Source organism: Miscanthus floridulus, chromosome 16, assembly GCF_019320115.1.
Source record: "Miscanthus floridulus cultivar M001 chromosome 16, ASM1932011v1, whole genome shotgun sequence".
Taxonomy (NCBI): domain Eukaryota; kingdom Viridiplantae; phylum Streptophyta; class Magnoliopsida; order Poales; family Poaceae; genus Miscanthus; species Miscanthus floridulus.
The window spans coordinates 28,298,915-28,371,003 of NC_089595.1; the positions used below are offsets into that span (position 1 = coordinate 28,298,915).

General features: G+C 43.3%; 1 protein-coding gene and 1 pseudogene across 1 annotated transcript; both read left to right on the top strand.

The window, feature by feature from the left end:
• The first annotated feature begins 970 nt into the window (after positions 1–970).
• Positions 971–43,522, top strand: LOC136512191 (E3 ubiquitin-protein ligase SINA-like 7; annotated as a pseudogene).
• A 1,950-nt stretch (positions 43,523–45,472) lies between these two features.
• LOC136510478 (putative E3 ubiquitin-protein ligase SINA-like 6) lies at positions 45,473–46,023 on the top strand. Its single transcript, XM_066504906.1, has 2 exons — positions 45,473–45,628; positions 45,721–46,023. The coding sequence occupies exons 1-2, from the start codon at positions 45,473–45,475 to the stop codon at positions 46,021–46,023; spliced, it is 459 nt and encodes a 152-aa protein (XP_066361003.1).
• Positions 46,024–72,089: the final 26,066 nt, after the last annotated feature.

A 72,089-nucleotide genomic window follows, 5' to 3' on the forward strand; every position in this document is an offset into this window, starting at 1 on the left:
CAATATACACGTCCCAGGCCAACCATGGCGTCCCCGGGCTCTGCGCGCACGCTCTCGCCTCACCTGTCACGGTGTCACCTCTCAACACTCCGTCCGCCCCTCACATGCAAAGTCAGAGTATACTTAATTAGCCGGCATTGTCACGCTGGTCCGGCACCGACACGACTCTAAAAAGCATGGCCCAGGCACAGCCCAGCCCCGCTCCCATCGTACCTGTGCCTGGCATGACCCAGTCGTAGTGCCGTTCCTAGGTCTCCATGTCGGCCCGTAGTGCGGGCTAGGCATGACACGGATAAAAGGGCCGGCATGGCTCCCCCCGCTCCCGATCGTTGATGCCCCTATCCCCGCTCCTTTCGACCGTTGATCTGCCCGTTGGATCAGAGGTGCATATATACGGCCTTGTCGCTGTATTCCCTCATCCGGTGGAACCCTAATTCATTCCTCACCGCCGCTTTCGCTCTCCTCTTTGGCTCTCTCCTCTCTACGACGGTGACTCTCCTCTCCTCTCTTGACTCCGGCCTCCTCTCTTCTTCTCGCCCTTGGTGGCCTCTTGAGCCACCGCTAGCACATGGAACGGTCAAGATTCCCCTCATCTTGATCTCGCATCGGCGATGTAGCCTCGTCCTCTCCTTATTGTCCACCTCATCATCTCCGTGTCGCCAGTCGTCACCGTCGTCGACATCGCCGGACGCGGGCAACTTTGGTGCTCCGGATTCTGGGTAAGATCTGTTCCCCTCTAGATCTCTCTCTTTCTCTGTCTCCCTGTCTCTAACTCTTTGTGCCCCCCGCGTCAGACGCGGCCGCTCCAATTCCTTCAATTCTCCACCTTGGAAAGCCTACGCCCACGGCCAACACTCATCAGTTCCCCCGCGTACTACTCCTGTGTCCCAAGTCCAAACTGGAGAAGAGTGGAGACTGAGATAGAAGCGGAGACAGAGAGAGAGAGAGAGCGAGAAAGAGAGGGCCACCCATGGCGGCTTTGCATGACTCGGGATCAAAGGATCCTGCGGCGAAGCGAGCAGGAAGGGGAGGGGGAGGCGAACTAAAGCAAAAGCGAGCAAGATCCCTCGGTGTCAACGCCGGCGGCGGCGGAGGATCCTCTACTCCTACAACAGCGCCGGCGTCAGAGTCGCGCGCTCACCCACAGAGCGCTGCCGCGTCGTTGGTGGATGTGATGGTGGAAGACCCTGACGCCCTCGACTGCGTCGTGTGCTATCTCCCACTGAAGCCCCCCATCTTCCAGGTATTGCGGTACACCCGAATCCCATCTCCTGATGGTTCTTCTGAACCCAATGTTCCTTGTATCTTCACAAATACAGCAGGTGCAAATAATTCCTTTTTTAACACTGCTGCAATATGTATCTATCTGTAAAATAAATCAACACCATCCACAGCGTCGATGCTATATTATTTCTTGCACTGGCTTTATCTTTGTCTCTGATCATATTGTGTATGTATTGGTTCCACTAGTTCAGCAAGGCTTTTTGCTCCCGGTTGGGAAACCCCTTTAGTCCCGGTTCCCCAACCGGGAGCACCAATCCAGGACTAAAGGTACTCTCTTTTAGTCCCGGCTTGACGCCCAGGACTAAAGGGGACCTTTAGTCCCAGTTGAAAATACTAACCGGGAGTAAAGGGGCCTCCAGGCCTAGCCAGGGACCGCCACGGGGCAGGACCTTTAGTCCCGGTTGTAAACACCAACCGGGACTAAATGTCCCTCTTTTTTTTTTCCCCTTTTTCTGGTTTCTATTTTTTGTTTCTTTTTTCATTTAATGATTAGTTTTGATATTAAAATACATTTTCGAATACGCTGCTAATAGTAATATATATGTGTACTTCGCACGCGTAAGTTTTCGTTCGAACTTTGTACATAAATAACAAACGAATATACGCGTACATGCAAATATATATGATGATCATATACACACACACGTTATTTTATGTACATATAATATGTGCATATATATATATATATACATACATACATACATTACAAAGGTTTGATATATAAATTGTTTATGTCCTTAGCAATTCACTCCTTTAGATTTGGCATCCACGTTTCGTTCGGGTCATTGTAGAACTCGCCGTTGGGGTTGATGATCTGGTCATTTAGAAATCCTGCTATAGTCTCTCGAATTGCTTTAAGTTGGTCAAGTCGTATGACTCTTTTCCTCAACCATTCAGTCTTCAATAAAAGTTAAAGGAAAAAGTATTAATATATATATATGTATGTGTATTATTGCTCATGTAATTACTTATACAAATGAGAGCAATAAAGAAATTGTAAATATACGATCGAAATAATATAAAGGAAAAAGTATTTATATACATACTTTGAGTTGCTCTTTAGGAGTTCCCTTTGAGTACGCCATGATGAACTCGCAAACATAGTATCCGCAGTAGTTGTTACCCTGCTCCTGCCTTAGAATCCACTTTTACGACAAAAAAATCAATTAGGGTGAATTCAAATCATCATATGGTGTTAATTGAATATAAATGTGTAGTTATAGTACATACTTTGTGTGCGATTACACCAGTGGCGCTTTGCAATGTTTCATTTTTTGTTCCTCAATGAACCTTTTCCAAACCCTGCTCCCAATAAAATAAAAAAATAATTTAACCTTTAATAATTGTTGAGAGATCGGTGCCATTATATATATATATATATATATATATATATATATATATATATATATATATATGTTGTTATAGAGAAACTAAATTAATTACCCTTGTATAATATCTATCATGTCTTGATACTCCGTTTGTGGTTTTCTCGACGAGTCTAAGATTTTCAATCTACTATTGGTTATATCGATGACCATCAATATCCAGTGATTGCTGCATAAACATTTATATATATATATATATATATATATATATATATATATATATATATATATATATATATATATATATATATGTGTGTGTGTGTGTGTGTGTGTGAGAGAGAGAGAGGTAACTAGCTAGTAAGAAAATATTGATGTCCCATATATATGATCGACATTAATTACTTATAATAACACTCACTTGAAGTTGTAGGGGAAGAGTATCTCCTTCTTGTCGTGTTGGTTCACTAAGAAATTTATGAGATTTCTCTTAGGTTGAAGCTTATAATCCTTCGGGGGGTTAGAGTGTTTGTATACGACATACGGATCAACGAACCCAACATCATTATCCTTTCTCTTTCTAAGTTCTGTCATCTCATATCTGCATACATGAAAATTGTGAATATATAATAAAGAAATTGTGAATATAGTAGAAAATAATCACACTTACAGACAATAGCAGCTAATGAGACTTTTGTCGAGAGAGTCCAGGTGGCATAGTTGGTGTAATTCTGAAAGCTTGAGATAGATAATGTCATTGTCACGGAAGTAATGGTGGTTTCTAATTCTGACAGAAAGATAGATTTGTTCCGCATCAGACGCCGACATGTACCACCCGTTTAGCAGGTACATTTGCGTACCCAGTTCACCTAATTTCTTTGGGTTGTATAGACTCTGGCCTGGTACAAATTTCTTGTAAGGATCCGCTTCCGGAGCAGATGGTCCTTCAGCGAGCACTTCGGCAAGGTTCAAACCTGTTTCCTCATAAAACTGAAGAAACGACTCATAGCCGCCTACCTCCGCCACTAAGTTTAAGTTTGAACCATATTCGTTAGGAACGATAAGGGGGGGATTGATTGTTGCGTTTGTTGTCCGAGTTGTGCAACACCTTTCCCTACTCTCTTCTTTTTTTTGCGCCGCCTCATATGACTTGGTGAGAGAGCGGTCATAGTCCGATATCGGTTGTTTCGCGGCGCTCTTAAGAGAATCCCATTTTTTTGTTCCAACTTCTTTCTTAGCTGATCTGGAGGTAGGAAGAAGTATGATGGCTCTGGGTTCTCCCTCGCTTGTCGTGCCTGTTTTGCACCTTCAAAGAAATCTGTCACTTCTTTTTGTATTGCATCCTTTAATTTCTGTTCACTTTTCTCATAAGATAGTTTTTGGGGAATAACTGGATGAGTATTTGCTTTCTGCTTCTTTGCTGGCGGGCAGGGCAACGGCTTCGTTTGCGGGGTGGACCTCTTAGGGGCTGGCTTCCTTGGAGGCGGGGGAGGAGTTGGAGACCGCCTTGGAGGCAGTGCAGACTTTGGAGGCGGTGGAGGCGTTGGAGACCTCAGCGGAGGAGTTGTGGACTTCCTTGGAGGCGGCGGAGGAGTTAGAGATGGTGAGGATGCAACAGTGCCTTCGAAGGCGTCATCATTGCCCTGAGCACTATGATGGTCGGGAGAAGCAACAGCTGGACTTTGGTTGGCGGAGGCCCTGCTTTGTGAGTACAAACAATAATGAGATATAAGTAAATGCTTATTATTAGTCATGCCCATAGAAAATTATCAAAAAATTATTTTGTTAACTTTTGTTCGCACCTAATGTCTGCTGGCGGTGGAGCAGACGCCCCAGGGATAATGATGTAGCGCTTGCGCCATAGTATATATGCCTTCTCTGCTTCTCCTAGAGTCTTCTCGCTATCACCTCCAGGAATGTCAAGAGCTAGATCCTCATAACCTTTGCTCACTTTATCCACTGCGACCCTAGCATATCCAGGTTGTATTGGTACCCTATGGATTCTTGGTGTCTTGGTAGGGTCTGGAGGAGTAAAAACACCGACAACGACCTTGATTGTGTCATTCCCCCTTGGAACATATAGCTCAATTGATGTCATTGGAGTAGTGACATCATCCACGGGGAAGCGCAGCGCTGCGTCATCTTGCTTTGGCAGCTCAGTGGAAGCGCAACTACTTTTCAACTGACCAGGGGGGCTAATATTAACATTTATTACTGGCTCTGATGCCTGCCTCTGGACACTCATTGCTATCTGCACTTGCTTTCTGATTTCTTTTTGCATTCTTGCTTCCATTGCTTTTTCACTCCAAACAGGCACTGGCATATGGCTCCTTCACTGAAGAAGGGTGGTAGGCCAGCTCCTACTGCTTGACGGTTCAGGTAGAAGTCAACACCCATGCTTCAGAGAAGGATGAACAATGAACGCTTTTGCCACGACTGTATAGAGGAGTTTCTGGATACTTCCTATCCCCCAACGATTCCTTTGTGTTATGCATGCTTTGGTCGACTCCAAACTAATACCAGTAGTTCATCATTGGGTGCTGTTGCTCTGCCTTTGTGATGACTTCCACAGGGGTTAGTTTGAGGTTATATGCTAGCTAGTGCCACCACATCTACTGGATCGGAAGCTCCTGTATGTACTTTCATGATTCAAGTACGACTCTACAAGCACATGCGTCAACACAAGATGACTCAACTGAACTTATATCTATGGCTAGAAATACAGCGAGGTGACTCTGGCACTACTATAAATACTGTCAAAGGTGCCGTTTCATAACTGGCTAGTGCTAAGAGAAAATGAACAGGAGCGAGGTGACTCTGGCGCTACTATAAACAGCTCAAGTTGACCAAAATTATAAATAAAGTTATAAAAACTTATGACATCAAATAGGTATACTATGAAAATATAATTAATGAAGAATCTAATGATACGTATTTGATATCATAAATGTTATTATTTTATCAAATAAATTTAGTCAAATTTGAGATGCTTTAACTCTCCAAGAAAATTAGAATGACTTATAATCTGGGACGGAGGGAGTATATGATATATTCAAACTGAAAGTTTTATACAATGCAGTTTGGCTCCCCTATAGTCAGTCTGGGTGATGTAATCCAGTCTGATAATTTGAAAAAAAACAAGATTCAACAGAGGAGTATAATTTTCTTTATTTCCTCGTCCGTTCACTATTGAATTCAGGTATGCACAACATGAGACACTTATCAGTTCATGGCCCTTTCTGCAGCAGAGTGACGGTTGCAATTCAGTCTCAAGCTGCATTTGGAAAATACAATCCGCAAAAATCAGGTTGCCTGGATCTACGGAGGCTGTTTTCAAGTCTTCTTAACAGAAACTGCTGGAGAAACCTGGGTGGGTATGATATCCATGTCACCCGTTAACCCACAAACTGTTCAATCAGCCCAGTTTGCTCTATAGACCGTCCAATGTGGACCTGTTCGGGTCTCTGCACAATCCATTGTGGACCTAAAATACAACAAACTTTCTCGGCACAGGGCGGCACGGGGCACCACAGCAACGGATCGACGCCGCCACACCCACACACTACTACAGAATTGAATATCATTGTCGGCATCATTACTGCCGGATTTCGGTTAGAACCGGTAGTAAGTGGATGTTCACATATCACTGCCGGTTCTATCACTGCCGGTTCTAGCCAAGAACCGACAGTGATATGGAGATATCACTGTCGGTTCAAGCCAAGAACCGACGGTGATAATTTGACAGTACAAAAAGCTGCTGTCGTCCTCTCCTCCCTCCTCTCTTTCATCCTGAGCATAGAGCCGCGCGTTTGCCCCCTACCTCCATTGCTGCGACTGCTCTTCATCCTGAAGCTAGCTCTTCCATTTGAAGAATGGGCTTGATCTTTTTGCTTTAAGATTAGTAACAAACATCGACTTCTTTGATTTTGTTGCTTAATTACCGTTGTTTTGGTGGCTAGATTACTTGATTCTCATTCTAGTTCTTTCTCCGAGAGCACTTTCCAATTGGACTTGCCTCTGCATGCCACTGGCTGCCGCACTTGCCTCCTATGTCCGCTCCTCAGCCTGCCTGCGTGCCACTGGCTGCCACACTTGCCTCTGCGGCCTTCTTCCCTGTGGTGCATCCTTGACACTGACAAATTTGTACCCGAGACGCGGCAGCCTGCCTCCCCATATCACTCGCAATGTCCACATATTTTCTTGTATATGTTTCCAATATCGAGCCAGCTAGTATTAAGTAGATATTCTCAGAACATATGTAGCTGGGCTCCATGTCATTCTTCTTTCATCCACGAGAAGTGGTATTTAAAAAAATGATGATATGTGGTTGCGTGATTAGTGTACTCAATAGCTGCACCTGAGACTCGCTAGCTACACTGGACACAGGATGCCACATGAACAGGAAGGCTACTGGTTTATATATCACGCTGGATGTTATTACAATGAGACAAGAAAATAAAAGGCGATATATTGAAGTGATGCCCCTTTTATTGTTGGTTTGAGTGCACTGCTGGATCACTTTTCATCACTGCACGGACAGTTAACCTCCACAGTCAACATATATGTGTGACCAAGAGGATAATAATCTATGGATCTCCAAGTGTCCATGGCAAGCATGAACTGCCTTTATCGTCTATCTAGATGAATCCATTAATGGTTGACTGACTGCGCCTAAATTCGAATAGCTTGTTGCTGATTCTTCTCAATGCTGCACTTCGAAGAATGTTCCGGATGCCTCATACACTACTGGAAAATCGAATTGTTCTGTGGGTGAAGAATTTTTCTGTGCGTTTTTTTCGACACGCACAGAAAAAGTATGATTTTTCTGTGGGTTTCAAAATATCCCGACAGAAAAATACGAAAACCCACAGAATAATTGCATAATTTTTCTGTGCGTGACAATACACACACGGAAAAAATCAGAACTCACAGAAAAATAAAATTTATTCTGTCGGTTTTTTAAAAACGCACAGAAAAAATAAAATGCACGCACAGAAAAAATGCTATTATTCTGTCGGTTATTTTAAAACGCACAGAAAAACAAACCCACGCACGGAAAAATAACCCAGAAGTCCTAACCCTAACCCGCCGCGGACTCGTCCGCTCGGCTCCTCGCGCACGCACGTTCTCCCCACTCCCCTTCTTCTTCCCCGCCGCACCCTCCCCTCCCCTCCCCAGCCCCCCCACACTCCCCTCCCCTCCTCCCGCACCCGCACCCGCCCATCCTCCGCTCGATCCCGCCCCTTCCCTCCCTCCCCTTCTTCCTCGGCGCGGCCGGTGCCGCCCCTTCCCTCTCCCCCCCTCCCCTACCTTCTTCCCTGGCGCGGCCCCTCTCCTCCCGCTCCCCACCGGCGAGATCCGGCGACCGGTGCCGCCCCTCCCTCTCCCCCCTCCCCTACCTTCTTCCCCGGCGCGGCCCCTCCCCTCCTGCTCCCCACCGGCGAGATCCGGCGGCCGGTGCCGCCCCCTCCCTCTCTCCCCCCTCCCCTACCTTCTTCCCCGGCACGGCCCCTCCCCTCCCGCTCCCCACCGGCGAGATCCGGCGGCCGGTGCCGCCCCCTCCCTCTCCCCCCTCCCCTACCTTCTTCCCCGGCGTGGCCCCTCCCCTCCCGCTCCCGACCGGCGAGATCTGGCGGCGGGGGCCCGGTGGCGGCGCACCCCAGGCGGCGGAGGGGACGGCTGCGCGGGCCAGGGGCGAGTTGCAGCCCCCTGGCTGAGAGCGCAGCGCGGCTGGGCTCCGCCGGTGGCCGGCGCCGTGCCTACTCACCGGTGCTGCCTCCTCCCGCCGGTCCGCGTCGGTTCTTGTGCTCCACGAAACCCTAGCCTGCGGGTAACAATTCATGGAAAACTATCATATTTACATTGGCAAAAAATGTGCTAGGTATGCCTTGTTAGCTGCTAGGCTTTTGCTTGCATAGTTGCATCTGTTTAAAATTATGTTACACATATTTTCATCTTGTTACACATATTTACGTTGCATAGTTTGTACTTATTTCAGTTTATGGGTTGGTGATTCCAGTGCCTTTAAGTGCCAGTAAGGATAAGACCTGTGAATTTATATGATGACTAGCAGTAGTAACATTTGTATATTTAGTAAAAAGTTAATATTTCTATGTCATGTGTTGTGTTAGTATTAAATTAAAAAGAGATCTAGTGAGATTGATATGTGGTTCGTAGTAGAATTGAAAATACAGTTGCATAATCTTGCTGGTTATTTGTTCTTAAGTTATTGCACAACAATTAGTAGTTGTCATCTTTCAGCAACCGAATTGTTCGGATTAGTAGGAGGTGCTAGAGTACCACAATAATCAGTATTCAATTGTTAGGATTAATATGAGCATGCTTGGGATTGATGGCTTTTTTGCTGTTGTTTTTTTCCTTCCCCGAGTATGCATGCCTGCTTGGCTGCTTCTACTATAATATTTTTTTACTGGGCAGCATGCATTGCTGAAAGGCCCTTCTATGAGGATAGTTTTTTTTAAAATAGTTTAGTAATGATAAGTAATCGGATCCAAAAAAATTCAGTTCTGGAAATATTTTCAGAGCAGCATTATTGTCGGATAAGAACCTTTCTGTTGCTTCTTTCCCCTGTACTAATGACATCATTTCTCCAATGGCAGGGCTGCAGACAACCATGTATACTACGCTTCTTTGTGTTACATTGTCTCTTTGTTCCAAGTGAGTTCCTTCTCTCAGGCTTTTTTGTTACATTGTTTCAGATGGGAAAACTGAGGTGACACATTCAAAAATATTTTGGGGGTGCATCCTGCAGCTTGGAGATGCTATGAAACCCCAGTCTCGTGCCGTGCTGCTCTCCCCTTCCCTAACTATGCCTTGTGACTTTTTTTTGTTTTGTACTACTCTTGAGTGGCTGTGATGAATCAAGTTTCCATTAGAGAACTTCTGCACTTTAGCACCTTATGAGCTCATACTTGGGATATTTTGTTCTGTTTGCTACTTAACTAGGATGGCTTGTACCAGTACAAGCAACCAGTTCTGTGGCCAGTTCAATTCCCATTAGAGAGGGAGAATTAAATTAAGCTCCAGGTGAAATTAAGTTGCAGTTGTCATACTGATAATGGGTAAATCTGAGCCATTTCTCGAGTTCTTTTGCTCTTGATAATGGGTAAATTTCTGGAGATGGTCACTGTCTTGTGGTATTTCTTCTGTGAAATTTTGGAAACAATATGACGCATGTAAGTTGTCTAAAAGGAAGCCCACAGTCCACCAAAATGTTTGTAAGACAACATAGCTCTCAGTACTTGTGTTTCTATTATGCATTATTAAGCAACAAAGATATTTTTGTGCCAATATTAAGACCTTTCCCTATATAAAGAAATGCTGTCATTTTTGTAGGTATAATAGGTGCATCAAATGATTTAAACTTCGTATTATGATTTGTGAAGTAATTTCTAAATTTTCTATGAAATGCTGAGCTGCGATTATATCGCCAGCCATCATATTTATGATTGTTTCTGATTCCTTAGGGTTTGTTGGGAATGTTAGCTAATGTAAAAGAAGCATAATGCACACATCTCCAAATCAATATTAAAGTTTAAGTTCATCATTGCTAGATTTATGCAAATTCTTGCTTGTGAAACTGGCAATAGATACTAAGCACCTATTGGCACACTCTTTTTGTCCAATTTTAGTTTTTTCAACCTAGGCCAATGTAACTGCAGTATAAGCAGTATGAATTGCCTGTGTGCCATCTATGAATTGTATAACCAGAGCAATACATGTTGAAAAATCTGTAGTATCCTATTTTCAGTATTTGACTAATACATTTTTTTACTAGAGCACCTGCCTTGATGTTAGTCCTTATTTTTTTGTATGCCATTGTTGATAAAAAAAACTGACATACCCTGTTATGCTTAAGGAAGATGAAAGTGACATGTAAGATTAACTTTGATAAATATGATGGTATACAATTACTTGAGATATTTGACATGCAAGATAGATGATGCTAAAGTTACCCTTCTGTGCAGAATCCAGCTTGGACAACCAGCTACTGTTAAAGTTGCAGCCAACTTGATTAGGTTGCTAGCTTATCAGAATAAGGTATGTTCCATAGCATTCCAGCACAGACGGTAAGTTCTCTCTATTTTTGTGCAAATTTTCATGCTCAGTTCCCTCCAGAATGTGCCTTATCTCAATACTGCTAGACTCCATGCTGTTTACTCTTCTGTTACTTGATTCATTCACTTGCTTATCTGTGGTGTATTTTCTATGACTGGGCTGGCGTTTGTTATATATGTTTTAGCATAGGTGAGGCGAGCTGGTCCGAACCTCATATTTTAGAAATTAAGATAACTCTTCTGAATGTACTACTGTGTATTTAGTTTTGAGTGGTACTGACTACTATTTTTCATGAGAGGAGTGAAACAAGAAGTGCTGCCATGATGCTGATAATTATTTATCTGCACTTTGCTATTTTTCCAGCGCATGGATGTTGGGTTCAGGCCATAGGGTCTGGGAGGGATGCGTCCTTGAGGTCACACCCCTGCATGTTGGAGCAGCGCTTGCCTGCCTCCACCATTCGCGTACCTTGTGACTTTTTTTGTTTTGTACTACTCTTGAGTGGCTATGATGAATCAAGTTTCCATTAGAGAACTTCTGCACTTTAGCACCTTATGAGCTGGTACTTGGGATATTTTGTTCTGTTTGCTGCTTAACTAGGATGGCTTGTACCAGTACAAGCAACCAGTTCTGTAGCCAGTTCAATTCCCATTAGAGAGAGAGAATTAAATTAAGCTCCAGGTGAAATTAAGTTGCAATTGTCATGTTGATAATGGGTAAATCTGAGCCATTTCTCGAGTTCTTTTGCTCTTGTTCTTTTGCTCCAGGTGAAATACTGTTAACCCAGGAATCCTGTAGTGCATCAGTGTTATCCCATGGACTTTCATTTGATTTCCCTGTATTCCATGTGTCTGATTCTTTTGGGACTTTCAGATGCTCATCAGACTCCATCTTATCTTTCTCACCCCAACTAGATCCTGCATTAGACTTGGCATTTGGTCTTCCAATTCCATCTCCAGCATTTCCAGTTACCATCTGCCTTCTTTTTGCCCCTGGCATTTCCAGTTGCTGGGATGCTCCCAATTGCCATGGCCATCATCAGACTTCTTCTCCCAGGCACTATCACCTCTATTTCCTTTTCTTTTGTCAAATGTATTTTCTGATTTGCCCCATGGGTCATTTTTATTTGATGCCTCAGGAGTGCTGGACTTCTTCTCCCCATGGGACATTTTAAAGCATGGTTTGGTCAGCCAGGAATCATGATCCATGTTGATTTGGCTAACTGAATTGCAAAACTATGTTCAATTGTGGTTGTGAAAATGTAGAATTCACTAGTTTATTAGTTTGTGGTACTTTTAGAAAAGTATTGTGGCACTATAAGTGAGGTAGCAGTAGCAACCTTCAATGTCTGCATGGGTGGCAGCTCGAGGTTTAGGCGGGTTTTTGAGAGCTGGAGGCTTCGACTGTGATCAGGGGAGCCATGTCGTCTCTTAGCAGGGAGCTGGTTTTCCTCATCCTGCAGTTCCTCGATGAGGAGAAGTTCAAGGAGACGGTGCACAAGTGAGTACTCGCCATGATCATGAATGGGGTTTTTGGAGCCTTTCTTTGCTGGGTGAGCTGGGATTTCTGATGCTTTTTGCGGTTGTCCGTGCAGGCTGGAGCAGGAGTCAGGCTTCTACTTCAACATGAAGCACTTCGAGGACCTCGTGCAGGGCGGCGAGTGGGACGAGGTGGAGAGGTACCTCAGCGGCTTCACCATGCTGGAGGACAACCGCTACTCCATGAAAATCTTCTTTGACATCCGCAAGCAGAAGTACCTCGAGGCCCTTATAGGCTCTAATCTGTTAGCTTTAGTTTTAGGTATAATATGACTCAATGATGCATGCTGGTACTTTACTCATCTTGACTGAGACTTGAACTTTGAGATGAGATGGTAATTCTTTTGAATGTATTGATGCCGGATCATTTGAACATCATCTCTATGTAGCCCGGATGTCATTAATGAATGTGTTGAACATTTGGATCTTTATATGTATGCTATCTATTATATATTTTTTTAATCTGGGCGAAATGAATTTTTCTGTGAGTTCACCTAGACCGACAGAAAAAAACATGAGTTTTTCTGTGCGTTTATTTCTTTTTTCTGTGTGGATTAACACACAGAAAAATTAGTTTTAATCTGGGCGAACACAATTTTTCTGTGCGTGCGAGACCCACAGAAAAATTGTTTCTGACGGTGAACCCACAGAAAAATTGGATTTTTCTGTCATTATATTTCTGTGGGTATTTTTCTGAGGGTACACCGTCAGAAAAATATTTTTCTGACGGTATTCGAATTTTTCCGTGGGTTTTCGCACCGTCAGAAAAAATCGAGATTCTAGTAGTGATACTCCCAACGAGTTTGTCATGCTCTAGCTCCTTTCTGATAGTAGGTTCTCAGAGTTCCAGCCTTCTCTTTCTAGTGACTACTGACTATGTAGATGGGACAGATTTGGGGCTGCTTGATGCGCCATGATGTGCGTGGGTAGCTAATATATATTGAAGGCTGACATGCACTACGGAAACTGACGATTTGCCGAGTGCCGGAGTCTTTGCCGAGTGTATTTTATCGGGCACTCGGCAAAGACCGTGTTTGCCGAGTGCCAAATAAAATACACTCGGCAAACAAAAACACATGGCAAAATACGTCTTTGCCGAGTGTTTTTTTTCTGGCACTCGGCAAAGATGTATTTTGCCGAGTGCTATTTTTTGGCACACGGCAAAATACGTCTTTGTCGAGTGTTTTTTTCTGGCACTCGGCAAAGATGTATTTTGCCGAGTGCCTTTGTTTTGGCACTCGGCAAACAGGCTTTTTGCCGTGTGCATTTTTTTTGCCCTCGGCAAATCAGTTTTTCGAAGCAATTTTTGAGGCCCTAAATGAATTCAAATGAAAAACTTTTCAACTACAAAGTTGTATAACTTCTCAAGATCTACAAAGTTTATTTTGGTCATTTCTTCATTTGACAAAGCGACAATAACGTTGTTCATAAAATCTACATCTCTCATATTAGTTTCATGAAAGTAGAAGACAGATATATAAGATTTGTGAACAATGTTACTACCACTATGTCGGATGAACAAATGACCAAAATAAACTTTGTAGATCTTGATAAGTTATGAAATTTTGTAGTTGGCAACATTTTGATTTGAAATCATCTTGTCATGCAAAAACGACGTTTGAATTTGAAAATTTTAAAATTTGAATTTTTCAAACGACCTTAGATGGAAAAACTTCCTAAATGAAAATTGTAGATCTCCAAAAGTTAAGAAACTATGTAGTTGACAACATTTTGATTTGAAATCATCTTATCATGCAAAACTACGTTTGAATCTCTCAAATTTAAAATTCAAAATTTTCAAACGACCTCGGATGGAAAAACTTACTAAATGAAAATTGTAGATCTCAAAAAGTTATGAAACTTTGTAGTTGACCACTTTTTAATTTGAATTCATTTAGGGCCTCAAACAAGCAATTTACTCTAAGTTTGCCGAGTGCCTTTTTTTTGCACTCGGCAAAGCCGTATTTTGCCGAGTGCCTATATTTTGGCACTCGGCAAAGAGGCATTTTGCCGTGTGCATTTTTTTGGCCCTCGGCAAATCAGTTTTTTGAATTAATTTTTGAAGCTCTAAATGAATTCAAATGAAAAACTTTTCAACTACAAAGTTGTATAACTTCTTAAGATCTACAAAGTTTATTTTGGTCATTTCTTCATTTGACAAAGCGACAATAACGTTGTTCATAAAATATATGTCTCATATTAGTTTCTTGAAAGTAGAAGAGAGATATATATGATTTGTGAACAATGTTACTACCACTATGTTGGATGAACAAATGACCAAAATAAACTTTGTAGATCTTGAGAAGTTATGAAATTTTGTAGTTGGCAACATTTTGATTTGAAATCATTTTGTCATGCAAAAACGACGTTTGAATTTGAAAATTTTAAAATTTGAATTTTTCAAAAGACCTTGGATGGAAAAACTTCCTAAATAAAAATTGTAGATCTCCAAAAGTTATGAAACATTGTAGTTGGCAACTTTTTGATTTGAAAACATCTTGTCATGCAAAACTGCGTTTGAATTTCCAAATTTTAAAATTCAAATTTTGTAAACGACCTCGAATGGAAAAACTTCCTAAACTAAAAGTGTAGATCTCGAAAAGTTATGAAACTTTGTAGTTCACAACTTTTTTATTTGAATTCGTTTAGGGCCTCAAGCAAATAATTTACACTCGGTTTAGTATAATATATTAGGAACTAAAACGGAATCCACACACAAGTGACAGTGTGGTGTAGTGGTAGAGGAGGTTTGTGCGCAGCGGAAGGTCTCGGGTTCGAATCCCGTCGGCCGCGTAGCCGTGAAATTGACGCGAAAAAAGCCAGAGATGGATGGGCGCTGACCGGTGGGGGCCTCCACCAATTAAAACAAATTTTCCATTTTTTTGGGTAAAAATTCCCATTTTTTCGGGTTTTTTTCGGTTCCAACTTTACTGAGTGTCAGGCACTCGACAAAGGCTTTGCCGAGTGTCGATTTTTGGCACTCGGCAAAGAAATTTTTGCCAACAAAATCTTTGCCGAGAGACCTTTGCCGAGTGCGGCACTCGGCAAAGCCTTTGCCGAGTGCTTGGCTGGCTTTGCCGAGTGCCCCCAGCACTCGGCAAAGAGGGCGTCTGCAGTTGTGATGGTGCGCCGACAGGTGGTCATGGATGAAAACAACACTATACGTTAAGTACTAGTATGCTTCAGATGACATATATAATGAGATTTGATGTATATGATATAAAAGGGAAGCTGGTGTTTTGGGGTAATTATATTAATTAAAAAATTGCTCACAAGAGGAAAGATGGGGTGCATTTTTAATTTGGAAGACAGCTGGTACTGTACCATATGCTAAGAAGGGTGGAGAGATTGGTTAATGGAGCAAATTAATGTTGTTCACTGTAAACCGCATGTATCCACCTCATGTGTGCCTTGACATCAACTAGTGGATGGGCGCGCCCTTGCGCGTCCGTGGAAGGGGGTGGAGCAAAAAAACGGTGAAGGCGAGCGTAATGGATGGAGGTTACTACGAATGTTGGGCCATTCCTTTCAGCATGTTAAAATTTTGGGCCACATATGTGTGACCGGTTAGTGGATGGGCTGGGCCTGCGGTCGTGTGCTTTATTCCGGCTCGTGTACTGTACATTCACGGGAAGCATTTGCAGCGGTTCGCCGTCACGGGAGTATCGAGTCTCTTCTTCTTCGCGGCTCCGATAGATTTTCGATTCAATCTCGTGAGCACGGCGGCGATTCGAAGCTAGTTGTCTACAAGGATTAATCAGGTGGGTGCAAAGTGCTGTTATCAATGATTTTAATCTTCCGTCGCACGTTGAGATGAGTTCGCCTCTTTTTTTTCCGTAGTTTGAATCACGGGTTTGATAGATTACGTGCTGTTCTAGGGTTTCGATGAAGGCATCGGGAGGAGATGCTGGTTGGTCGAAGGAAAAAAAAGGCACATGAGGATGGGAAGAAGCGCAGCGGTGGGCTCTGCCGGTAATATTATGGAGGCAGCACCTTTTTTTAATTTTTTTTGATTTTGTTTGCGGCGTATACACGCATTCTGTTTGGGATTCGTTTGTTTAGATATTGTTTTTCGATGCTGATGATAGTCTTGGTCGAGTGGAGGTAGTGGTGTAGGTGAGTGGGGGTTGGGGAGTGGGGGGGTGGACAGTGGGGGGTGTGTGTGGGGTATTTTGTTTTACAATGTGAAAGCAGAAAGTGCAAATTTCATTAGATTGATGAGGTAAATAGATGCTGTAAATTTTAGAGATTCAATTAGTGGGAGTGGTGGTTATGGAAGCAGTATGAGCAGTTCTGTAAAAGTATATGGTCACATAGCAGTATTGTTGATTTATTTTGATCACTGGAGGTAGTTTTAGGAATAGATTCAGTAACAGGGTGCGTGTGTTCACTGTACTATGGCCTATAATAATTTGATCTATAGTAATGTTGGTTTGACCTGATCTATCGATGATGTATTTGAAATTAGAGTAATGCGTGCAGAGATGTAGATAAGGGTGGGCAGGGTGTGCGAAAAACGGTTAAACCATATATCATCCTGTGAATTGGTGTGCCTTTTTTTTCTGTTCTGATAAGATAAATTTGCTGTTCTTATAAACGCAGGAGGGAAGTTATCGTCATCGAATCTGGAAGTTCTGGGTCGTTTTCAAGCTCATATGGCTCAGAACCCTTTATCCCAGCTGGGAGTTCTGGGTCATTTTCAAGTTCATGTGGCTTTGAAGCATTGATGGTATATATATGAGTATAATCATGAATACTTTTTGTATAGGGTATTTGCATATCGGTCTATGATTGCTGTCATTGTTAAGTTTGTCTTGTGCCTTTACTCATTGTGATCAGGAGGAAGGGCCAGATGTCGTGCATATGGAGCTATATCGACCTTACAGGGCAAGCTTGGCGAGATAATTATGTATAACTGCGTCTTCCTAATTTGTATTCTTTTTCCTGTTGCTACGTTGGTGTAGTACTTTATGTCTTAGGGCTAATTTGTTGAGATAATTGTGAAAAAATTTGTCTCTGTAATATTATATAATATTTATTTTCTATTACGCTGGTGCATTATTTTATGCCTCGCAGGAAGTCTTCGCGGAGAATATCAACTGGGGATATAATCGATGGATGTACATCCATACCAAATCAGGTCGTGTGTATAAGGTGAACATGGAGAGGAAATCGAATTATTATGTACTTAACACTGGATGGGATTTGGTTGTCATATGTGAAGGTTTGCAAGTGAATCAAGCTGTTACTTTGGAATATCATGGCAACTATTTAGTTTTAGGTATGCAGGACGGACTTGGTGCTGCATATGAGTTTGGATTTGGAAACGGTACATTGTTATTTGCATATAATTGTCATTGTGGTTTGTTTTGATATATTGTGATTTTATTTTGGCACTGTATGTAGTGTAATCTGGAACCATTTTTTTCTCTGTCTAGGTATGAGGGCTCATGGCGACTCACTTTTTGGGCCAGACCAGGTGTATACTGCAGAGGGTGTAAAAATAAATGGCAGAATTGTTAGAGGTCTGTCTACTATGTGGGCTGCGGCGGGTGGACGTAGCTCTATGTATGTGTGCATTGTCAATGGTAGCCAGAAAAAGAATGGGTCCATGGTATGTTTTCTGAGTAATATGATTGTTCTCTGGGTTATACGTCATGTTTATTTTGTGAAACGATCTGAGGCTGCTGTTATCTGTGGCAGCTCTTTTCAAAGCAATATTCCAAAGTGATACCTGGGAGGAAGGAGACGGTTGCCCTTCGCTTTGTTGGTTCCCCTGTTGCTATATGTTGCTCTATTCATGGTTACAGGTCTGGTGCTATAAGGATTACACAGGGCTGGAAGATGTTTGTGGAAGAGCATAGTATTGTCGAAGGTGATATTTTGGTTTTCTACTGCTATCGCGGTCCAGCCGTGTGGGAGATGTTAGTTTGTCGTGCGTAATTTGGTAGGCTGATGTTGGTTCTTCATGGATGTAAATGAGACTTTGATGCTTTGTAGGGCTTTGAATAATAAGCTGAAGATGTAATGGTGCTGGAATGTTATTATCTTGTGGTTATGTGATCGTGTATGCACTGACCAGTTGGTGTATGGAGTTCTTTCTGTAAGTTGAACAGCATGAGCTGTACAGCAAGGTAGAAGTGTATGTGATTGTGTATAAAATATCTGGTAATTAGCTTCTGGACTTCTTCTATATGTACCGAGTTCACTATTTCGTGGTAATGTAGGGAAGTGTTTTACGAAAGATTATCCCTGTGTTACAATCTAGGCATGTTTGCGATTACTCATGTGCTAGGTTGGCAGGTAGAAACATTTGAATTTATTCATTTGTTGCAATCATGGCTGTGTGTTAATGTGGAAATATTTTTTGGATTATTTGAATAATAGTACCTTGGTATAATAGTGCTTGCTTGGCATTTTGAGCACTTGTAGTTGCCATCTTGCTACTGTTCGGCCTTTTTCTTGCATAGCTCGCATGACATATACCACCAATTGGTGGTATTTATAATAGAAGTGATTGTCAGTGAGCATTTGAAAGGACCTTGTTCCTGTTAGACAAAGTACATTGTGGACAATTTTAGTTGTCTTTATGTTGAAACGTAAAACGATATGTAGAAAGTTTGAAAAATCAAAAGGGTTATCGAAGCGATAATGTAGGTCTGGGGTTTGTAATGTTATACCTCATCATCAAAAGGGTCTATGTTGTTCAGCTAAGTAATAGTCTTTTCTGGAAGCTGAATGTCATGGACTGGAACAACGATGGCTTGCTGTTCGGCTAATGGACAATCGATGTAAACTGGAGTGTTCTTGAACCTGATACAGAAAAATGTGTTGTTGTAACAGCAGATGCAGTAACAGTATACAAAATAATTGTACGAAGCTATTTACTTGGAGTGGTAAGAACGTGCTTCTGGAATGGCTAGATTGAAATAATAGCAGCAGGCTGAACTTCCAGTCAGAGATACTTTATCTGCAATACAATTGATCCATATAAATATATATATACTTTTAGGTGATGTAAAGTGGCTGTGACCATTATACACATCTCAGCTTTTTGATGCAGGCTGAGAGTAAGGAGTCACCTTTGTTCTTGAAATCTTCTCGCGCTGTGCAGCCAACGACAAGACAAAGAACGAGATTACCGACCTCACTGTCATACACAGCATCAATGTTGAAATTTATGGCCTGATCACCCCACAATGTAATCTTCATCACATTCTCACTGCATATAAATCCATCACAGGACATTACATATTTTGTATGTCATTTTTGTTCATTATATGTAGTGTACATACGTACCCTAAATCTTTAACATAGATCTCTCTGAGTGTTTTAGCCTTCTCAGTATTTTTTGGGACGAATGTATGAGCCGCCTCGTATTTGATAAGGTATCCAAGAACATCTTGCAAACCAAAAAGTATGTCATACTGACTATCGTAAACACATAGTGCAATGAATAACATTAGAATGTGCAGAAAATAGTGTATGTTCATGCATTTTACCTGTCAAATTGAAGACCAAACGCGTTGGTTTTATAGCTGGCAGTGGAGTGATCTTGTAAACATATTCTAGAATTGATTGTGGAACCTTTGTAACAACCTCAACAGTTGTATATTCTGTGATGTCAATCATCAGGTTGTAATCAACTGCTCTGTAGTTTCTTTTGGCATCTTGCACAACAAATTTTTTTATGATGTACACTTTTCCAATGTCAAAAGATGTTCCTTCTCATTTATGAGGTCATCAGAGATTTCAGCATAGATAGCATTGGCCTGTTATAATTGTAACAGAATACCATGGTTACACTATGTTTATTTCTACTATAACTGCTTGTGAATACGCAATATGTACAGAACAAATAGAAACAGCACCTTTGCATCTACCAGAACCATGCCAATGTATAGAGGGGCACCTTGACTCATAGTTTCATAATGAGTCCATTTTCTCACAACTCGAACAATGACACCATGTGGATGTTTCCCTTTGTCCAGCTTATTGAGAAACTTGGGCTGCTGCATACTGTATCTGTGATATATAAAAAAAATTATTTTTTTAGAACAACACATGCATATATGAAAAATAAAATCATGTGTAAACGACTTTGAAATAGTATATTAAAAAAATGGAACAATGACTGAAAAATTGTAAGGTAGATAGCACACAACCACATAGTAATATCCTAGTCCTTTATTACAAAAAAAACATTTGAGTGCCTACATTTTGACCTATAACATATCTAGATTATTATACACATGCCAACATATGGCGACACCCAGGCATATAGACCTGGTGTATTTAAATATAAACTGAGACTCTATTTGTTATATACATCAAACTATAGAACAAACTCTGTACAGAAACAGCCATCCTCTGAATACTGATATGCAAAATCATCATATGCTGTAATAGCCATCACTTGGTAGAATGAACTAAGAAGCAAAATACTGATAGGAGATCTCTGCAACTGATGCTTAGGATAGATGTTGAAGAATCTCTGTATAAACAACGTTCCTTGTCTGGTCTGTAGGTCTACCTTCATCGTCTTCTATGTAAATTTTGAGGCCTTGCTTCGCTGTTACACGAGAAACAGCTACATAGAGCTGTCCATGTGTAAAAACTGGTTTTGGGAGATAGAGACCCACTGCTGATAGTGTTTGTCCCTGACTTTTATTGATGGTCATAGCATAGCAAACTCTAATTGGATATTGACGCCGTTGTAGAACAAATGGCCACTTATTATTTTTGAGAGATAAAGTAATGCGTGGTATGGCAAAACTCTGATTTGCGTGAGAACCATTCATAATCTTTGCTTCGATAGTCCATTCTCCTATAGATGTCATAATGAGTCTTGTTCCATTGCACAGGCCTGCTCTCTGATTTAGATTGCGCAACAGCATTATCGGAATTCCTTGTTTGAGCACAATTCTATGCTGTGGGAAATTGTTTCCATTAATGGAATTAAGAAATTCAATTGGATATAAGAGGTCGTATGCTTCATGCTGAGCAGTAGATTTAGCAATAGTATCTGAACTGAAATATTCTTTCTCTCTGCTAGGTACCAATGGAACCATATAGTCATTGACTGAATGCGTAAGTTCATTGGTTGGAGCAAGTATGGCTCTCTGTACAAGATAGATGGGATCTTTGTATCTAGCATGGAAATCAGGATAAATTGCTTTTACAATGGCCGCAAGTCTGTTCTCAGCAGGACTTACAAGGAATTCTTGTGGTATGGTGATCCAGCTTCCTTCATCCTCTCCTTCCTTTGCAAGGGTAGGTATTTTATTTTCACCAATGTCTAGTATCCATTTATTGAATGCGGCCACTTGTTGCTGCTGAATAGGATCTTCTGGTGAGCAAAGCAATCGCATATTTTGTTTTAGACTTAGCACTTCAACATGGGACCATAAACGGGAGGCGATGATAGTAGTAGCAATAACATCCTGTTTGTTACCATCTTCAACTACTGGTAAGATCTGTCTAAGATCTCCTCCTAAGACTACAACCTTACCACCAAATGGAATATTTACGATCTCAGGATTTTTAACTTTTTCAATGTCACAAAATGTACGGTCAAGAGCTTCAAAACATTTCCTATTAGCCATGAGTGCTTCATCCCAAATAACCAGACTTATGAGTTCAATTAGTTTAGAGAGCATGGTACCTCTACTTACATCACAAATCATATCATCTTCTACCTCACAAGGTATTTTGAACCTTGAGTGGGCGGTACGGCCTCCTGGTAAGAGGAGCGCTGCAACTCCAGAGGACGCCACGGTCAGAACAATTTTGTTCTTTCCTCTTAGATAACCAACTATCCGATTCCATAGGTATGTTTTACCAGTTCCTCCATATCAAGCTACAAAAAAGAAACCAGCCTCATTCTGCTCAACTCTCTGTACTATTTTATGGAAAGCATTTTTCTGGTCTTCATTAAGGGAAACAGTTGGATTATTCATATCGATCAATGGATCAAGAGGATGTGATAACTCCTCTTCAACAAAACGATTGTGTAGAATAGGATAAGCAGCATGTGTCTTTGGTGGTAAGTTGAAGTCTGTTATATTCTTGCCACTTTGAGGAAAAAGAGCAGAGAGTTCATCAAGAAGATAGTCTCTAGCCATTGAATCAGGTAATTGGTAACTGGGGTCTCCAATCATATCTCTATACTGATAAATGATATCATCAGCTAGATGTCTCCAAACTTTTTCAAACAGAGTGTTCTCATCACCTACTTCACAAAAAAGTATCATAGTGACAAATAAGCTGCGCAGCTGTGGCGAAGTAGCCCAAGCTGCTGCTTCATCAAATGCATCATACCATTCGTGGTCATCACTGAGCAAACCACGTGACTTGCAAGCTTCTTTGAATGTGTGATGGTATACTCTGTTGTGGAATCTAAGATGTTCATAGCTTGTAGCTCCTTTAACTATGAGTAGCAACATCCGAAGATAGTACCGTTCTCCAGCCAAGGGATGCACATAGTGAAGTCGACCTATTTTATCATGCCGCTGTTTGCACTTACTCCATTTCCTATCTCTCTGATCCCATACCCATTTAGAAGGAAATTTAGGATAAGTCAGTGTTCTAGCTTCAGGAAAAAGTTCATTACATACAAACCACTGTGTTAACATAGTTCGCCTCAAAAACTCTACAGACAATAACTTATCCATCTTAGCCCTCGCACTGAAAGTTATGAAATTCTCATTAGGCATGTGCACAGGCATTCTCTCAACAGCTAGAAAATGTCTGTGAATATCATATCCAAACATTCTCCAACATGCATCTTGTTCGCAGATGTATCTACAATGAAGATATTCCTTAACCTCGTTTATAGTCTGTGTGTCGTCATCAAACGGCGTTTGCTGGCCTCTTTTAACTCTTTGAAGGTAAGCTTTGCTACAATCAGCTCCTTTTGTTACATACTTGAAGAGGTATTTGATAAAAGTAGTCTTATTACACCACTCAACATTTATGTGTGCCTGGTATTTTTTAAGGAGCAGCATGTTGTAAGGAACAACCCATCTATTATCCATGTGGCAACCTCCCTTGATGACAAAAAGTGTGGCCTAACCTCTTTTATAGGTAGCAAAACCAGTTGAAGTAACTGAAGTATCATCTTGATAGGTTTTAGGGAAATGCTTGGAACACTTGTTGTTCTTCATGCAAGGGCACTTAGGGTTTTGTTTACCACAGGGTCCATGTATCATGTGCTCTGCAACCAGAACATAACCTAATGGATCTAATTTTGGATTAGGTATCTCAGCAGATATGTGTTTGTCAATCATTGCTAGACTGGGATTAGATGTATCAGCCGAAGTCCAGATAATAATATGTGCATGTGGAAGACCTCGCTTCTGAAATTCGACAGTATGTAGTACTGCAATGAAAAGCAGCAACATGACTCACTTAAGAAACAGTGGGTATAGGCAGAGGAATACAAAGAACAATATCTAAGAAAAGACATAGATGTTTTGTATGCATGTACAAAATGTACCTGCGTTGCAAGGTCCAAAAGGCATACCCTGCCTAATATCTTTGAGAAGTTCCTCCAACTTCATGTTAAATACTCTGACTATGAGATCATTTCTATCATTTGGTTTTTGTCCTGGTTCGAAAATACCCTCAACAACTTCCAACCATCTTGGGTTACATGTGAATGTAACAAAAAAATCTGGAGGGCCATATTCTCGGCAGATAGCTATGCCATCATGATAATTTTGTATCATGTAACGTCTTCCACCAGTATACGATGATGGTAACACAGTCATCTTTCCCATCTCACTGCCCTCTGTAGATCCTTTACTGATAGCATCACAAATGCCCTGTATACTCTCCATTCTAATATCATCCTGATTATCCACTATGTACCTCAATCTATTTTCATCAACACATGCTCGAGCATCAACCTTAGCTTGGGTTGAAAGCGGACCATAACACAGATAGGGATTGGGCTCATTCTTCCTGTAGTGAAATAGGTAGCAGTAATAATCCTGCATTGTAACCTTGACACGAGCATTCTATGTAGATTCTGTGACACCAGTGTATAGAACTCTAGTCTGCCATCCACGCTCAGCATACGGAAACAATAATGGATATTGAAGCGCCATAAAAGCAGGATGTAGAGCAGATATCTGTTGCAGCTCACCTGTCTGTTTCTCCACAATAATGTCCCTCTCAAATGTGTCAGTGCCAAAATATCCAACTACAAGCATTGCTAACTGCTCAATAGCTGGTAAACTGTATTGAGGTGGATCTCCATCTTTTGGACCAACAATGCGGATAATAAAATCTTCAACATCATCACCTGCCAACCTATCTCTAGCCATTCTGAATTATTTTGCAAATGAATTGTGCTCATCAAGCATGGTGATCAGGGACTGAATAATGTCTCCATCTAGATCTGATGGTGGTGCGTCACCATGATCTAAAGAAGCAATCCTATTTTGAATCTCATTGGATGTATCGTATACATATAGCTGGATAAATTTTGGAATTCGACCATCCACAGGCAACAAAGAACCAATGCGGTGGTGAATCTGTCCACAAATCTTGAAAACTGGAGGACCCCTACCATCATTTGTAGTCCGGTCTATCTTTGCACCCATAGAGGTGAATGCAAACAGGCAATTGTACTTTCTAATGTTCTTCATAAACTTGTTAGAAATAGGACCCCCACCAAATGTTGCCAAAGATGCCAAAGGCTCAGGTCTAGGAAGAAACGATGGTATAACTACTCGACCTCCTTTGCAGCACTTGTTGTAAATAACCGAAGCAGATGAACTCCGCGACTCCTTGCCAACCTTTTCTGCATGCCAAAATATTGCATGGCAATTACAACATCGCTGATCGGGTGCTCCATAGTATGATCTCTCTGGATATGAACTGCATTGTCCATGCACAGCAGACATAAAGCCATGGATGAGTCACAGGCTACCACACGAAACATAGACGGAACCTAGGAAACTGGGATGTGTACCTTTCAGAGCCTCTACAAAATCTTCATCAAACTGACCACAGTCCAAATGAACGCTGTAAACAGTAGCTGCACCTGTTTACACATTTTAGCTTTTAAGCACAGAGTGATCCAAAGATGTAGATAGACCATGTATGATCAAGTGGCTTTCAATACCTCCCCACACACGCCGATGTTGACTTAGCAATTTCCTTCTTTTTTGCCTAGAGGTTGAGGGATCAGGACGCTCAAGGGGATAGGAAGTATTATTTCCTAAGTAAAGAATTGCGAAGATAAGATAAGAATAGACCTAGGATAATAATGTTTGTAAATATATTGGCCTAGACGCTGGAGGATACATACGTCCCCTTGCGCGACGGCCTCTCGAATTAGCTGTAGCGGAGGTGCGTAAAGGCACCGAAGCATCAGCTGATAAATATAAACATGCACAGTTAAGCACAACACTGTAAAAACACACTAAGGTTTCATAGGGCAGGAGAAAATATATATACGAAATTAAATTAAACAAAATCTATTGTACATACATAGATGCTGAGCTGCGATGTCAAACTGGTGGTCCATGAACACCGAAGGCTACACATCTTTGCATGAAGATATAACAATGAAAACAGTCTTTTGGTTTAGGAAAAAAGCAAACATCCTTAGGCATAAAAAGACAGTCTGTTGTGTGTTTGGTATGAGACAGTAGGGAGCAATAAGATAAGAAAACAGATACAATATATACATACGAAACAAAGGTTAACCTGCACAGGCTGATCATAGCATCATATGAAATAATGTAAGGATGGCTGACACAACAATAGCATGCATTGAAACATGATAATATGTGATATAAATTAAAAGGACTAATGTATTCATCTGGAAGACAAACAGAGGACCACATAATCCGAAAACACAGGAACATAATTTGTTTTTTAACAGTTTTAAAAAAAATTACAGAACCAAACAGAAAAAAGAGAGAGTACAAATCTGAATCGAACAAAAACAACAACACTATAGTGCAAGACTCTCTGTCGATGAACTGACTTGATCTAACAACTGCTGTGCATACATCAGCACAACAGATGATGGAACTGTGTCCTCCTCTAAGGACGCCAGTACTAATCTGGCAAGATGTGCACCTCTATTTGCAACTGGGAAAAGACGTTCAGCCAAAGATCTATATAGCTGTAATCCATGGATGCTATAATCAATAACCAAGAAGCCATATATTCTTTGTAAACCTATAAGAGCCTATAGAGCTGCTGCCTCATAAGGCAAATGATTAGTCACAGAAACAGGAGCCCAAAAAAAGAGTGTTTTGGAAATACCCTGCTGTACAGAGGGAGTCAGCTCTACCTCAATTCCATATACATGGCTCCCATCATCTGCTATCTCATGTATACAAGCCACATAAGGTAAATTACAGCGAACAACAACCTCTCGCAGAATAGGTACGTAGGATAAATTGATGGCAAACATGAGGGCAATAAGAATCCTTTGTCCGTCAGGATGAGAAGAAAAGCAGACGAACCTAAGCGGCCCTTCCCTCACTTAGTTTAATTAAGATGAAAAAGCAGATAGCCTGATTGTCTGAAAACTTTAAGAAATTTTAAAAATGTTTTAAAATTTTTTTTTGGATGAAACAGCAATTCCAGTGTCTAGACAGCTGCGAAGAGCGTGTTCGTCATCTAGATGTTTTTGCACAAACGAAAGCAGAACAGACGTGTATCAGTCCGAAAGAGCAGACCAACCAATACTGATAACATAACATAGATATTGCAAACCAAATAAGGAAAGTAGTGTTACCTAAAAGGAAGCCAAAACTGCAGAGCCGCAACCAACGGAGCCGAGGACAGCCAATATGAACAGGTACATCACAGCAAGGAACGAAGCAACTGAGAAAGACAGCACAGACGTACTGCAAGAACAGAGGAACAGTAGGTATAAAAAAAATGACCACACGAATCAATATAAGTAAATCCTACATGTATCTAAAAAATACTTGTAACTAAATAATATGAAATACAAACATACAAAGAACATAGAAGCACCAATGCAGATAATATGAGTGATCTTATGTTCATGGTTCATCACATAATATGGAATAAAAACAAGCACCAATGCAGGTAATATGAGTGATCTAATGTTCATGGTTTATCACACTACCACAACCTACCTTGCACACCCAAAACCCACCCGCGAAAACATAGGTTTCATTAAATGTCCTCTTTGACCAAGGCACTAAAAATAGGCAATTTACATTGTATATATATAACGCAGCTACTCAAACCTCGTAAAAAAGAGGCTTATCCAATTGATAAGCACTCTCAAAGAGATGATGAACATCGATATGTTTTATGAATTTAGCGCCAGCCTGAGCTGGCACAGCGTTACCAACAATTATTTTCTTTCCCATAACAGGTGGACCAAAAAAAAAATTATCTATATGGCTGATATAAAATAGAATATAAACAATAGATGTTAGCTTTGCATCAGGTAAAGGCGGCACTCCGTTGCGAGCCTAGCACTAAAAAAACCTATCATAATAACAATGAACTATATATAGTAACAGAAAGTAATCAGCGGTAAATAACATGACAGCAAAATGCATATTTTTTTTAATCAATTGTCATATAAAGCAGACTTTATTACGCTCATCCGATACATACTACAGCTAGATGTCGTCCAGAAAATATCACACTGATGCATGTCATGATCAGTCTGACCTCATTTAGCAACAATAATATGACTCCTTTATAGGACTAATTGGTGCGCTCTTAATATAACTCTTCACACATATCATCTATTCTGAAGACACACTATTGTTTAATATAAAACAACTGACGTAAGTATATCTAAGGAACCTAAACGGTGCATCCACACTATTTAAGAAACAAGGCACTCATTAAAAGACAAATCATGAAGATCTGGAGTCCAATGCCATAGGCTGAATAAAACTGATGGTACAATTTAACAACATTATAAGTACCAATAATAGATGTAAAATCTAAATAGCGCATTTATTAACTTAATAGCTATTGTTGTAGTAGTGGCACATCTATTGTTGGACAACAATCATGTAACTCGAAAACTCCATTTTTTATTAGACTCACCGCAGCACCATATCCTAACATGAATCCATCTCTATATATGCATACCAAATCGAATAAGACCAGCACACACTTGGTAAAAGGCATAAACGAATCCATCTTTACCTGACTGAAATCCCTATGTGCAGGTGGAGCAGCGCACGCCCCCTCCCTCCCGCCCGCGCTCCCCCTCACCCCCGCCACCAAGTCCGCCGAGAGCGGCGTAGCAGGAAGAGAGAGGCGCAGAAAGCCATAGAACAACAACCCAACGAGCACCGCGCCGAGCCAGAGAAACACAGCCCCCCCGCCAGCACCGCGAGCATCAGCAGCAGCGCGCCCCCCCCCCGCGAGCAGCGCGGGCAGCAACAGCAGCAAGGGCGGCCGGCCACCAAGTCCGCCGAGACCAGCGAGAAGCGAGCGGCGCAGAAAGGCGTGGACGAAACCCTAGCAAGAATGGAGAGCAGCGAAGGCGACAGCGAGGAAAGGAGGAAGCGAAACGGCGACGACACAGACCAGCTCGATTAGGAAGAAGCCGAGGCTAATGTGTCAGAGAAGAAGCTGGAAGCCCTGTATATATATGTCTCTATCCGGATTCTTAGTTGGAGCCAACAAACACACAGGAAGACTGAGAAGGAATTTGGAATCAGCAGAAGCAGCTTCGAGCAAAAGCGGCTTTAACAAATCTGAGGCACACGATGACTGATCGAACGGTGGTTTCCTAATGGGGTGACGTGGCTGACCCCTCCTTCGGAGGAGCAGGCGCCCATTGTCTTGGGTTGAAAGCGGACCATAACACAGATAGGGATTGGGCTCATTCTTCCTGTAGTGAAATAGGTAGCAGTAATAATCTTGCATTGTAACCTTGACACGAGCATTCTGTGTAGATTCTGTGACACTAGTGTATAGAACTCCAGTCTGCCATCCGCGCTCAGCATATGGAAACAATAATGGATATTGAAGCGCCATAAAAGCAGGATGTAGAGCAGATATCTGTTGCAGCTCACCTGTCTGTTTCTCCACAATAATGTCCCTCTCAAATGTGTCAGTGCCAAAATCTCCAACTACAAGCATTGCTAACTGCTCAACAGCTGGTAAACTGTATTGAGGTGGATCTCCATCTTTTGGACCAACAATGCGGATAATAAAATCTTCAACATCATCACCTGCCAACCTATCTCTAGCCATTCTGAATTGTTTTGCAAATGAATTGTGCTCATCAAGCATGGTGATCAGGGACTGAATAATGTCTCCATCTAGATCTGATGGTGGTGCGTCACCATGATCTAAAGAAGCAATCCTATTTTGAATCTCATTGGATGTATCGTATACATATAGCTGGATAAATTTTGGAATTCGACCATCCACAGGCAACAAAGAACCAATGCGGTGGTGAATCTGTCCACAAATCTTGAAAACTAGAGGACCCCTACCATCATTTGTAGTCCGGTCTATCTTTGCACCCATAGAGGTGAATGCAAACAGGCAATTGTACTTTCTAATGTTCTTCATAAACTTGTTAGAAATAGGACCCCCACCAAATGTTGCCAAAGATGCCAAAGGCTCAGGTCTAGGAAGAAACGGTGGTATAACTACTCGACCTCCTTTGCAGCACTTGTTGTAAATAACCGAAGCAGATGAACTCCGCGACTCCTTGCCAACCTTTTCTGCATGCCAAAATATTGCATGGCAATTACAACATCGCTGATCGGGTGCTCCATAGTATGATCTCTCTGGATATGAAACTGCATTGTCAATGCACAGCAGACATAAAGCCATGGATGAGTCACAGGCTACCACACGAAACATAGACGAAACCTAGGAAACTGGGATGTGTACCTTTCAGAGCCTCTACAAAATCTTCATCAAACTGACCACAGTCCAAATGAGCGCTGTAAACAGTAGCTGCACCTGTTTACACATTTTAGCTTTTAAGCACAGAGTGATCCAAAGATGTAGATAGACCATGTATGATCAAGTGGCTTTCAATACCTCCCCACACACGCCGATGTTGACTTAGCAATTTCCTTCTTTTTTGCCTAGAGGTTGAGGGATCAGGACGCTCAAGGGGATAGGAAGTATTATTTCCTAAGTAAAGAATTGCGAAGATAAGATAAGAATAGACCTAGGATAATAATGTTTGTAAATATATTGGCCTAGACGCTGGAGGATACATACGTCCCCTTGCGCGACGGCCTCTCGAATTAGCTGTAGCGGAGGTGCGTAAAGGCACCGAAGCATCAGCTGATAAATATAAACATGCACAGTTAAGCACAACACTGTAAAAACACACTAAGGTTTCATAGGGCAGGAGAAAATATATATATGAAATTAAATTAAACAAAATCTATTGTACATACATAGATGCTGAGCTGCGATGTCAAACTGGTGGTCCATGAACACTGAAGGCTACACATCTTTGCATGAAGATATAACAATGAAAACAGTCTTTTGGTTTAGGAAAAAAGCAAACATCCTTAGGCATAAAAAGACAGTCTGTTGTGTGTTTGGTATGAGACAGTAGGGAGCAATAAGATAAGAAAACAGATACAATATATACATACGAAACAAAGGTTAACCTGCACAGGCTGATCATAGCATCATATGAAATAATGTAAGGATGGCTGACACAACAATAGCATGCATTGAAACTTTATAATATGTGATATAAATTAAAAGGACTAATGTATTCATCTGGAAGACAAACAGAGGACCACATAATCCAAAAACACATGAACATAATTTGTTTTTTAACAGTTTAAAAAAAATTACAGAACCAAACAGAAAAAAGAGAGAGTACAAATCTGAATCGAACAAAAACAACGACACTATAGTGCAAGACTCTCTGTAGATGAACTGACTTGATCTAACAACTGCTATGCATACATCAGCACAACAGATGATGGAACTGTGTCCTCCTCTAAGGACGCCAGTACTAATCTGGCAAGATGTGCACCTCTATTTGCAACTGGGAAAAGACGTTCAGCCAAAGATCTATATAGCTGTAATCCATGGATGCTATAATCAATAACCAAGAAGCCATATATTCTTTGTAAACCTATAAGAGCCTGTAGAGCTGCTGCCTCATAAGGCAAATGATTAGTCACAGAAACAGGAGCCCAAAAAAAGAGTGTTTTGGAAATACCCCGCTGTACAGAGGGAGTCAGCTCTACCTCAATTCCATATACATGGCTCCCATCATCTGCTATCTCATGTATACAAGCCACATAAGGTAAATTACAGCGAACAACAACCTCTCGCAGAATAGGTACGTAGGATAAATTGATGGCAAACATGAGGGCAATAAGAATCCTTTGTCCGTCAGAAAGAGAAGAAAAGTAGACGAACCTAAGCGGCCCTTCCCTCACTTAGTTTAATTAAGATGAAAAAGCAGATAGCCTGATTGTCTAAAAACTTTAAGAAATTTTAAAAATGTTTTGAAATTTTTTTTGGATGAAACAGCAATTCCAGTGTCCAGACAGCTGCGAAGAGCGTGTTCGTCGTCTAGATGTTTTTGCACAAACGAAAGCAGAACAGACGTGTATCAGTCCGAAAGAGCAGACCAACCAATACTGATAACATAACATAGATATTGCAAACCAAATAAGGAAAATAGTGTTACCTAAAAGGAAGCCAAAACCGCAGAGCCGCAACCAACGGAGCCGAGGACAGCCAATATGAACAGGTACAGCACAGCAAGGAACGAAGCAACTGAGAAAGACGGCACAGACGTACTGCAAGAACAGAGGAACAGTAGGTATAAAAAAAATGACCACACGAATCAATATAAGTAAATCCTACATGTATCTAAAAAATACTTGTAACTAAATAATATGAAATACAAACATACAAAGAACATAGAAGCACCAATGCAGATAATATGAGTGATCTTATGTTCATGGTTCATCACATAATATGGAATAAAAACAAGCACCAATGCAGGTAATATGAGTGATCTAATGTTCATGGTTCATCACACTACCACAACCTACCTTGCACACCCAAAACCCACCCGCGAAAACACAGGTTTCATTAAATGTCCTCTTTGACCAAGGCACTAAAAATAGGCAATTTACATTGATATAACGTAGCTACTCAAACCTCGTAAAAAAAAGAGGCTTATCCAATTGATAAGCACTCTCGAAGAGATGATGAACATCGATATGTTTTATGAATTTAGCGCCAGCCTGAGCTGGCACAGCGTTACCAACAATTATTTTCTTTCCCATAACAGGTGGACCAAAAAAAAATCATCTATATGGCTGATATAAAATAGAATATAAACAATAGATGTTAGCTTTGCATCAGGTAAAGGCGGCACTCCGTTGCGAGCCTAGCACTAAAAAAAACCTATCATAATAACAATGAACTATATATAGTAACAGAAAGTAATCAGCGGTAAATAACATGACAGCAAAATGCATATTTTTTTTAATCAATTGTCATATAAAGCAGACTTTATTACGCTCATCCGATACATACTACAGCTAGATGTCGTCCAGAAAATATCACACTGATGCATGTCATGATCAGTCTGACCTCATTTAGCAACAATAATATGACTCCTTCATAGGACTAATTGGTGCGCTCTTAATATAACTCTTCACACATATCATCTATTCTGAAGACACACTATTGTTTAATATAAAACAACTGACGTAAGTATATCTAAGGAACCTAAACAGTGCATCCACACTATTTAAGAAACAAGGCACTCATTAAAAGACAAATCATGAAGATCTGGAGTCCAATGCCATAGGCTGAATAAAACTGATGGTACAATTTAACAACATTATAAGTACCAATAATAGATGTAAAATCTAAATAGCGCATTTATTAACTTAATAGCTATTGTTGTAGTAGTGGCACATCTATTGTTGGACAACAATCATGTAACTCGAAAACTCCATTTTTTATTAGACTCACCGCAGCACCATATCCTAACATGAATCCATCTCTATATATGCATACCAAATCGAATAAGACCACCACACACTTGGTAAAAGGCATAAACGAATCCATCTTTACCTGACTGAAATCCCTATGTGCAGGTGGAGCAGCGCACGCCCCCCCTCCCTCCCGCCCGCGCTCCCCCTCACCCCCGCCACCAAGTCCGCCGAGAGCGGCGTAGCAGGAAGAGAGAGGCGCAGAAAGCCATAGAACAACAACCCAACGAGCATCGCGCCGAGCCAGAGAAACACAGCCCCCCGCCAGCACCGCGAGCATCAGCAGCAGCGCGGACCCCCCGCGAGCAGCGCGGGCAGCAACAGCAGCAAGGGCGGCCGACCACCAAGTCCGCCGAGACCAGCGAGAAGCGAGCGGCGCAGAAAGGCGTGGACGAAACCCTAGCAAGAATGGAGAGCAGTGAAGGCGACGACGAGGAAAGGAGGAAGCGAAACGGCGACGACACGGACCAGCTCGATTGGGAAGAAGCCGAGGCTAATGTGTCGGAGAAGAAGCTGGAAGCCCTGTATATATATGTCTCTATCCGGATTCTTAGTTGGAGCCAACAAACACACAGGAAGACTGAGAAGGAATTTGGAATCAGCAGAAGCAGCTTCGAGCAAAAGCGGCTTTAACAAATCTGAGGCACACGATGACTGATCGAACGGTGGTTTCCTAATGGGGCGACGTGGCCGACCCCTCCTTCGGAGGAGCAGGCGCCCATTGTCTTGGTAAATTTGAACAGACATAGTGAGTGAATAATCATATGGATCATATCTTTTTACTACATGCTTGATGGTTCATAAGGGAGAGCACAGGACAAGATAGGGATGCTCCCGAATCCAATTCATAAAGGCGTTGTCTTTTCATTTAGATAACGGAATTAAACCACCTATACAAAATGAAAATCCTTGAGGGTCAAAATCCGCCATGGAAAATGGAAAAAACACCACAGAAAATGGGGAACCAAAAAATTCTTGATGATCGAAAACTGCTAAAGAAAATGGGGGAAAAAACACCAAAGAAATGCTTCTTGAGGGGCAACCGTCAAGCAATGGCCGTTCGGCTGGTAGGTAGAATAGTGAATTTTGAATTATTTTGGATGGTTGAATAGTATTTTGTGAGAGAAAATAAGCTGAAACAAGTGGGAAGTAGTACAGCCGAACGCCCTGATAGAGAGAAAGAGAAATTCAATTTCCTTGACGCTCCACCCCCAAGGATCAATTTTTTGGCGTTTTGGCCACCAAGGAAAATCGGGTCGTGGCAAAATTTACCAAACGTCAAGGAAATTCTTGAACCACCAAGTATATATAATTTCTTTAGTGCCACAAGTCCCCAAAGAAATGTGTTTCAACCACCAAGAGAATCTGAAAAAGGTTCAAAAATCTCAAAACCCTGCGACCACCAAAGTTTTGAACTCCCAACCTCAACCTTCACTTGGTTGCTTCTTACCACTGCACCTCAAAATCATCTGTGACTAAATGGCTAATGCATTGCTTTTGTTAGGAATTGGGGGAGAAGCGAGAAGGAGCAGAGGTGGAGAACCGTGGAGATACTGGTGGGAACAACGAATGGTTGTTTATTTTTTTGAACAATTTGAATGGAATAAGCGAATAACATTGTAAATACATTGCTTAACCATCATTCCCTCTCTTGACAAACTTTCAATCACATCTGGCCCACAAGCCTAAACTTCAAGCCTAGTTGCTTTCCTATTTCAACCCAGATTATGTAGGGACTTACGGTACTCCCAAATGATATGACTTTTATCATGTATTATCTCCCGAATGATTGTAGACTACCAATCCTGAGTTTGTAAGAAGTTCTTGAGATGCTGTACGTGACATAGAGCGCTCATGCCAACAAAACAAGAGCCAAAGTCTTGGCAAAAATTGGCACAGGATTTACACGTACAGGAGAATACACTGAACTCTTGGCAAGCTAAGTACTACCTGATAGGAATCAAATAGAGCTTCCACATGCGTCACCAAACCAAACACTGGGCCTAATAACCATGATCTAGCTGTGGTTTTGTACTCAATGTTGTGGAGATGTGCAGTTTGTGCATGACACTGATCCAAGACGCTTCATCCACACCTGTCTTACAAATGGAGAGCATGCTTTTCTACTGCATCACGGGCCACTGCACTAGTGTTCGAGGGAGCAGAGATCCTGTGCCTTGATGGATCATCTACAACCATGCGCATGCATCAACGCCGGTTGATTGAACTAATAAGGCTTTCAGCAACACAGCAGAGATGTTTCCTGATACTTCCTATTCCCAACAATTCTTGTTGTGGATGCTAGCTTCAGATCGATCCTGAGCTACTACTAGTCCTTGTTTATTTCCGTTTGTAGCTATTGCTCTACTTTTGTACCGAGTGTAGTTTGGGCCGGGTAACATGCTAGCTAGTGATGCCACGAGATATATAGTAGGTGACCACGAGGGAAGTAGGCTTGCTACCGATTCGTGACATCATAACTTGTATTGGATGATATATATGCTGGGTGACCACGGGAAGAAGGCACATCACATGCTCATGTGAAGCTGTAGTTCACTTTAACCTTGTCATAAGTCAAACTTCTATCAAATTTTTACCATGTCTATATAAATATGCATGAATGTAGACAATATCAATTTTTTTACTAAATATATGCCTTGATCAACATTTTCTAAGCAAGCGTGTTCATGTTATCAATATATTTTCTCTAACAACTTAGTTTCATTAAATATATATTTTCAGGCTGCTTCGTTGCCCGTTGGTCCTCGGTTGCCGCGTGCAGTGCTAGGTTTCACTATTTTTTTTAATTGTTCACAGGGGGTGAGGAGGAATTACTCTACCACCTGAGGTCTTGTTTGATGTAGTCGGATTCACGTCAATCCACATGTGTTAGGATGGATTGGAGTGGAACTTGAACTAAATTCCACCACAATCCACCTCAATACATGTGGATTGAGGTGAATCCAACAACATCCAAACAAGGCCTGAATTGTATTCCTTTATGGCCTTGAAACAGCTCAACCCAGTACAGGTCAAAACGATGAAATGATCGTCATTGAGTAAGGCAGCTTTCACTATTTTATCATGGGCAGTGGGCCCATACTAAGCTTCTGCATGTGAAGCTCCGACCAAGCCATGTTTGGCATGTGAAGAAAGGCTTCACATTATATTAGTAGAAATTAAATGGGTGAAGAGAGTGAGCTGGCTAATGGGATCCTAGATTATACTATTTTTTTTCTACATTTTACGACTGCTTTTTTTATTCCTTGCCCGCAAATGCAAATGGCTGATTTATATAGATAATTTCACAGTTACGGTAGCTTTTATTTTGTCTACTTTTTAAGATTGCTTTTTTTTATTTATGATTGCAGGCAAGGAAATAATTTCACAGTTACGGTAGCTTACTAGATAATTTATTAAAAACGTAACCAAGACACTGGATAGCTGATTAAAGTGATGTTCCTTTGTATCATTGGTTTGAGTTCACTGCTTGATCATTTTTCGTTGCTGCCTTCATGTAGGGGTGTCAATGTCCCAGGCAAGCATCATTTACTTAGGCCCTGTTTAGATTCTAAAAATTTTCACCCCAAAGTGTCACATTGAATCTTGCGGCACATACATGGAGTACTAAATGTAGACGAAAAAAAACTAATTGCACAGTTGGATGAGAAATCACGAGACGAAACTTTCGAACCTAATTAGTCCATAATTAGACACTAATTACCAAATACAAACGAAAGTGCTACAGTAGCCAAAACCAAAAAAATTTGCCATCTAAACGCGCCCTTAATCTAGTAAGCTGCCTTCGTCTTCGAGATAGGTGTCATCTAGCAGAGCTGTAGTTCTGGTGCCCTCTCTAGATGAATCCATTATTGATTAACTTGATGCGCCCAACACTGGTGCAGCAAGGCTTTTTGCTCCTGGTTGGAAAACCCCTTTAGTCCCAGTTTTCCAATCGGGAGCACCAATCCGGGACTAAAGGTACCCTCCTTTAGTCCCGGCTTGACACCCGGGACTAAAGGGGGACCTTTAGTTCCGGTTGAAAACACCAACCGGGAGTAAAGAGGGCCTCTAGGCCTAGCCAGGGACCGCCACGGGGCAGGACCTTTAGTCCCGGTTGGAAACACCAACCGGGACTAAATGTCCCTCTTTTTTTTCTTTTTTCTGGTTTCTATTTTTAGTTTCTTTTTCATTTAATGATTAGTTTTGATATTAAAATATATTTTCGAATACGCTGCTAATAGTAATATATATGTGTACTTCGCACGTGTAAGTTTTCGTTCGAACTTTGTACATAAATAACAAACAAATATACGCGTACATGCAAATATATATGATGATCATATATATATACACACGTTATTTCATGTATATATATATATATATATATATATATATATATATATATATATTACAAAGGTTTGATATATAAATTGTTTATGTCCTTAGCAATTCACTCCTCCAGATTTGGCATCCACGTTTCGTTCGGGTCATTGTAGAACTCGCCGTTGGGGTTGATGACCTGGTCATTTAGAAATCCTGCTATAGTCTCTCGAATTGCTTTAAGTTGGTCAAGTCGTATGACTCTTTTCCTCAATCATTCAGTCTTCAATAAAAGTTAAAGGAAAAAGTATTAATATATATATATATATATGTATGTATATTATTGCTCATGTAATTACTTATACAAATGAGAGCAATAAAGAAATTATAAATATACGATCGAAATAATATAAAGGAAAAAGTATTTATATACGTACTTTGAGTTGCTCTTCAGGAGTTCTCTTTGAGTATGCCATGATGAACTCGCAAACATAATATCCGCAGTAGTTGTTACCTGCTCCTACCTTAGAACCCACTTTTACGATAAAAAAATCAATTAGGGTGAATTGAAATCATCATATGGTGTTAATTGAATATAAATGTGTAGTTATAGTACTTACTTTGTGTGCGATTACACCCAGTGACGCTTTGCAATGTTTCATTTTTTGTTCCTCAATGAACCTTTTTCAAACCCCGCTCCCAATAAAATAAAAAAAATAATTTAACCTTTAATAATTGTTGAGAGATCGGTGCCATTATATATATATATATATATATATATATATATATATATATATATATATGTTGTTATAGAGAAACTAAATTAATTACCCTTGTATAATATCTATCATGTCTTGATACTCTGTTTGCGGTTTTCACAACAAGTTTAAGATTTTCAATCTACTATTGGCCATATCGATGACCATCAATATCCAGTGATTGCTGCATAAACACACACACACAGTGTATGTGTGTGTGTGTGTGAGAGAGAGAGAGAGGTAACTAGCTAGTAAGGAAATATTGATGTCCCATATATATGATCGACATTAATTACTTATAATAACACTCACTCGAAGTTGTAGAGGAAGAGTATCTCCTTCTTGTCGCGTTGGTTCACTAAGAAATTCATGAGATTTCTCTCAGGTTGAGGCTTATAATCCTTCGGGGGGTTAGGGTGTTTGTATACGACATACGGATCAACGAACCCAACATCATTATCCTTTCTCTTTCTAAGTTCTGTCATCTCATATATGCATACATGAAAATTATGAATATATATATATATATATATTGTGAATATATAATAAAGAAATTGTGAATATAGTAGAAAATAATTACACTTACAGACAATAGCAGCTAATGAGACTTTTGTCGAGAGAGTCTAGGTGGCATAGTTGGTGTAATTCTGAAAGCTCGACATAGATAATGTCATTGCCAAGGAAGTAATGGTGGTTTCTAATTCCAACAGAAAGATAGATTTGTCCTGCATCAGACGCCGACATGGACCACCCGTTTAGCAGGTACATTTACGTACCCAGTTCACCTAATTTCTCTGGGTTGTATACACTCTGGCCTGGTACAAATTTCTTGTAAGGATCCACTTCCGGAGCAGATGGTCCTTCAGCGAGCACTTCGGCAAGGTTCAAACCAATTTCCTCATAAAACCGAAGAAACGACTCATAGCCGCCTACCTCCGCCACTAAATTTAAGTTTGAACCATATTCGTTAGGAACGACAAGGGGGGGATTGATTGTTGCGTTTATTGTCCGAGTTGTGCAACACCTTTTCCTACTCTCTTCTTTTTTTGCGCCGCCTCATATGACTTGGTGAGAGAGCGGTCATAGTCCGATATCGGTTGTTTCGCGGCGCTCTTAAGAGAATCATGTTTTTTTGTTCCAACTTCTTTCTTAGCTGATCTGGAGGTAGGAAGAAGTATGATGGCTCCGTGTTCTCCCTCGCTCGTCGTGCCTGTTTTGCACCTTCAAAGAAATCTGTCACTTCTTTTTGTACTGCATCCGTTAATTCATGTTCACTTTTCTTATAAGATAGTTTTTGGGGAATAATTGGATGAGTATTTGCTTTCTACTTCTTTGCCGGCGGGATGGGCAACGGCTTTGTTTGTGGGGCGGACCTCTTAGGGGCTGGCTTCCTTGGAGGCGGGGGAGGCATTGGAGACCGCCTTGGAGGTAGTGCAGACTTTGGAGGCGGCGGAGGCGTTGGAGACCTCGGCGGAGGAGTTGTGGACTTCCTTGGAGGCGGCGGAGGAGTTGGAGATGGTGAGGATGCAACAGTGCCTTCGAAGGCGTCATCATTGCCCTGAGCACTATGATGGTCGGGAGAAGCAACAGCTAGACTTTGGTTGGCGGAGGCCCTGCTTTGTGAGTACAAAAAATAATGAGATATAAGTAAATGCTTATTATTAGTCATGCCAATCGAAAATTATCAAAAAATTGTTTTGTTAACTTTTGTCCGCACCTAATGTCTGCTGGCATTGGAGCAGACGCCCTAGGGATAATGATGTAGCACTTGCGCCATAGTATATATGCCTTCTCTGCTTCTCCTAGAGTCGTCTCTCCATCACCTCCAGGAATGTCAAGAGCTAGATCCTCATAACCTTTGCTCACTTTATCCACTGCGACCCTAGCATATCCAGGTTGTATTGGTGCCCCATGGATTCTTGATGTCTTGGTAGGGTCTGGAGGAGTAAAAACACCGACAACGACCTTGATTGTGTCATTCCCCCTTGGAACATGTAGCTCAATTGATGTTATTGGAGTAGTGACATCATCCATGGGGAAGCGCAGCGCTGCGTCATCTTGCTTTGGCAGCTCAGTGGAAGCGCAGCTGCTTTTCAACTGACCAGGGGGGCTAATATTAACATTCATTCCTAGCTCTGATGCCTGCCTCTGGGCACTCATTGCTATCTGCACTTACTTTCTGATTTCTTCCTGCATTCTTGCTTCCATTGCTTTTTCCCGCTCCTTTGCTTCAAGCACCATTTCCTCCAACATTGTCACCCGCGTTGCTTGCTCCTCCTTGCTTCTTTGGCGGCTTCGGTAGGTTTCCCTGTCATTAGGGAAACCATGAACCCATGGAGTGTTGCGTCCTAAGCCTCTGGTTTGGCCAGTGTGTTCAGCAGTCCCGATGGCATACGTCAGCTCATTCTTCTCTCTATTGGGCTTGAACACACCAATCTCTTTAGCTTCTATAGCAAAAGCCAATTGGCGTGCTGCTGTTTCGAGTTTTTGCCCATACACTGCCAGGCGGTCTATGGGTCGAGTCTTCCCCCACGACCGAAAAACCAATTCTTCGAGCGTGGGGGCCACTTGGCTGATTCTGGTTCGATCCCCTTGGTAATAATGTCCGCTTTTATTTTTTGCCACTTCGGAATGGCAGTATCGTAGCCACCTGATCCCACCTCTTCTTCAGCTTTCCCCATTGCAGTATCATTGAAGGCACCATATTCAGCAAAAATGTCATCATCGCCCCATTGTTCTTCTTCACCTTCTTCCATTACAACTCTGGTTTCTCCGTGCTTCGTCCAACAAATATAGTTTGGCATGAAACCCGACTTGAACAAGTGTGAATGAAGAGTCTTTGAGTTAGCATATTCCATCGTATTCTTACATACGGCACATGTGCAGCACATGAAACTATCGCGTTTGTTTGCCTTGGCCGCACGTAACAAAGAATGCACGCCGTCCATGAACTCTTGGGAGCAACGATCAACATTGTACATCCAATGCTGACTCATCTGCATTACATGACATAAATACCGTATTAAAACCTAGAACATAATTAGTTAATTATACAACATGCATACCACCACAAAAGCTATAAATTTAAGAAAGCCTCGCTACAATGTAGACAATCCCAACTACCACTAAAAACATTAAAGCTAAAATGCACTTTAGCAGCACAAGGATTCCGCGACCAATCCCAACTAAAATAGACAGATCCCCCGTTTGTTCAACATCTTTGGACTTCTTCGGCTGGATCATTGCCTCATTAGCCGCCATATCTGCCTGTTGTGCAAGATATTTTTGCACGAGTTCAACATACTCTTCCTCCCAGTAGAAGCCTGAACATCCAGTGCCACCCCACTGCAATTAAAATAGAAAATTAGAACTTTAATCACAACCATCATGAAAATAGGTATAAACTAACTATAGTCATTAAATACGATAAAATAAATCACATTGCGATCCAGACACTTGTAGAAAATGTGACCCTTGTTGGGACCCTCCTTCTTCACTCGGTACTCCATCATAATCTTCGTCTCATCACAACACTTGCTGCATGCAATGAGTGGAAGGCCCGGCCTAAGTCGCTTTGGAAACCCATGAGAGGCCGAGGACCCGAAAGCAGTTGCCATCTACTCTCTATACTCATTTTTAATACACTATAAATTTTTCATTTTATAAACAAATAAAATTAAAAAAAAACTCTAAAATTATCTATATCTCTAAACAATGAAGTGTGCTATGCATGCTACAAATGAACGGTAAATACTAGTTTTTAATAGCTACTTTAACCTTCCTTCATATAAATATGCAAGCTTGAAGTGATTTTGAGCTCAAATTGCTTACAAATGAAAAAAACCACAATAAAGAACCATATATATATATATATAGTGAACAAAATGAGATAAGACAATGTTGAAACATGAGAGTATGAAGTTGGTAACCTTTAGAACCGAAGAATCGACGGATGAATCGAAGAAATCGATGGAGGAATCGAAGAATGGATGAAGAAAGAGCAAGAACACTGCTTAAATTTGAACTGAAGCTCTCGGGCGGGCTCGGGGAGGAAGAAGACGGCCAACAGGATTTATTGGGGGGACCTTTAGTCTCGGTTGGTGGATCCAACCAGGACTAAAGGTCACTTTCCAGTCCCGGGCCACGCCACTAGCCGGGACAAGAGATTTACTCCTGATTGGAGCCACCAACCGGGAGTAAAGGTCGACCTTTAGTCCCGGTTGGTGGCTCCAACCGGGACTAAAGGTCCCCTGCCACAACGGCCTGGTGCAGGAGCCGTTGGGCAGGGACCTTTAGTCTCGGTTGAAGCCACCAACCGGAACTAAAGGTCTCTCTAGTCTTGGGCGTAATATTTCCCGGGACTAGAGTCTGATTTGGCCCTTGGATCAAAGGTCTGTTCTCTACTAGTGTTCATTCTTGGATGACATACCTTTTGATGTGCGCTGATGACACATGCATATGCAGTGCGACGTGGGGCACGCGGTTTGTTCACGATGCTCCAGGCCACGGGCAAGTGCCCTGTGTGTAGGGTCATCACCGGCAGATACCGCCGGTGCCATGTCATGGAGCGACTGGTGGAGTCCATCCGCGTCCCATGCCCGTATGTATGCTGCCCATGGCTGTGCCTTGAGGCCGTTCTACTATGATCAAGAAAGCCACCGCTCTATGTGCGTGCATGCGCCATGCCACTGCCCTGGTGAGGCATGCAGCTTTGTAGGCTCCATGGCTGCGCTCCTGGACCATTGCAGCACAACGCACAAATGGCCATGCATCACCACAGTCAAGCACATTGATAAGGACGAATTAACCATCTGCATGATGGCTTCAATTTCCTTCTTGCTGATTGCTCCACAGGCAACAAGAATCAAGGTTCCACTGCCAGAATCCAGTGCCTGCTCCTGATTACTGTGGCGCGGCAACCGTATGCCCGCATCATCTCTGTGCACTGCATAGACCCACATGCTGCCGCGGGCAGCGGTGCTCAGGGAGCGACCTCAAAGGAAATGCAAGGCGAGCTGTATTATGATCTGAGCAGGATATGCAGTGTTTATAATCAGTTAATCCACCATTGGCAACTCCAGGGATCAAGGTTTAGAATAGTCCGCACAGACCTTTCCAATGGGGTTCCTAAACCTGACGATTGCTTCCAGGTCGTTGTGGTGCCAAATTTAGTTATTGACGACCATGACAAGGGTATCAAGGTCAAAGTTCGTATTGTTATCAAGTAATAGACCAGTGTTGGTTAGTCGTCTTAACTATTGCTGTAAATTATAGAACCTGCTGAATATCTATGCCAGCGCCCACCACTCTGGTTTAGTTTCTGGACGTGTCTGCTCTGTAAGGGTCAATCCCAGTTCAACTGACATGGCAAATGATGTGTAGTTGCATGTGGAGTTGTAGGTTTCTAATAACTCTGCTTGAGTCCCTACTTTTGAATGACAGCTGCTCTACCTGATATATTGGGCAAGTAGTGTGTATACTAATGAAAATTAATCATCTTTACTCTCTTCGTTTCCGAACATAATACCCATTTTAATACTTTATAATCTCTATTTGGTTGTGATGAATTTGCCAACTATAATCTATATATTTGCCATAAATGAAAAGAGATGGTTTCTAAATATTTAATTTGGTCCATCTTATATTAAAAAATCAGAAATGCTATATAACACAAATTGCGTTTTAGCACAAAAAAACACATTGATTTTTTTGTATCTCTCTCCCTCTCTCTTTCACACCGGTGACCACCGGCGCCGGCGCCAGCGACCGGCGAGCTCGCCCCGGCGCCCGTGTCCACGCCGGCCATGGCAGTGGCGGTGGCGGCGGCGCCCGTGCCCGCGCCCGGCGCGCCTCCCTGCGCCCGCGCCGGCCATGGCAGTGGCGGTGGCAGCGGCGGCGGCGACGGCGGATCTGTGATTTGTCCTTCCATAGAAAAAAATTGTGATCTGTTATCTGTGATATGTGGAGGCTAGAAACTGGAGGTAGAAGAAGGGTGGAGACTGTTGGATCTTAATCCTATAGTGCAAAAAAATTCATGTGTTGAAACTGAATAAAGCACATGGTTGTGTAGTAGACAGACTCAAAAAAAATTTTCAATAAAATAATTTCTGGATCACAATAGACATGTCCCAGGCCAGCCATGGCGTCCTCGGCCTCTGCGCGCATGCTCTTGCCTCACCTATCACGGTGTCACCTCTCACCACTCCGTCCGCCTACACATGCAATGTCAGAGTATACGTGGCCAGTTGGGCCGAGCATGCTGGGCTGGCATTGGCACAACACTAAAAAGCTTGGCCCAGGCACGGCCCCATCTCCCATCATGCGCCTGGGACAGCCCAGTCGTAGTGCTGTGCCTGGGCCTCCATATTGGCCCGTAGTGCTAGCCAGGCACGACACGGATAAAAGGGCCGGCACCCCCCCCCCCCCCTCTCCCCGCTCCTGACCGTTGATGCCCCTCCCCCGCTCGAACAGATATAAATTTTTGTAGTTGATGACTTTTTTATTTAAAATTATTTGTAATCCAAAAATTATGTTGTAAGTTATCAGACTTCTAAATTTAAGTTTTCTAGAAATTTTCCAAATGAACTCGAATGTAGATACAATCTAAACCAAAGTTGTAGTACTCCACGAGATATAAAAGTTTTCAGTTTAGATTTTTTTTTCATTTTATTCATTACAAGATCTACTAAAGTGAACATAAAAAGAAAGGAACATTCACTAAGTCACAAATGACATTGTGGTGCTGTGTTAAGTGATAGTTCACGCGTGAAACCTCTAGTTACAAGTTCCTTGATGGGTTTTGATGACCCTCAAGGATATCCTGTTTTATGGTAATGGAAGAGGATCCAGAAAAGTTCCTTTCCCTGTGCCTACCTTCTACACAACCTAACAGACAACTACAAAATACAACTCTTGTATAATCCAAGTTTGTATCGTCGTGGTCCCGTGGACCTACGGGACTTCATATGGTCTTTCGATGGTTTACCGTTACTGGATCGGATACAAGCTGCTGAGATAGCGTGCTCCTCGTCCGACATCAACTCGAAGAAGCAATCTTTGTGTGTATATATACTCATAGTAGCTATAGCTAACAAAAAATTATGGATAGATGACGGAAGTAGTCTGTTTGCATATCTACGGAAACGAAGACTACGTGAGCGATTGAGGTAGAATAATCGATGACGACGAAGTCATCATGGGAGAAGGCGGCCGATTCTGACGATGACTCCGACGATCTCGTGGCGGTGGATGGTACGTCGACGATGACGGTGGAGGACGCCGGCGCCTTCGACTGCGGCGTCTGCTACCTCCCCTTCAAGCCCCCCATCTTCCAGGTATGACGTCCTAAACAATATTACAGTAATAATTCACATATTTGTGGGAGGATATATGACATGCATGTTGATTGACTGGCTACTGCATGCAGTGCATCGAGGGGCACGCCGTGTGTTCGACATGCCGCGAAAAGCTCATGGCCACCGGCAACACAAGGTGCCATGTGTGCCGCGTCGACCTAGGCCATGGCTACATCAGAAGCCACAGCCTGGAGCGCATGGTGGAGTCCGTCCGGGTGCCCTGCCCGTACGCTGCTCAAGGCTGCGCCGCCAGGCCAGTCTACTACGACCGGAGCACCCACCGCCGGACGTGCCCGTACCGCTGCCCTGTTGGGCCGCTGCGGCAGTTCTACCCCTGGGCGCTAGTCGACGATGTGAGCGCAAGATACCGGTAAAAAAAGATTTTTTTAAGACGCCTCCTATTTCTTACAGGAACGGTTTACTTATTAGCAAACCGTCTGTATAGCTTATAAACTAGCTCCAGGAGTCTAATTGTAAATATTTTTCTAAAAAGGGCCAAAATAAAAAAATTCGGTGCTCTCTACTGAGCGTCCGTCCGGCCGAACGAACGGATTCGCCTGCCCCAGCGCCTCGCGCACCCCACCCTCGCCTCGTGCCTCGCGCTGCTCTCGTCTCGTGCCGCTCTCGTCTCGCGCCTCCCGCCCGGACTCTCGCTGCGCACAGCAAGGGTCCGACCTCCACGCCCTGGCATCGAGCTTCGTGCCGGTGTCAAGCTCCACGTCAACGAGTGTCCATTGGGGGCAACAAGTAGATGAGCACATGTTGCCACCATATGTTTTATGCTTTTCAGATGTATGTTGCAAAAGAGATCTGGTGTTGCATGTTGCAGTGACTATACAAAGTATGTTGCAAGTATATGTCTCAAATGTTTCAGTTGTTCCAAACGTATGTTGTAAGTGTTTTATCTGGATATTGCATATGTTGCACTGACTATACACGTATGTTGCAAGTGTATGTTTCAAATGTTTTAATTGTTTCAAACGTATGTTGCAAGTGTTTTATATTGATGTTGCATATGTTGCAGTGCCCATATACACATATGTTGCAAGCGTATGTTGTAAATGTTTTATCTATTTGGGACGTATGTTGCAGCAAATGCTTTATGTTGCAAGTGTTTCATGAGCGGACGCGGCAAGGGGGTGCAGGCGAAGGTGGCCCCCTTGGGCGTAACGGTCGCCAGGTGCGCGTGGGAAGCGAAGCGGGCGCGGAGCACGAAGCTGCATTCATAGGCACGTAGCAGGCGCGGAGCACGAGGCGAAGCGAAGCACGAAGCTGCTTCCATAGGTGACCTGAGGGTAACATTATTGAAAAAGAGTGGGCAGCAGGCGTCCGGGCGTTCGGGCGCTAGTCTCTCCGATATACTTTCATTAGAGGAGATCTAGTGTCATGGATGAGAAAAAACAATGAGTGGTATCCCGATTAATTACAAAGATAGAATATAGATAATGTCAGTATGTCTAAGTGTGCGATGCTATATATCGATGAAAATCTGATTGTCTGAATCGAAGCTACGATAGAAGGTCCTGGTGGCACGCGAAATTGATTCGCGCAACAACACGATAACTATCTTTCTTTCACGATGACAAGTGACTAGTTTCCAGAACAAACTAGTAAAGGCGTTTTTTGCTTTCGTAGAGGAGAGCCGACCGTTTTTCAGCGCAAAACAACAAACATTACCAATCCCTAATGAAGATTAGGGTTTAGCATGCACTACTGTGCTAAGGTAGAAGAAAATATAACACTAGGAAAATAATAGATTGATAATGTCGATTGGCTAGAGAGTTTGCAATCGGCCGTGGCCTTATATCACTACTGGAGACGGCCTCTTTGCCGAGGGCCTGAGGCCCTCGGCAAAGGCCCATTAACCCTCGGCAAAGGCTTTGCCGAGGGCGGCCCTCGGCAAATAGCTCTCAGGGAATTTTGAGTCGGCGAAGAGGGTCTTTGCCGAGGGCCCTTTATCGGGCACTCGGCAAAGCCTTTGCCGAGGGCTGGAGCGGCACTCGGCAAAGAAAAGCAGCCGTCACGGCGCCGGCACCTGGGACGGAGTCTTTGCCGAGGGCCGTCTCCGGGGGCCCTCGGTAAAGAATTATTCTTTTTTTTTGAAAAATCTTTGCTGAGAGCCTCCAACCATGGCCCTCGGCAAAGAAATATTGCAGAATTTTTCCAAAAAAATCTTTGCCGAGGGCAATGGGACGGCCCTCGGCAAATAATTATTCTTTTTTTTGAAAAATCTTTGCCGAGGGCTTCCACGCAGGCCCTCGACAAAGAAATTTTAATTTTTTTTAAAAAAGTCTTTGCCGAGGGCCTCCAACCGAGGCCCTCGGCAAAGAAATGTTCCAGAATTTTTCCAATGAATCTTTGCCGAGGGCAATGGGATGGCCCTCAGCAAAGGACCCTTCTTTGCCGAGGGCCTTGGTCATTGCCCTCGGCAAAGAGGCAGAAATTTAAATTTTTTTTATTTTTTGCATTCCATTGACACAAGCATTTCATATATATACATATATATATCAACCATCACATATATATATCACATAGAACCCATTTTCTCACAATATATCACAACCATAATTGTGAACCACAAATCACAATATATTACAACGACAAGTCACATGTTCATCATCATTCACATGTTTATTACGACAAGTTCATGAAATCCAAGCACAAGTTAGAACCATAAACCACAAATATTACAATAAAGTCCAACCACATCACCTAGCACTAGTCCTCATCAAGGTAGCCTATGAGACGGTGGTGAAGGAAAGGCGGGATCACCCGGTGATGCACTACCGGGATGATTGGAACCTGCAGACGGAGGCTGCACAAAGGAGCAGAGATTGCATGTGTGAGTAATCCGGGAAAATAGTTTTGGAACTTAGAGATTGCATCTAGTAATCTAGGAATACAAAAAGATTAGACTCAATTGAAAATTTCGGCAGCACCTCCCCTGCACGGGGAGGTTTCCAAAACCTGCAAGAAACAACGGCACGAACGTCGACATCCACAACGGCACGAACGCCGACATCCACAACGGCACGAAGGCCGACATACATGCAAAGCACAAGCGAAAAGTGAACTTTGATACTTACAGGAGTAGCTGTAGGAGTAGGAGGTGGAGGAGCTAAAAACTGCACAGGTACACCCGATGCTTGCCCAAGACTTTGCATGATCACCATCATCTCCGCTATCTGCTTCTGCGCGGCCTCGAACGCGACCTACTGGGCCTGCAGCTGTGCGGTCAGTTCCACGTTCTGCTCTTGACTTTGCCTTTTTGTTTCTTGCAGCTCGGCCTGCAATATTTTACTCCAATGTATCAATAATGCAAATCTAATTTAGGTGTGTAAATATCAACGTACGACGAGTAAAACAAGAATTACCTGGAGTGTATGGACCTGCTGTAGTGCTGGAGAAGGCTGTTTGCGTATGGGCTGGCTGGAGCTCATGCTCCGTGCTCGGATAGCGTCGAGGGAGGGAACAGTGGTGGAGTCGATGGCGCCATCTGCAATCCACAGCCGCTCATGCTTCTTGCCTCCTCCGAGCCTCATGATCGTCTCTGCACCAATGGGCTCAGTGCGCACATTGTAATCTTCCCCATAGATCTCCCTTACCAAGGATGTGTACTCTTGGACTTTAGTGTACACGTTCGGATCGGAGTACACCTGGGGCAGGGCAGCCGGGTCGAAGGAGACAGAGGACGACGCCCTGCCCATGTGGGACATAGCCCACACAAAGAACTCCGAGACCTCCTCGCCCGGGTGCGCAGCCTCCTACGAGAAAGATGGGAAGATGGTGAGAAATCAAGCAGAATTGAGCATCAAAATAAATGAAAGAAATCACTTACGTATGCTTGTTTGTATTCGGGGAGGCTGCGGCTGCCTTGATGGTGAGTTGGACCTTGCCTCATCAGACGTTGTTCCCGCTGCCTCTCGTGCGTGTCAACAAAGTCCTAGTGATAACCACTTGTCCACGATCATGGCCCAGCACTCGGGATACGATCGGCACCACCAGGGAATCACCTACAAGTCATCGAGTATTTGACATATAAGAAGATGAAATTGAACCTACTTAATAGCAAAATGAATCATTATGAATGTTATTCGCCTACCTCAAGGTACTGGTCCCGGGTCAGCATAATCAGTCTTGCTTGAGGCTTGGGGAGGGACTGCTTAAGTACCGACCTGTAGTAGTCTATGTGGGCTTGGACGCGCCCATGGTGGTGCATCTCGGTGACGTACTTCCTACAAGCTGCGGCAGCCGCTCGATCCGCCTGGGCCTCAAGTCCTTCTTCGGCCTTGAAAAATTTCTGCATACAAAACCAATGTATCCATTCATTATTTCAATAAAACATTTAACCAATGAATGAGATGTATTAAGCAATGTTGTGCGAGAGAAACTTATCCAAAACTCCGCCAATACCCGCTCCTGCTTGTTGCGGTAAGTGTCATCCATGACCAGCGCGTACCTTGTCCCAGTTGGAGGCCGGCTCCCACACCACCGGCTCTTCGGACAGTTGCACAATGTCGGGGTACCATTTCCTGCACAAAACACCAAGGATGCTCGCGGGGGTGCGTGCTAGAGTACCTGACAAAACCAACCAGGCCCTGCACAAGTGATTAAGAAAATTTATTAGTTTCTCTTATGATTTCCAACATATCTTATGAAGTAGTTGTGATAACATCTATAGTTACTTACCTCTTTGCCATAGGCCAAATCACTGGGCGGTTGTGAGGAAGCGAAACCGGAGGGAGGCTTGTGGGACCTTGCTCGTAGGGAGTCCAGGTAGTGGTACCCCCTCCCTTGCCCTTGAGCCCCTCGCCTCCCTCACCCTTGAGCGCCTCGCCTCCCTCGCCCTTGAGCGCCTCACCTCCCTCGCCCATCTGCTGACCCCTCTCGTCCTCCGACGAGGACGCGGCCATGGCCATCACGTGCTCCTCCTCCAGCACCTCATCATGTGGCGAGGGAGGAGACTACTGCCTCCTACGGCTGCTACCCCTGGTCCTCCTCTCATCACCTCCTGCGGACGCTGCCCCAGACGACGACCCCTCACCTCGAAGGAGAGGGTGGTCTCTCCCGTAAACCGAGGGCATGTCACGGCATGGATGTCTGCTCGCCATCTTTGTTCAATCACCTACAATCATAAAGAATGAACAAGACTAATTAGTACATATATTAGAAATAGATTCAAAATATATAAAAAAACACAAATTAAAAAACATAGCATTACATGTATTAGGAATAATCTTCATGATTGGGATCATAGGTATCATCATCACTGTCAAAATTGTCTAAATGGGCAACACTATCCGAAGGTTCTATGTTGTCGTCATAGTCATTGCCTAGAAGTAATCGCTCAAGCATTGCTATGTCCTTGGCATTTACCACCACATCTCCATCGACCTCGCCATCAACCATTTCGTTGTCTACTTCCATTTCGATTGCTTCAGGTAAGACTATCTCAAACGTGCCTGGTAGCCCATCTTCTTGATAGAACTGTCCATCATATGTGTTTGCGTTGAAGTTGTAATCATCATCGTTTGGGGCAGGTAGTTTACCATGTGGAGATACCTGGTGCACAATAGCCCAACCCTTAAGATCCTCTTTGTCTTGGTTGGCGTATCGAGTATAATACACCTGCATGGCCTATTGAGCCACAATGTAGACATCTTTTCCAGGATAGATAGAATCTTCTCAAATCTCAACTAGCCCAAGATGAGGGGTTCATCTCGTAGATCGAGGATTAAACCAGTGGCATTTTAACATGATAGGTTTAAGAGGTTTGTCTCCATGAAATGAGAGTTCATAGATTTCCTCAACTCTACCATGATAGTCGAGGCCATCAGTGCCGGGCGTACAAACTTCGCTATTTGTGTTTTTCGTTTGGGCCGAATCTGCTCGTAACTTGTTGTGTGGAAGCGATATCCGTTCACGTCATAGCCGGTAAATGACTTCACCCTAACGTCACAGCCGTTTGCAACCTGTTTCAACTTGTCACTCATGGACAACCGGTCTGGGCCTGCAAGGTGAAGCATGATAGATCGTTATATTAATCAAACGTACGATCACCTTGGACGATCGAACGTACGAGCTAAATTGGACATTACCTTTTGTTTGAACCAAGAAATGAAATCAGGCCTCCCCACTCCCGCACCCCGCGAAACAAGGGTGTCTTGTTCATGTGAGGTAGGATCCCTTGGTTGATGCCAGAATTCACGAACAAATTCCCTGTCCGAACGAGAATCAATGGGGTTGGATGCAGAATAGTGACGGCGTATTGAAACAAGTTCGTTGCGAACTTACTTGATGAACGGCTGCACCTCGGTAAGGTTATTCAACACATATAGCATGATACTGCGCCACTCTTCATTTCCCAATAGCTTCGAGTTGGCCTTGGAAAAGGCTGAGGGTCGATTCATTTTCGCTAGCATTGTAACGAGGGAGTGGGTTATGATTGCTAGGAAGGTTTGGCTTGTAGTATTGTGTTGTGAAGTTTGCCACCTCCTCCCGAAGGCATGCCTCTGCAATGGAAGCCTCAATTCTAGCTTTATTTGTACATTTTTTGCGAAGAGTCTTTAGACATCTCTCGATTGGATAGCACCAACAGGCCTGCACGGGCCCCCCTAAACATGCCTCGGATGGGAGGTGCACAATCAGATGCTGCATCGGCAAGAAGAAGCCAGGTGGAAAGATCTTCTCCAGCTTACAGAGCAACACAGGTGCCGCTTTTTCCAAGTCCTGAGCGACGGTCCGAGATATCTCCTTGGCACAAAGCTGGCGAAAGAAAAAGCTCAACTCTGCCAGCACTAGCCAAACATGCTCAGGGACATAGCCTCAGACCATCGCCGGAGGAAGCTGCTCAATCCATATGTGGTAGTCATGACTCTTCATCCCGTTGACTCGCAGAGTGCCTAAGTTCACTCCCCTGCTAAGATTCGCTGCATATCCATTTGGGAACATTAACATCTGGATCCATTTTAGTACTTCCCTCCTTTGATCAATTTGCAAGACGAAATTGACCTTAGGCCTTTTCTAGTTCTTGTTTTGGCCACTAGGATGCTGCATCGCTTGATTCGGTCTATCGCACAACGTTGCTAGGTCCACTCTAGCCTTAACGTTGTCCTTAGACTTGTCAGTGTCCATGAGAGTTCCCCAAAGTGCCTCGGCGATATTCTTTTCAGTGTGCATTACATCAAAATTATGTGGTAGAAGAAGGTCATCGAAATAGGGGAGCCTCGTCAAGCCAGACTTATGAGTCCACATATGTTCCTCACCATATCCCACAAAACCACCTTCTTCATTGGGCATGAGAGCATCTATCTGAGCACGAACCTCGGCACCAGTCCTCAAGTGCGGTTTAGGGTCTATCACTTTGACACCTTTCGTAAAGCTCTTGATGTCTTCTCTGAATTCATGGTCTAGAGGGAGGAACTGACGATGCTGGTCGAACGATGAATACTTGTCACCCTTCTTCAACTAAATGAACCTCACAACTTCCTTGCATATTAGGCATGGGAACTTCCCGTGAACACACCAGGCGGCAAATAACCCATACGCCAGGAAGTCATGTAGGGAGTAGTGGTACCAAACATGCATTTTAAAGCTTGTCTTTGTAGCTCGGTCGTATGTCCATACCCCCTTCTCCCAAGCGTGGATCAATTCATCAATCACAGGCTCCATGAACACACCCATATTACTCCCCGAGTGTCTAGGAATTATCAACGACAAGAATACGTTATGCCATTGAAAGGAGATGCCGGGGAGGGAGATTGAGGGGGATAACAAAAATGGGCCAACATGTGTATGGGGTAGCCATCATTGCATAAGGATTGAACCCATCTATTGCCAGCGCGACACGTACATTACGAGCCTCAGCTGCTTTGTCACGATGGTTGTCATTGAAGTACGTCCATGCTTTAGCATCAGACGGATGTACCATCTTCCCAGGATTGTACTATTTGCCATCTTTGTGCCATGTCATCTGTTTCACGGATTCCTCGATCATGAATAGCTGTTGGATCCTCGGTAGGAAAGGAAGGTGCCGTAGCACTCTCGCGGGGATTGGAAGCTGCTTTTTCTGACCATCACCAGAGTCTACCTCCAGGTACCTGGAGGATTTACACTTCGGACAGTAATTTGTGTCCTTGTGTTCTTTCCTAAATAGGACGCACCCCTTCGGACAAACATGTATCTTGTCATACGGCATCTTAAGCATACGAAGGAGTTTCTCTGCCTCGTACAAGTTCATCAGCAAAGTGTGCTTCTCCGATAGCATGGTGCCAAACACGGCCAACATCTTATTGAAGCCTTCTCGACTCAGGTTTAACTTGGCCTTCAACCCCATTACGCGTCCAACCGCATCCAGCTGAGAAATCGTTGTACGCTCATGAAGGGGTTTCTGTGCCGAGTGCAACATTTTGTAGAAGTCCTTTGCGGATTCCTCCATCTCCTCCTTCTCACGTCATTCAGCGAAGTGAGCTTGGTGGGTGTCATCTAGCATGTCTGCTACCCCGGCATCATCATCAAAAGCCTCGAGGCGTGTTCTCACCACCTCAGCTCTTATACGATCTACTTCACCATGGTAGATCCACTGCTGGTAGCCAGGCGTATAACCATTGAACACAAGATGTCTACCCATGGTCTTCTCGTCTACCTTTCTCCTATTGTCACATTTACTGCAGGGACACCAAACTAGAGAATGTCCTCCTACTCCTGGGCCAAATGCATGTTTCAAGAAACAATCTGTCCCCTTCACCCATTCATAGTCGTAGTCACTCCCGCTTCTCCAGCCCATGTACATCCACTGACGGTCCTTTATCCTTTAACATTTACATCACAGAGTATTGTGACCATCAATTGCATCTACGTGGTGTTCCTAATGTCTAATAGGTGAGGATAGGTCCTAATCCCACCCATGGATGCGTAGATGAGGTCAGTTTCTAGGCTCCGCTCCTCTCTGAGATAGAATTTCGGCAGCACCTCCCTGCTATTCTCTCGATACACGTCCTGCAAGGGAGAGTGTGTATCTAGAGAACAACAGGGAGGTGATGCCAAAACTCCATCTCGGACCAGAGCAGACCATGGAAACTAACCCATCTACGCATCCGCGGGCTGTCCATAAAATGTGGACAATCCAAAATAGATACGGTCGCAGATATGCAAAGATCCGCATACCTATGACCGTATCTCTTTCGGACGGGAGACGCCTAACTGGGTTACGCGCGGGCTACGATAGACATGCAGAAAAAGAGGTTATTTATACCTAGGGTGTCGATGAAGTCAGGCTAGCGGGGCAGTGGCGAGCCGACGCAGTGCAGGTAGAACCACGACACCGACGAAGACGATCGGGGTCCTTCGGGTCCCCTCCGACGTGCTCTTCTCCTGCATAAAAAGGCAATAGGTTATTGTTTGTTCAAAATTTCGGTAGCACCTCCCTTGCACGGGGAGGTTTCCAAAACCTGCAAAAAAACAACAGGATGGCCGACATTCACAATGGTATGAAGGCCGACAACCACAACGACACGAAGGCCCTCATATCAATTTACGGCACTTAGGCCCACACAACCACATACGGCACGAAGGCCGACAACGAGAGTCTTACCTAGGGTTGCGGTGGAGTCGGGCGTCGCGGTGCGGGGGTCACTTTCTTCTCTGGCGAGGTCGAGCGGCGTTGGAGTACTCCTCTCCCCCTCTTCCCTTCTCTCTTCTCCGCTTCTCCTCTTCCCTTCTTCTCTTTCTCCTCCTCCTCCTCTCCTTCTTCCCCTTCTTCTCTCCTTTTCCTCTTCTTCTCCTTCTCTCCCCTTCCTCCTTCTCCTCTTCTTCTCCTTCTCTTCCCCTTCCTCTTTCTCCTCTTCTCCTTCTCTTCTTCCTCCTACTTCACCCTCTGCCTCCTCCCCTCAAATAGCAGCCGGCGACGGGGGCGGCCTGGGGGCTAGTGTCGAGGTGGGGAGGCCGGCGCGGGGGGCCGCCGGAGGGCCGGCCGGGGCGGCGGGAAGGCCGGCGGGGGGGGGGGGAGGGAAGGCTGGCGTGGGGGGCCACCGGAGGGCCGGCCGGGGCGGCCGAGCTCCCCTTGCTCAACCGAGACGGGGAGGGGAGGCAGGGCGCGCCCCCGGGGCGGCTCTGGGGCGGTGGGGCGGTGGCGGCGAGGCGGCGCTGGGGTGGCGCTGGAGCGGCGCGGAGGTCGGGCGGCGCGGTGGTGGGGCGGGGGGTGCGCGGGGTGGCCAGGCGTGCTGCGATGGGCCACGCGGGGCGACCGGGCGCGCTGCGGCGGGCCGCGCGGGGCGACCGGGCACGGGGCGACCAGGCGCGGGGCGGCGGGGCGCGGGGCGGCGGCGGGGAGATGTCTGGGTTTTAGGCATCCGACATCACAACTTGCTCGAAACCTTCTCAATTTTTTACCACAGCCTACACATGCGATAACATGGCACCTCGACAAGTTTCGTGATTTTTGGACTTCGTATGGATTTTATATAATTTAAAAACACTTTTCTGACAAGTTCCTCATCATGCTACGTGAAGAAGATACTCGAAATTTGATGATGAGTTCGTGGACAGGGACTCAACATACACCAAATACCATGAATAATATTTTTTGAATCACTAAATTGCATTATTCCATCCACCTGCAGTTCAAATTTGAAATATTCGAAAAAAATCAACAAAAAGAAATAAATTAGGGAAATATATCAAAAAAGTCAAAATTGGCCCAAATTTCAAATTGAGTTTTAAATAATGTATTATAGCACCACAAAAAAACTAGGTTCAAAAAACCAAAAAAAATCTTTGCCGAGGGCCTAGCCTGACCCTCGGCAAAGGGGATCTTTGCCGAGGGCCTGGCCAATGGCCCTCGGCAAAGAAAATTAAAAAAAAATAAAAAATATTTGCCGAGGGCCTAGCCTGGCCCTCGGCAAAGGGGATCTTTGCCGATGGCTTGACCAATGGCCCTTGGCAAAGAAAATTTAAAAAAAAATAAAAAATCTTTGTCGAGTGCCTGACGGCGGGCACTCGGCAAAGACTGACGCCAGTAGCCGCCGTGACCCATCCGGCCATATTTGCCGAGGATCAAGCCCTCGGCAAAGATTTATTTTACCAAGGGCCGTTTCTTTGCCGAGGGCCAGGCCCTCGACAAAGGTCTCTTTGCTGAGGGCTTATCTTTGCCGAGGGCTCCTGGGGCTGGCCCTCGGCAAATAGAGCCTTTGCCGAGTGCCTGAGATCTAGCCCTCGATAAACCCAGAAGCCCTCGGCAAAGGATGGGTTTCCAGTAATGTATTTATAAGGCACGTAGGACTTTTCCGTAGATGAGCAGGACTCTAGAGCTTGAACCGAACAAGACGTGGGCATCTAAATTCGGCTATGAAACATATAATATATACAATTAGTATTCTCTAATATATTAAATACTGACAATACTAGATCACACTATGCCAAACCGATGCATAAATACTCATCATCGGCTTAGATGCAGACAACAACAAAAAAATTCCGCCACCATGCTAAACACAGGCCCGTCTTAGGGGTAGGGGCAGGCAGTGCGACGGCCGGGGACCCTGAGGGGCCCATGAGCATAGGCATCTATAGTATATATACGTATTCGCCTTTTTGGCCCATAACAGCCATACGTAGTCCAGTTCAGTCTGTGCGGCCTCGGCGTCGTATTCTATTCACGTGACGGCCCTTCAACTTCGTCTGCCAGCAGGCGGCAGCTAACGCGCGCTGCGGTACCTCCCTCCGTCCCTGTCTCCCTGTAAGTGATTTCAATTTATTAGTTATAGGGCATGGCGCCCTGCACTTTTAGTGTTTGTTTGATCCGGCAACTTCAATTTGCTTTTCAGCCTTGCAATCCTATCTATACAGGCTATAGGTGGCTATAGGTGTTGGAATAAAAGAGCAAATACAATGCACAATTAATCCCTTATCTTATGATGAAGCATGAGGAGAACATCCACCATCAGATCAGCAGCAGAAATAAACAATCACATGCACAATAGACACAACGATAGATTTCCTCTAAGGTGAGGAGTAAAAACCATAGGACCAACCGGTCCACTCCAAGCTTCTAAGCTTCCACTATAATCAATAATGGGTACAAGGAGTCTACTCTAGAACATCTAAAGTATTACACCAGCAGCAACACAATCAAGTTACAAACTTGGCATCAACTACAACCACAACCTTCTAATAAGAGGATTAACAGCAGCCAAACAGAGAAGTCATAGATTCTGCCCCACTCGGTAATCAGTTCATACCTCACAAACTAGAGCTCCACTGTGCACAAAATTTTGGTAGGCAAGTAGATCCACGAGTCGCCTAACCACTGACCAAATTTCAGCTCAATCAGAAATAGTTTGACCACCCAAACAAATCATCTACCAAAACTGCTCTATTTTGAAACTGCAGTGATCCAAACTGATAAAACCCCTCTCAAATCTGGTGCTCTACTCAACCAATCCTCAAACCAACTTAACAGATCGAAGTACTCTAAGTGAGAAATGAGCTCACCAAGTTTGGTGCCAATCCAACCACGTTTGATCCTCCAGTCACCGGCTTGAAAGATGACACGTACAGAGCCACCAAATCTGGACAGATTTCCCTTCTCCTTCTTCCTCTCTTCTCTCAAGTTGTGTTGTTCTTGTGTTCCGCTCTCACCTCCTCTCTCACAGCAACAACTCTCTCTCTCTTGCTCAGCTGAGAATGGAGGCTTGGGTTTTCTCTCTTTTATCCTTTCTAGGACCAATCTCAACCGTTGATTCCAACCGAAATCAACGGTGCACAAGCACTGGGCTTGAGGCTGTTTTGGGCAGCTTTGCTGGGCTCCAAAAACATCCTCCATGTGGAGGGATAGCCCAACAAACTCCCCCTCCCAACATCATGGACGGTCTCACTACCTTCCAGCAGTCATGCCAGCGAGCCGGCAACAAACCTCGAGCTTTCCTCTTGTCATCCCCTTAGTCAACATATCTGCCCCGTTGTCATCGGTGTGGACTTTCTCAAGCTGCATTTGCTTAGAATTCAACACATCTCGAATCCAATGATAACGAACATCAATATGTTTTGATCTTGAGTGAAAACATGTATGCTTACTCAAGTGAATAGCACTTTGGTTGTCACAAAACAGCACATACTTGCCTTGATCAAACCCTAGTTCTCTAACAAACTTTTTCAGCCATAATAGCTCTTTGCTTGCCTCTGTCGCTGCAATGAATTCAGCTTCAATTGTGGACAATGCAACACATTTCTGCAACTTGCTTTGCCATGACACAGCTCCCCCTGCATAGGTGATCAAATACCCTGAAGTAGATTTTCTACTATCAACATCCCTGGCCCAATCTGCATCTGTGTATGCAACCAACAAATGATCACTTTCCCAAAACAAAGTTTCAGATTAGTGCTGCCCTGGACGTACATCAAAATCCACTTCACTGCTTCCCAATGTGGTCTTCCTGGATTGGACATAAATCTGCTCACAGTACTAACTGCATGAGCAATGTCAGGCCTTGGACACACCATAGCATACATGAGACTTCCAACTGCTGAGGCATAAGGAACATTCCGCATTTCCTTCTTCTTTTCTTCAGGAGTAGGGCATTGCATGGTGCTTAACTTGAAATGAGCTGCAAGAGGACATCTCATAGCTTTTGCATTGTCCATCCTGAACTTGCAAAGTACTTTCTCAATATACTTCTCTTGAGACAAGTACAACTTGTTGGAACTTCTGTCTCTCTCAATTCTCATCCTGAGAATTTGCTTTGCTGGCACCAAGTCCTTCAATGCAAAGGACTTGCTCAACTTTTACTCTAGCTCTGCAATTCTAGAGACATTCTTGCCAACAATCAACATATCATCAACATAGAGCAACAAGATGATAAAATCATCACCTGAGAACCTTTTAATGTACACACAATGGTCTGAGCTACTCCTTTTATAGCCTTGCTCCCCCATAACTGAATCAAACTTCAAATACCATTGTCTTGGTGCTTGTTTCAGGCCATAGAGACTCTTTTTCAACCTGCACACATAGTCTTCTTTGCCTTTCACAAGAAACCCCTCAGGCTGCTCCATGTAGATCTCTTCCTCCAAATCACCATGGAGAAAGGCTGTCTTCACATCCATTTGTTCAACCTCCGAGTTGATACTAGCTGCCAAGCCAAGGATCACTCTGATTGATGTCATCTTCACCACAGGAGAAAAGATCTCATCAAAATCAACACCTTTTGTCTAGCCAAATCCTTTCACAACAAGCCTAGCCTTGAACCTTGGATGTGGCGTGTGCTCTTCTTGCTTGATTCTGTAGACCCACTTGTTTTTCAAAACTTTCTTACCCTTGGGCAACTTCACCAACTCATATGTATGATTCTTAAGCAAGGAATCCATCTCTTCTTGCATAGCTTTCATCCACTCCTTCTTGTACTGATCTTCCATTGCATCTACAAAACACTCCAGTTCTGAACCATTAGATAGTAACACCACATACTGATCTGAGGGATACCTTGATGGAAGGAACTCGATCTCTACTGGATCTTCTGAGTGGAATTGTTGGTGGATCTTCTAGTACTGGTGGCTGCTGATCTGGATTATCAATTTTAGCATCAAACTCATGCTGTTGGGGAGCATTCTCATCACCTGTACCATGCACATCATCATGTGCATCATATGCTACAACACCTTCAGCTTGTTATTGAGCTGGAGCTGCAGGAACTGGGTCTAAATCAACCAATGGCTCTTGCTGAGGAACCTGCACCTTTATCTTCACAATATCCTCAATTGTTTGATCTTCAACAAATACAACATCATGACTTCTCAGAACCTTCTTTGCAATTGGATCAAAGAGCTTATACCCAAACTCATCTAATCTATAGCCAAGGAAGATACACTGCCGTATCTTGGCATCAAGCTTTAGACTTTCATCTTGAGGAATATGAACAAAGGCCTTGCACCCAAACACTTTTCAGGTGATCTTAGGAGACTTCCTTATTATACCAAATCCTATTAGGAACATCTCCCTGCAAAGGATAACATGGTAAGAGATTCATAAGATAAACTACAGTCATCAAAGCCTTACCCTAGAAGTTTTTAGGTAGCTTTGCATGTGACAACAAGCATCTCACTCTCTCCACAATTGTCCTGTTCATCCTCTTAGCAATACCATTCAACTATGGTGTCTTTGGAGGTGTGAATTGGTACCTAATCCCTTGCTCTTTGCAGTATGCATCAAACGGCCCAATGTATTCTCCTCCACTGTCAGTGCGAATGCACTTGATCTTCTTCTCAGTTTCTCTCTCAACTGAGGCTTGGAATTGCTTGAACACACTCAGCACTTGATCTTTGGACTTCAAGGGAAAAGCCCAAACTTTCCTAGAGAAGTCATCAATGAAAGTGACAAAGTACTTAGCACCACCAATTGATCTTACTGACATTTTGCAAACATTAGAATGCACCAAGTCCAGTAATTGTGGCTTCTTGAGAGGAGGTAAACCCTTGAAAGCAACCCTGTGCTGCTTCCTAGCTAGGCAATCTGTACACTTTTTCAAATGCACACTTTTCATCCCTTTCAAGAGAATTTTCTTCACTAGCACTGTTATCCCCTTCTCACTCATGTGCCCAAGTCTCTTGTGCCATAGAACACAGGATTCTTCTTTCTCTAATGCATTGACAGAAACACTAGAAAGGTTAGCAATAACATGGTACAAAACTGAAACTTGGTTACCTTTTGCAACTACCAAGTTGCCCTTGGTGAACTTGTACTTTTCATCTCAAAAATTGCTCGAGTATCCATCTTTATCAAGCAAACCAACTGAAATTATGTTGAGCCAAAGAGCCTCAACATGCCTCACAGACTTGAGGACCAATTTGGTACCATTTGCAGTCTCCAAATGCACATCTCCCTTTCCAATGATTGCTGCCCTGATCATTGTTGCCCATCTTCACAACACCAAAATCACATGCTGTGTAGTTTGTGAAGTACTCTCTATGAGATGTAGCATGTATGGTAGCACCGCTGTCCGATATCCAAATCATCTCATCATCATTCATATGGTTGATGGCTGCATCATCAGAAACTACAGTGATCCTCTCAACAGTGGAACTAGAACAACCATTATTACCTTCACTTTGATCTGCAGTGACAATCATAATCCCCTCAACTGCTGAAGTAATACGGCTAACATCACTCTCACTATCACTATCTTGTTTCTATTCTTGCTGCTGCTTCTTTTTACCCTTTTCCTTTTTTCACTTGCGGCATTGCCACTTCTTGTGTCCTTATCATGGCAGTGCCAGCATTCAACCTCAGCATTTCTACCTCTTGACTTGCTTCTACTTTTAGCTCTACCTTTCTCTAGACCTCGGCTCTTGCTTCTCCCCCATGACTCTGTGACCAACACATCAGATTTAGAGGAGGAACTATCCCTTTCAGCTAGCCTTCTGGTTTCCTCATTTATCACTTTGGTCTTGACAAGTTTCCAAGTGACAATACCATTAGGAGCTGAATTGCACAAAGTGACTTTCAAAGTCTCCCAAGTGTCCGACAATGAGCCAAGTAGCAACAAGGCTCTAACCTCATCTTCAAATGAGATTCCCATCGAAGAAAGCTGATTAATAATGCCCTAGGAATGCATTCACATGATCAGCCTAGGAGCACCCTCTCGATACCTCAAATTCATCAACTGTTTGATCAAGAACATCGTGTTTGCACCTTCCTTTCGGGCATACAACTCCTCTAACTTCTGCCATAATATACGTGCATGTGTCTCCTCATTGATATGGTTCAAAACATTGTCATCAACCCATTGTCGAATTAACCCACAAGCTTGACGATGAAGAACCCGCCATTCATCATCAGATTTGTCATCTGGCTTTGCTTCAGCAAACACTGGCTTCCAATACTCTTTCACATAGAGTAAATCCTCCATCTTACATTTCCAAGCTTGAACAATTTGTACCATTCAATGAGATCATTTTGCTAGTATTTGTTTCCATCTTCACCACAAGGCAAATCAGCAAGTAATCAAGGTGAATACAAGCTGAACACAATCTGAACCAAAGCTTTGATACCACTCTGTTGGGATAAAAGGGCAAATACAATGCACAATTAATCCCTCATCTTGTGATGAAGCATGAGGAGAACATCTACGATCAGATCAGCAGCGTAAATAAACAATGACATGCACAATAGACAGAACGATTTACGTGGAAAACCTACTCAAGGTGAGGAGTAAAAACCATGGGACCAACCGGTCCACTCCAAGCTTCCAAGCTTCCACTATAATCAATAATGGGTACAAGGAGTCTTCTCTAGAGCATCTAGAGGATTACACCAGCAGCAACACATTCATCAAGTTACAAACTTGGCATCAACTATAATTACAACCTTCTAATAAGAGGAATAACAACGGACCAAATAGAGAAGTTACACATTCTGTCCCCTCTCGGTAATCAGTTCATATCTCACAAACTACAGCTCCACTGTGCACAAATTTTGGTAGGCACGTATATCCACGAGTCCCCTAACCACTGACCAAATTTCTGCTCAATCGGACACCTTTTGTCCATCCCAAACAAATCACCTACCAAAACTGCTCTATTCTGAAACTGCAGTGACCCGAACTGACAAAACCCCTCTCAAATCTAGTGCTCTACTCAACCAATCCTCAAACCAACTTAACAGATCGAAGTACTCTAAGTGAGAAACGAGCTTACCAAGTTGGGTGCTAATCCAACCACGTTTGAGCCTCCAATCACCGGCTTGAAGATGACTAGATTCAGAGCCATCAAATCTGGACAGATTTCGCTCCTCCTTCCTCTCTTCTCTCAAGTTGTGTTGTTCTTGTGTTCTGCTCTCACCTCCTCTCTCATAGTAGCATCTCTCTATCTTGCTCAGCTGAGAATGGAGGCTAGGGTTTTCTCTCTTTTATCCTTCCTAGGATCAATCTCAACCATTGATTCCAACCGAAATCAACTGGTGCACAAGCATGGGGCTTGTGGCTATTTTGGGCTGTTTTGTTGGGCTCCAAAATCATCCTCCATGTGGAGGGATAGCCCAACAATAGGCATCAAGCGATCCACTAGTGCAGGACTAGGTTCTAGTCCTGGTTGGGAAACCCCCTCTAGTCCTAGTTTCCCAACCGGGACATCCAATCCGGGACTAAAGGCCCGTCCTTTAGTCCCGGGCCTGTCCAACCAGGATTGAATGGGGGATTTTTAGTCCCGGTTACTTATACCAACCGAAACTAAATGGGGCTCTAGGCCTGAGCCCGTGGGCGACCACCTCCAGTCCTAGTTGGTATAACCAATCGGGACTAAATATCCCCTTTTTTATTTTCTTTTTCTTTTCTTTTCTTTTCTTTTCTTTTCTTTTATAGTTTCTTTCCATTCAATTTGTTTTCCTTTCAAATAGTTTTCGTACATGTATTATATGCTATACTATTGTACATTATCCATAAATAAGAATGGAACTAATTAAGAGCTTATATATTACAATGATCATCCTCATTCATTAAGTTCATACAAACCATAATAATTTAAAACAAGTCATTACAATAAACTAGATGTCCAACCCCAAAGTTCAATTACACACCAAGTTCATCCAAGCGCAAGTAGATCACTGCTAAGTTTGACTACGTCATATTATGTACTCAGCGAAGTGTAGGTCACCGATTTTGTATCCACAAATATCATTGACGTAGAGCAATGCATTAAGTAGTGCACTCTCCCTTACTTCAAAAGTATTAGCACAGGGTCTACTAACGATGGAAAGCAGGTGGTCGAGAAGTCGGTGGGTCAGATGATCCTCTCTTAGTCATAACCAGCTTTTCCTAAAATCATTTCGTAGTGAGTGTTGGCCATTCATCAGCATATTTCCAATCAAAACCCAATGCATACATTGTCTAGTTTAGAATGGCTTCAAAGCTACACCCTACATAGGTTAAGTCATAGTCCTCAACCTATAAGTGTTGGCAAAAAAATCGACATGAGAACAAAGCTTTCCAATAAAATCAAATCTAGAAATAAGCTATGAGTTTAACTTCGACTTTACCGCATCATTTCGGTTGGTTCGAGCAATCCTTGCACAGAAGCCCACAACATCATGATACATGCCCGCATCTATTGCTTGTATCAGTCATGGAGGATAGTGTAGGCAGAGTGTACCCAATATTCACAAGCTTATTTAAACATGCAATGACAACATGTTTAGGAGGTGTTTGGGACTGTTCCGCTCCATGTTTTTTAGCTCCGCTCCACATTTTTTAGCCAAACGGTTTCAACTCCACGCACTCTATTCGAGAAAAAAAGTATAGAGTTGTGAGAGCACCTAAAGAGGTACTCTACAAACTCTAGTTTTTTGTAGAGCTACTCCACAATGGAGTTTGTGGAGTAGAGTTTATGGAGCAGTCCCAAACACCCCATTAATCGCAATTTTCTTCTCAGGTGCCTTTACTCCCACCTCTGAGATTTGTACAACACCTCTACCCCTCCTAGCGGTGATGGAAAAGCCAATTTGAGATTGGACCAATCGACCAATATCTACATCAAAGCTCTCAACATCCACTCCCTCAACCCCAAAATTTAAGAGTGTCTCCTCAAGTCAAACGATTGGGTCAATTACCTACGGTACAATTAAGAAACACATATATATATATATATATATAGACACACACACATATCAGAAAAATATATTGTGTACAAGCGTATTTAAAACATATTAATATATTAAAACATATATCATTGGTTACTATGCTAGGATGATTGAACGGTACAGCTGTCAACCTTGGTTCAAATCCCCAAGTAACACAATAGCCCCAACTCGGGACAATCGGTTCAGAGAGACGTCCAACCATCTCCTCTCACTAAAGTTAATATATAAAAATTCATATCACTAGAGTAAATATATAAATTAATACACCAAAATTCATATATTCATAAGAATTTCCCTATATATATATACAAAATATCAAAATTCAAATATATCACTGAAGTCAATATTTTTCATATACGAAAATGCATATCACTAAAGTCCTACATATCAAAATTCACATATATAAAACCTTATACATCAAAATTCATATAACTGGACCCTATATATACTAAATGCATATCAAATATATACAATATATCACACTAAAGTCAATATATCAAAATTTATATCACCAAAGTCAGTATCTTTCCGCATATATATATATATATATATATATATATATATATATATATATATATATATATATATATATATATATATATATATATCAAATTATATCAAAATATATGACTAAAGCAATTATAAGTTAGATCGAATACAAATAGCTAGCTAGCCAATTAGCTTAAATTAGGGTTGAGTGCAACATTGCTGGAGTAGTTCCCTTCCCCTTTTAATAAGAGGAACAATTAGAATGTTTCTAATTCCATATCTATAATATCATAAAAACATCTAGCTCCTACTCAGCCCTTGAGTCAAATTTTTTGTAGACCTCCAATGCCACCGATGTCTACTTTTAGTGTAACAAAATCTACCAACAATATGAATTGTCCATTTAAACCTTATGATTAGTATGTTAAAAAAATTGCAGTTGCCTGGAGTGCCACTCGGATATGTGCAATGTATATACTTGTGTTGTATGTTCAATGCTTGGTTTCACACAGCAGGAAGGGATGAGGCGAGGCGATCGAGGTTCGAACACCTGGTGGCAGCAGCAAGGGAGAGGCCGGAGACGAAGGCACCGGTGGAGACGATGTCGAGGCCGGAAGACGAAGGCGCTGGTGGAGAGACAAGGGCGATGGAGCAGCTGCACGCGCCGGGGATGAGGACGAGGTCGAGGCCGGCTAGAGACTGAGGGGGAGGGCAAGGCCGCACACGCCGGAGCTGAGGACGAGGACGAGGACGACGCCGGTCAGATCGAGATGGGCACATGGCGCGGGTGGCGAGGTCGCACATGCTGGATTGAGATGGGCGCACGACATGGGTGGTGAGGGCGGCCACAGACGAGGAAGAGAGGGCGGGTGGCGAGTGCGGCTGGCCTGGGGGATTGAAGAAGTGGCGTGGTGGTGGCGGTGAGTGAAATTTAGGGGAGGAAGAAGAAAGAACACCCGTATATACACGGTAGAACCCTATAGTCCCGGGTTGGGCCACCAACCGGGACTAAAAGGCCTTTAGTCCTGGGTTAAGCCACAAACCAGGACTAAAGGACTTTTAGTCCTGGTTGGTGGCCCAACCCAAGACTAAAGCCAAATTTTGGCGGGCAGCGAAACTACTGTCTACCCGGCAGTTTTGTTTTCCCGCCAATGCAGCAGTTTTTAACATATCCTTTAACATAAATAGGCTGAAAATTAGAAATTGCATAGTAAAAAAATATAGCTCAAAAAATTGTAGTACAAAATTCCTTTCATATACAATTTATAATTCTTTTGTTTCACGCTTTAAATGTTTAATAACATATGCTATAAATTATAATTACATTTTTAAAACTCAAATTTCAAATCAAAGAAATTCAAACATAGTTTTCTTTAACAAGATGATTTCAAATGAAAAAGTTGTTAACTACAAAGTTGCATAACTTTTTAAGATCTACAACTTTAGTTTTGGTCATTTATCCATTTGAGGACATTTTAAAAATTCAAATTTTAAATTTTAGAAATTCAAATATAGTTTTCCTTGACAAAATAATTTCAAATCAATAAGTTGTCAACTACAAAGTTGTGTAACTTTTTGAGATCTATGACTTTTATTTTGGTCATTTCTTCATCTGGCAAAGTGGTAGTGTACATTGTTCACAAATTTACATCTCTCTTATACACTACCACTTTCTCGAACGAAGAAATGTCGACCAAAATAAAAGTTATAGATCTTGATCAGTTATACAACTTTTATGTTTATCTATTTCCCAGATGAATTCATTTACTTCTACAAAATATTGTTTGAAGTTTGTTTGTTTTTATTACACTACTACACAAACTTTACTGGAGGCGGACGTTTTCGGTTTCCCGCGGCGGGCAAAGCCGTCTGCCGCAGCCTAGAGGCCACGGTAAATCGTGGCTTAACCGCAGCGGGCGGCTTTGCCCGCCGCGGTTAACCGATTTACCGTGGCGGGCGGTGTAACGTGCCCATTGCCGTAAATATACTTTTACCACGGCGGGCACATTACACCGCCCGCCGCGGTAAATTATTTTACCGCGGCGGACACCTTTTGTGGCCCGCCCAGTTATGTTCATTAGCCGTGGCGAGCTTTATTATTTGCCCGCCTCGGTAAATTATTTCCTGAATTAGAAAAAATGCAGCAGGCATATAAATTCAAATAAAATACAGCAGGCATATAAATTCAAATTCAAATCATATCCAGATTTCACATATTAAACTTAAAAAGTATGCAGGCATTACACATGAGATAATATATATATATATATATATATATATATATATATTCACTTAGTCGTTCTTGTCATCGTTAATTCATTACATTTACATATTAAAGTCGTTATACATGCGCTAAGGTGTAATCCTACGGACGCATCATCGTGGGCCATTTCCTCAGCCGTCTCGTACTCCGGTAAAATCGCTAGCGGGCTATTCTTATTGAAGAACGTGCCCCCTTCAGGCACTGCATTTGTCTAAGACAAACTTACATATGTCCATCCTTTATCTACTTGAAGCTGTGTTGAGTGCTCTGCACGTCTCTCGACCAGTTCAATCCATTCTTGAGCACCCTCCAACTGCTGCTGTACTGCTTACACACCCTCAGGAACTCACTAGGTGTAGAAGCCACAGGTTTGTGATCCTACCGGTTGTTTGGCACACTGCATGATCGATACATAAGCATTACAACACAGGCATTAGAACGCATATGAACGGAAAGCACAATTAAACCTTTCAAATACTTACCGGAAAGTTGCGTCTGATTTTGATGCGGTTCTTATGCTTAGCCTTAAATTTCTCTGTTCTTCGATCAGTAGCATTCAGGATCGTTCATGTACTCCTTATAAGCGCTATACGAAATGTACTAGTATTAGGCAGGGCATTAGAACGCATATGAGAAGACAGTTCAGTCACTTACACTCTGAGGCAATCTTCAAAGGCCTTGTACCCTTTTAAGTTTGGTACTATCAATGAATCAAATACGCAGGCCCTGCCATCCTAAGGGTAGATGATAAATGCAACCCAGTGACCCTTGAGGCCTTGGCTGCGCCATTGAAACAAAATACAGGTTACGACGAGAAATAATAATTCTAGCTAGCTACCCACTTATCTCTACAGGCATGTCTTTGACTTACCCAAAGTGGTAGGCAGCTAGGATACACCCATTTCCCCTGATCTTCTTCATTGCTCCTAGTATGTACCTTGAAATGTTCAACTTCTCATTGTCCATCAGTTTCTTCATGTGCGCCTCTTTCTGTCGCTTGGTCAAGTCTTTCATGGTTGGATGATTATCATCTAGATGGTAACTAATGATGATTCTTTGAGCAATATGCATTGGAGATAGATAGATAACATCAAGTTTTAGTTCCTTGGATATATAGGCCATCAACATACAAGGACAAGCCATCGTGGCATATATAAGTAGTCTTGACCGATTCAAAGGCAGGTGATATGTGAAACTCGCAATTCATCACTTACATAGAGAACAAGGTGACTTGGGCGATGTCAAGGTCTTGTTCCCGTAGTAGTCTGTACATGTCGTGGAAGTCCACGGGGAGTTCTACATCGTTGCCGGGCAAGTGGAAGTACTCCGCCACAACCTTGACTAGAAAACCATGCAGGCCAACTTTTGCCGCTTCCATGTACCAGAGATGAAACCTCCTTGTCTCCCACCTTTCCTCGTCGACGAGTTGGGCCTTGGTTATCATGAACTTCCCATGCTCGTAATGGCCGGGGCAGTCATGCTGATTTAGGAAATAGATGGAAATGTGATCTCGGCCTAGGATAGAAATGTTAGTACCATATTATGGCAAAGAAAAGTTATTAGCAAATTATGCTCGCCGCTACCGTACCTTTCGAACTCAAGTGAGTATGTGAGTTGTCCTTGGTCGCCTTTAGTCTTCGCCAGCGGTGGAGGACAGTGGCTTGTGCTCGCAATGGCAGCAGGCGGTGTCTTTGCCCCCGGTTCCTCCATGCCTCCTGGTCCTTTGCTCGTGCCCTTAGATGGACTGCCGGGAGGTGGAGGTGGACTTGTTATTGGAGGAGGAGAACGAGGGTGAGGGCTTGTGCCTCCCAGTCCTTTGCTCGTGCCCTTAGATGGACTACCAGAAGGTGGAGGTGGACTTGTTGTTGGAGGAGGAGAATGAGGGTGAGGGCTTGTGCCTCGGGGTGAGTTCCTTCCCTTGTCATCCCCACCATTGCCTTCGTCATCACCATCGCCGTGATCCGGATCATCGGGGGGACAAGATCTGGCAATGGATGGTTGTGATGCTAGTGTCACCATCAGTGTAGAAGTCAGCGTTGAGAGAATGATCTCTATGTCATCCTTGTTCCATAGGACTTAGGAACCCAAGGCAGCTCCAAGGATCGTTACCCCTTCTGTAGTTGGATATTCCATTTCAAATTCTTCGTATTCGGTCGCATACCATGTAAGTATCACAGGCAGCATAAGTTGGCAGGGATTTGGTCTTGGTTGAAATCTTTGATATCTTCTTTGGGGTGCATGTAACCCTCACCCACTGTCGACTTTTTCGCCCTAGCCGAACAGGATCGTGAGGTGGATGCGCATGGGTTCCCGGATGTCATCGACTGGGGTGCCTTGGGTGATCCTCAATCATCGGCAGTGGTTGCCCTTGTGTCTGCCCTTGTGGAACTTGAGGCACGGCCATGCCAACCTGGCGAAGCATCTATGACCTCATCGACACCATATCTAGGTCATTGCTCGTGAAGGCTTCTTTTATGGACCGACTGATCATTTTCGGCCACGCCTTGATCATAGCCCTTCTGAAAGATGCACCCTCCTTATACCTCTGCCTTGACTGGTATGTGGCAGCAGTCGGATTGCCATGACTCCACTAAGTTCCAGCTCATCTTTGATGACATGCCATGGACGCGGCCACGGTGCTCGGGGGTTCCCATCGCTAGGGTTAGCAAGTCCTGGCCCCTATGAACCTCGAAGTTGTCCTCTGATTTAGTGGCCTCGATGACAACCCTCTCCACCTCCTCGAACTTGGGCTCATTGAACTTGCTCGTGCCCTCCTTGAGCTTCTTCGGCTTGCGGGCATAGATGAAGTCCTTAGCCCTCAAGTCTACACCGTCGTATGGATCGGGAAGCCCAGCGGCAGCTCTAGCCCTTTCTTCCTCCCGCTACTGGGGCCTCTTACCAGCAAACCCAGTCATGCCCAAGTGGTAGGGGTGTAGGTTCTTCTTCGCGAGTGCGCTGAACTTGGCGCTCTTTGCCTTTGCTTCTTCTGTTGTTCTTTGTTTGCAGAACTCTTCCCAGTGATGTTCCTTCACCATACTGTATTTGACACAAGGTGACTTGCCTAGCTTCAGGTAGTACCTGGTCAGCATGGACTTGAAGTTTCTAAAGGCTCTTCCTGCCACGTGCATGACCCACTCCTTGCACTTGTTCAGATTGGCGTCCTTAGGCTAATGGAAGCTCCTCGTCATCTCACCCTAGATATGTGTCTTGTAGTCGACCGGGACATTGTTCCACTCCTCCCAAGTGATCTCCACCTTGTCCTTGACTATACATGCCACCTGGTTGCTGAACTTGGCAAGGACCGTGGGTGGCGACAATGGGTTTTCCTCTGGTCCCACCTCATGGATCACATGGACTTCGTTGTGGGTTTCCCTCCGGTGCCTCCCGTGTTCCCCCCCTTCTCAGCTTTGTCCTCTGACCCCTATACTTGCCTGAAGTGGTTGGAGATGGAGCGGGGGGTTCTTTGTCCCTGACTTGTTCCTCCTCGAAATTCAATTCTCGAGGCACCATCGGCATCTGTTCAGGGTTTGGAGACCACGCACTTTCAACTTCGTCGTCCCTCGGTTGGTAGGTCGGATCATCTTCGTCCTCTGTACGATGTTTCTTTGTTGGCCTTGGGGTCACGGACACTTGGCTCTCGAGGCTAGTTGATGATGATGCACTAGGGGTAGGGTCACGCCATTCGCTTATCGATTCCTCCACCATTGGAAAGCTACAATGAATACATATTTAGTTGTATAGACACAGTTATAGAGTAGTAAAGTAGAGTAGTACTAGAGTAGTAAAGTAGAGTAGTACTAGAGTAGTAAAGTAGTAGTAGTTGGCTCAGATTTGCCCCCATTGTCATCACATCGCTTTTAAACTGGTTGCTTGTATCTGGTATACAAGCCATCCTAGTTTAGCGGGGGCACTCGATCATCATCGCCGCTACCTCAGCATAAAAGGGTTCATATCATTGCATATGCCACTGCCTCAGCTTAGAAGTGTGAAAAGAATCATCATTGCAAATACCAAACAAAAACAATCAAGATAGTTTCAAAATTCGGCCCTAAAGGGCTAAGTCCTTT

Excerpts from the sequence above, each read along its gene's own strand:
- LOC136510478 (XM_066504906.1), top strand. The coding sequence starts at position 45,473 with ATGACGACGAAGTCATCATGGGAGAAGGCGGCCGATTCTGACGATGAC. Across the intron at positions 45,629-45,720 it reads TCAAGCCCCCCATCTTCCAG|TGCATCGAGGGGCACGCCGT; the intron begins GTATGACGTCCT and ends TACTGCATGCAG.